Here is a 72,089-nt window from a genome sequence, read left to right as displayed (position 1 = left end):
TGACGGTAAGAATATTTTACCACCGGTTAACTGACGTGTGACACCGCTGGGGGCTTTTTAATCGCTAACTTAAAAACGAAAGTAAAATATGTTTGTCCGCACGGACATTGATAATGGTGCGGAGCAGAGCGAGCATTTTCAATAAATTCCTATGGAAGGAGGAATGACCTAAAAAACGTTGACTCTGTTCTGCTCGTTCCTCGCTGAGGACGCGCACCATTATGAATGCCTGTGCAGCCGTGAGCATTTTAGTTTCATTTTCGGGGAGGATTGCTTGAATGTATTTAAAAAAAGCACAATGTTGTGTTTTATTGCTACTGTACAAAAATATAAGTTAACACTTTGCAGTTTGAATGATGTTCTGAACAAAATGACAGAGTATGTTTTTATGTGTCCACTGTTTAATCGCGCCCTCGTTTTAGAGATTCCCAAGTTATTTTTTCATTTAAGTTTTTTCATTGTTCTAATCAGGTCAGGCAAGTAAAACTATCTGTGTCTTATCCATTACATTTTTATATAATATATATACACTACTGTTCAAAAATTTGGGGTCAGTAAGATTTTTAAGCAAGGTTTCTTCTGCTCACCAAGGCTGCATTTATTTGATTAAAAATACAAACAAAAACAGTAATATTGTAAAATAGTATTCCAATTTAAAACAGCTGCTTTCTATTTTAATATATTTTAAACTGTTATTTATTCCTGTGATCAAAGCTGAGTTTTCAGCATCATTACTCCAGTCGTCACTGTCACATGATCCTTCAGAAATTATTCTAATATGATGATTGATGCTCAAGAAACATTCATTATTATTTTAAATGTCGAAAACAGTTGTGTACAGTCTTTAATGAATAGAAAGTTCAAAAGAACAGCATTTATCTGAAATCTAAAGCTTTTGTAACATTAAACACTACCGTTCAGAAGTTTGGGGTCAGTAATAATTTTTATTTTATTTTTGGGGGAAAGAAATAAAATAAATCAATACTTTTATTAATCGAGAATGAGTTAAACTGATCAAAAGTTACAGTACATTTAAAATGTTAAAAAAAATTATATTTGAAATAAATGCTGTTCTTTTGAACATTACATTCATCAACGCATTTTGAAAAAAAATCTGTACACAACTGTTTTCAACATTGAAAATAATAATTAATATTTATTGACCATCAATCATCATATTAGAATGATTTCTGAAGGATCATGTGACACTGAAGATGGGAGTAATGATGCTGAAAACTCAGCTTTGATCACATAAATTAATTACAGTGTAAAATATTTTAAAATAGAAAACAGCTGTTTTAAATTGGAATAATATTTCACAATATTACTGTTTTTGTTTGTATTTTTAATCAAATAAATGCAGCCTTAGTGAGCAGAAGAGACTTCTCCTAAAAACATTAAAAATCTTCCTGACCCCAAACTTTTGAACGGTATATATATATATATATATATATATATATATATATATATATATATACACATATATAAATACATATATACATATATATATATATATATATATATATATATATATATATATATATATATGTTTGTATAATATATATATATATATATATATATATATATATATATATATATATATATAAATATAGCTGCGAGCAGCGATGGAGGGCCAAAGCCGGCGGTACCGCCACCCCGGTGCCTTTAGGTAACTAAAGGCACCGGGGTTGCGGTGCCACCGGCTTGGGCCCGTAATCGCTGCTCGCAGCTATATTTAGGGCCCAAGCCCTGAAAGGGCGAAGGCCCTATTGTTTTCGGTAGGATTATTTATTATTATTAGGGCCCAAGCCCTGAAAGGGCGAAGGCCCTATTGTTTTCGGTAGGATTATTTATTATTATTATTAGGGCCCGAGCACCGATGGTGTGAGGACCCTCTTGGAATTGCTCTGTTTATTATTATTATTATTATTCTTCTCCGCATTGAATTGCATTTTTGAGGGCCTAAACATGCGCGAAAACTCACGAAACTTTGCACACGCGTCAGAACTGGCGAAAATTTACATCTGATATAGGTTTCAGAATTGGACGGGGCAAAATGGCTCGATAGCGCCACCTATAAAAGTTCAACGGAGTGCGCCTCCTGCAACGTTCCACGTACGTGCACGAAATTCGGTACATACGTGTAATGACCTAATACCTACAAAAAAGTCTCTTGGAGCATAGCCCTAAACACAACAGGAAGTCAGCCATTTTGAACTTCCTCTCAGATTTTTGTGCAGTTTTTGCCATTTTCAGGCCTCGTACTTTAACGAACTCCTCCTACAGTTTTAATCTGATCATCTTCAAATTTGGTGAGTGTAATCTTAAGGCCTTTGCGACGTTAAATTGCGAAGATCTTGAGTTTTCGTCGAAGGGCGGGTCCTCGGCGGCCTTACAAATTTCGATGTTTCGCCATGAAACAGGAAGTTGCTGTAACTCAGGCATGGAATGTCCAATCTCCCCCAAACTTCACACATTTGATAAGAGTTCTGTCCTGAACACATGGCCATGCTCATATTCAGTTATAGTCATAGCGCCACCTGCTGGCAACAGGAAGTGACATGTTTAACACTGTTATGGACTCCTAATAACATATAAAAAAGTGCCAGCAAGTGCGAAACATGCTAACAACATACTAGAAGCATGCTAAAACATGCTAGCAAACTCTTAGCTAAGTGCTAAAGCATGCTATTATTGCAATTAAATAGGAATTTGCTGTAACTCAGGCATGGAATGTCCAATCTGCCCCAAACTTCACACTTTTGATAAGCGTTCTGTCCTGAACACATCTACATGATAATATTCAGTTATAGTAATAGCGCCACCTACTGGCAACAGGAAGTGTCATGTTTAACACGTTGATGCCATTCTAGCAACATGTTAAAAATGCCATTGAGGTCTAAACATGCTAGAAACATGTTAAAACATGCTAGCAATACTTAGCTAAGTGCTAAAGCATGCTAATTCAATGAAACAGGATGTTGTTGTTACTCAAGAAGGCAATGTCCAATATGCGCCAAACTTCACACTTTTAATAAACGTTCTGTCCTGAACACATGACCATGCTCATATTCAGTTACAGTCATAGTGCCACCTGCTGGCAACAGGAAGTGACATGTTAAACACTGTTGTGGACATATAAAAACATATAAAAAAAGTGCCAGCAAGTGCTAAACATGCTAACAACATACTAGAAACATGCTAGCAAACACTTAGCTAAGTGCTAAAGCATGCTATTGCTGCAATTAAATAGGAATTTGCTGTAACACAGGCATGGAATGTCCAATCTGCCCCAAACTTCACACGTTTGATAAGAGTCATGGCCTGAACACATCTACATGAGAATATTCAGTTATAGTAATAGCGCCACCTGCTGTCAACAGGAAGTGACATGTTTAACACTGTTGTGGTCTCCTAATAACATATATAAAAGAGCCAGCAAGTGCTAAACAGGTTAGCAACATACTAGAAACATGCTAGCAAACACTTAGCTAAGTGATAAAGCATGCTATTACTGCAATTAAATAGGAATTTGCTGTAACTCAGGCATGGAACGTCCAATCTGCCCCAAACTTCACATGTTTGATAAGAATCATGGCCTGAACGCATGCCTATGCTCAAATTCAGTTATAGTAATAGCGCCACCTACTGGCAACAGGAAGTGACATGTTTAACACGTTGATGCCGTTCTAGCAACATGTTAAAAATGCCATTGAGTTCTAAACATGCTAGAAACATATTAAAACATGCTAGCAATACTTAGCTAAGTGCTAAAGCATGCTAATTCAATGAAACAGGACTTTGTTGTTACTCAAGAAGGCAATGTACAATCTACCCCAAACGTCACACGTTTGATAAGAGTTATCTCTTGAACACATGTCCATGCTCATATTTAGTTATAGTCATAGCGCCACCTGCTGGCAACAGGAAGTGACGTTTAACACTGTTCTTGACTCCTAATAACATATAAAAAAATGCCAGTAGGTGCTAAACATCCTACCAACATACTAGAGACATGCTAAAACATAATAGCAAACACTTAGCTAAGTGCTAAAGAATGATATTACTGCAATTAAATATGAATTTGCTGTAACTCAGGCATGGAATGTCCAATCTGCCCCAAACTTCACACTTTTGATAAGCGTTCTGTCCTGAACACATGACCATGCTTATATTCAGTTACAGTCATAGCGCCACCTGCTGGCAACAGGAAGTGACATGTTTAACACTGTTGTGGACTCCTAATAACATATAAAAAAGTGCCAGCAAGTGTTAAACATGCTAACAACATACTAGAAACATGCTAAAACATGCTAGCAAACTCTTAGCCAAGTGCTAAAGCATGCTATTATTGCAATTAAATAGGAATTTGCTGTAACTCAGGCATGGAATGTCCAATCTGCCCCAAACTTCACACTTTTGATAAGAGTCATGGCCTGAACACATCTACATGAGAATGTTCAGTTATAGTAATAGCGCCACCAACTGGCAACAGGAAGTGACATGTTTAACACGTTGATGCCGTTCTAGCAACATGTTAAAACATGCTAACAATGCTTAGCTAAGTTCTAAAGAATGCTAATTCAATGAAACATGACTTTGTTGTTACTCAAGAAGGCAATGTCCAATTTGCACCAAACTTCACATGTTTGATAAGAGTTCTGTCCTGAACACACATCCATGCTCATATTCAGTTATAGTCATAACGCCACCTACTGGCAACAGAAACTGACATGGTTAACACAGTAATGCAGTACTAACCACATAATTATTGTGTACTAAGCATGCTAGAAACAGACTGAACATGCTAGCAACACTTAGCTGAGTCATGAAGCATGCTATTATCACCATTATACAAAACATTTTGTAACTGACTTTGACATACTCTTACTATATATACCTCCTTAAATGTACATTTCCCAACCATGCTCTGCCTTCCTAAAGCCACCGAGTGTTGATGGCACGGGTGCGAGGGCCCTTTCATCGCTGCTTGCAGCTTTAATTATTATTATTATTATTATTTTGTCAACCTTTCGGGCACTTTTGGGGCCCTTAACATGCTCAAAAACTCTTGAAACTTTGCACACAGGTCAGAACCCGCGGCCATCAGGGCCGGGCTTAAGCTGGTACCCGGGCGTGGCAGGGGGCCTCGACAGCGCCCCCTAGAACGGGATCCGAACACTTGTCCATAAATCAGACACGCTTGCATGTAATAATATGAAACTCGGTACACATATAGACCTCATCGGGCCGAACAACTTTCGTGCTCTAAGTTTTACGCCAGACCAACAGGAAGTCGGCTATTATAGGTTGTTTGGAAACGCATGCTGTGGAATTTGATGTACTCCTCCTAGGAAATTCATCCATTCGCCTCCAAACTCGGTCGGCATGAAGTCAAGACATTGAGGATGCTAAATTGCGGACGGATTTTTGATATCTCGAACGGTTTGGCCGTGGCAAGGAAACGAATTTATGGCGAATAATTCAAACAGGAAGTGTTTTATAACTTCTGCATACATTAACTGATCTTGATGAAACTTCAGCAGTGTGTTAGTTGTAAGAGGCCGATCACATGGATGTGACATTTGTGAGTCAAAGTTATAGCGCCACCAACTGGCAACAGGAAGTGTGTCACTTTCAAAATGCTTTGAAATCACCCTCTTATTTTTACCCGATTTGCTTCAAACTTTATGTGTATAATGTAAACACACGGCAGATGTAGACCTGTGAAAGGATTATTGATATCTTAGATACTGTTGCCGTGGCATCAAACTTTAATATTCTTTTCGGATGCTTTTGAGACTCTTCACATGCTTGAAAATGCATGAAACTCGACAGACACATCACATTTATTATCCAGTAGACATGTGCAAAGTTTCAGAAACGGGCGTGGTGAAATGGCTCAGTAGCGCCACCTTTAGTCAAAAGTGGGGGGGTTAGTTTTATCAACAGCAACAAAACTTGGTATGTGTATTGTTCTCATCAAGACGGACAACTTTCTAATTTACAGTAACTAGCTCGGACCAAGAGGAAGAGAGATATTTTGGTTTGAATGTGGATTTTCTGGAGAATTTTCTCTCCCTCTCTCTGTGTCTCTGTGTGTGTGAGGGGAGGGGGGATTTGACTATTGCTTTTATATTGTTAATCAAGGTTTCAGGGGCTTTTGGGGTCCTTAACGTGCTCAAAAACTCTTGAAACTTTGCACACAAGTCAGAACCCCCTGGCATCAGGGCCGGGCTGAAGCTGGTACCCGGGCGTGGCAGGGGGGCTCAACAGCGCCCCCTTGAACTGGGTCTGAAAACTTGGTCCATATATCAAACACGCTTGCATGAAATAATATGAAACTCGGTACACATATAAATCTCATTGGGCCAAACAACTTTCCCTCTGTCAAGTTTCACGCCAGCCCAACAGGAAGTCGGCTATTATGGGTTGTTTGGAAAACGCTTGCTGTGGAATGTGAACTACTCCTCCTACAGAATTCATCCCATCCCCACCAAACTCGGAGTGCATGAAGTCAAGACATTGAGGATGCTAAATTGCGGACAGATTTTTGATATCTTGAACGGTTTGGCCGTGGCGAGGAAACGAATTTGTGGCGAGAAAAGAGAAACACGAAGTGGTATAACTTCTGCATACATTAACTGATCTTGATGAAACTTCAGCAGTGTGTTCGTGGTAAGAGGCCGATCAGATGGATGTAACTATTGTGAGTCAAAGTTATAGCGCCACCAACTGGCAGCAGGAAGTGTGTCACTTTCAACATGCTTTTGACAAAAGTGGGGGGGTTAGTTTTACCAACAGTTACAAAAATCAGTATTTATATTGGTCTCACCGAGCCGGACAACTTTCTAATTTAAAGTCATTAGCTCTGACCATCAGGAAGTCAGATATTTTGGTTTGAATGTGGATTTTTTGGATATTTGAGACTCTGAGTTTTTAGCTACTCTTCCTAACTGGTTTATTTTATTCACACCAAACTTTTTCAAAATGATGAAAATACATTAAAGATTCTAAATTGTCAACGGATATTAAAATTCTCAAACGGTTTTGCTATAGTGAGGGACTAAAGTAATGTACAAAAAGGAAACACTAAAAGCCACATCTTCTAAAAATGTAATTAAACACCATTTATTTCTATATAAAAGTATACAAATATCACAACTAAACCCATTTTATCCATTTTATTCTTTTTAAATAATTTAATAATTATGTATAAGTTTAAAAATAGTAATTGTACTATTTAGTCCCATAAAAGTCAAGTCATACATAGGGCTATACTGCCCTCTTGTGTTCAAAATCAGGTAGGCCTACATAAAGGCCTACATAAAAATGTATCTACATAAAAATATACTAGGTATGTCACGGTGAGAACATTTTACCACCGGTTAATCGACGTGTGACACCGCTGGGCGCTTTTGAATCGCCAACTTAAAAACGAAAGTAAAATATGTTCGTCCGCACTGACATTGATAGTGGTTGAGCGAGCGTTTCAAATGAATTCCTATGGAAGTAGGAATTAACTGAAAAACGTTCACTCTGTTCTGCTCGTTCCTCGCCGTGGACGCGCACCGTTATGAATGCCCGTGCAGCCATGAGCATTTTAGTTTAATTTTAAAATTAGCGCATTTCGGGGGGTGGATTGCTTGAAATTATTTTACAAAAGCACAATGTTGTGTTTTATTGCGACTCTACACAAATATAAGTTAACACTTTGCAGTTTGAATGTCGTCCTGTATAATGACGGAGTATGTTTTTATGTGTCCACTGTTCAATCGCGCCCACGCCACACACACACGGTTTACTATCTTTGTGGGGACTCTCCATAGACTTAATGGTTTTTATACTGTACAAACTGTATATTATATCTCCTCACACTAACCCTACCCCTAAACCTACCTATCACAGAAAACTTTCTGCATTTTTACATTTCCAAAAAAACTCATTCTGTATGATTTATAAGCTTGTTTACCCATGGGGACCTCTATTTAGGTCCCCACTGTGACACGAATCCCCATGAGTCTGTGTGCATTCAGGTTGAAGTCCCCACCGGGATAGAAAAACATGAACACACACACACACACACACACACACACACACACACACACACACTCCAGCATTGCAATCTTGACATCGCAGCCTGTTCATTATAGCCTTAATAAAATATAATAATAAAATAGTCAACCTAACATATAAAAATTACACTGCTCTAAATAGTCAGTAGTACAATTCGTACATTCACAGTAAGCACCGCTCCACTGTGATGTTTCCAAGCACATTTTTGCGCGTGTGAAGACGATGATTTTTTCCGTCGATATTGGAACACGAGTGAAGAACAAAGCCTATAATAAAGAATAGTTTAGCATCCAAATACATCGCAAATGTTGAAACATTTTGATTCTGATGAGAGGGTTACGTGAGCCCAACACTGCTTACTTTCATTTTTATTTTTACATTAAATTTAAAGGATTTGTTGTGGAATATTTTGAGTGTATCATAAAATCAGATAAGGTCAAGTAATATTTTCTGTCTTTTATATATTTATATACGTGTATTAGGGCTGTTGGAACAAATTCCGAAATTCGAATATAATTTGAATATTAAACAAATCAATACTATTCGAATGCTGAAGTTCCTATTCGAATATTGCTTTTTTATGTTTTTTTTTTTTTTTTAAATGCAATCTTGCCATTCTCGCCGCCTTGGCACACACATGTGAAAATTAAATGCTTTTGTTTCGTCTGCTAAACAATAAAGTTTTTGAATCGTAACACAATTGTACACGTTATCTACGCTGTATCATCATAACAACTGTCAAAAGTCGCGGAGAGGAATGTCTCCACAGTAACGGAGATCAACAATTTGATTCTCAGTCCACACTACAATGTGAAAACGGCGTCTTCAAATATATCCACTTTGGAGTGCGTTTTCATTAATAAAAACGCTGTCTCATTGTGGACGGAAGGCCAAAACGGAGAGGAAAATATACGTTATTTTTTTTATGACAACTTACAACCTGACAAGCTAGGCGATCTGTCCGAGGAACTACTTTTGCCCGCTAAAACAGGCAAGAATTACTTATGTTCTGCCTCTCTCTCTCTCCTCATCACGGGGCTCAACTGCTACCAGCTGTCTGCCAAAAGGCAATAACAGACAAACTGACGGTTTATCTGTGAAGACATGAGACCGATCAACATCACGCATTGGCGATCCATAAGACTGTGTAATGTCGTAAATATTAATAATAGGATGAATTTGAGCATTTAATATTCAAATATTATTCGAATATTAAATAAAATAAGGAATGGAATTCGAATAGTATTATAGAGGAAGATTGACAGCCCTAATGTGTAGCCTATATATATATATATATATAGCTGAAGTGCCAAAGCCGGGGTTGCGGTGCCACCGGCTTGGGCCCGTAATCGCTGCTCGCAGCTATATATATTTTTTTTTTTTTTTTTTGTCAACCTTTCGGGCACTTTTGGGACCCTTAACATGCTCAAAAACTCTTGAAACTTTGCACACAGGTCAGAACCCGCGGCCATCAGGGCCGGGCTGAAGCTGGTACCCGGGCGTGGCAGGGGGACTCAACATCGCCCCCTTGAATAGGATCCGAAAACTTGGTCCATATATCAAACACGCTTGCATGTAACAATATGAAACTCGGTACACATATAGATCTCATCGGGCTTAACAACTTTCGTGCTCTAAGTTTTACGCCAGCCCAACAGGAAGTCAGCTATTATGGGTTGTTTGGAAAACGCTTGCTGTGGAATGCGAAGTACTCCTCCTAGAGAATTCATCCAATCCCCACCAAACTCGGTGTGCATGAAGTCAAGACATTGAGGATTCTAAATTGCGGACGGATTTTTGATATCTCGAACGGTTTGGCCGTGGCGAGGAAACGAATTTATGGCGAGAAAAGAGAAACACGAAGTGGAATAACTTGCATACATTAACTGATCTTGATGAAACTTCAGCAGTGTGTTCGTGGTAAGAGGCCGATCAGATGGATGTAACTATTGTGAGTCAAAGTTATAGCGCCACCAACTGGCAGCAGGAAGTGTGTCACTTTCAACATGCTTTTGACAAAAGTGGGGGGGGTTAGTTTTACCAACAGTTACAAAAATCATAATATATATTGGTCTCACCGAGCCAGATAACTTTCTAATTTATAGTTATTAGCTCAGAGCAAAAGGAAGTCAGATATTTTGGTTTGAATGTGGATTTTTTGGATATTTCAGACTCTGAGTTTTTAGCTACTCTTCCTAACTGGTTTATTTTATTCACATCAAACTTTTTCAAAATGATGAAAATGCATTAAAGATGCTAAATTGTGAACGGATATTAAACATCTCAAACGGTTTTGCTATGGCGAGGGATTAAAATAATGTACAAAAAGGAAACTAAAAGCCTCATCTTCTAAAAATGTAATTAAAAACCATTTATTTCTATATAAAAGTATACAAATATCACAACTAAACCCATTTTATTCTTTTTTTTTTTCAATTTAATAATTATTTATAAGTTTAAAAATAGTAATTGTACTATTTAGTACCATAAAAGTCAAGTCATACATAGGGCTATACTGCCCTCTTGTGTTCAAAATCAGGTAGGCCTATTGTATCTACATAAAAATATACTAGGTTTGTGACGGTGAGAATATTTTACCACCGGTTAATCAACGTGTGACACCGCCTGGGGGCTTTTGAATTGCCAACTTAAAAACGAAAGTAAAATATGCTCATCTGCACTGACATTGATAGTGGTTGAGCGAGCGTTTCAAATGAATTCCTATGGAAGTAGGAATTAACTGAAAAACGTTTACTCTGTTCTGCTCGTTCCTCGCCGTGGACGCGCACCGTTATGAATGCCCGTGCAGTCATGAGCATTTTAGTTTCATTTTTAAAATTAGCGCCTTTCGGGGGGTGGATTGCTTGAAATTATTTTACAAAAGCACAATGTTATTGCGACTGTACACAAATATAAGTTAACACTTTGCAGTTTGAATGTCGTCCTGTATAATGACGGAGTATGTTTTTATGTGTCCACTGTTCAATCGCGCCCACGCCACACACACACACACACACACACACACACACACACACACACACACGGTTTACTATCTTTGTGGGGACTCTCCATAGACTTAATGGTTTTTATACTGTACAAACTGTATATTCTATCTCCTTACACTAACCCCACCCCTAAACCTACCCATCACAGAAAACTTTCTGCATTTTTACATTTCCAAAAAAACTCATTCTGTATGATTTATAAGCTTGTTTACCCATGGGGACCTCTATTTAGGTCCCCACTGTGACACGAGTCCCCATGAGTCTGTGTGCATTCTGGTTGAAGTCCCCACCGGGATAGAAAAACATGAACACACACACACACATTCCAGCATTGCAATCTTGACATCGCAGCCTGTTCATTGTAGACTTAATAAAATATAATAATAAAATAGTCAACCTAACATATAAAAATTACACTGCTCTTAATAGTCAGTAGTACAATTCGTACATTCACAATAAGCACCGCTCCACTGTGATGTTTCCAAGTACATTTTTGCGCGTGTGAAGAGGATGCTTTTTTCCGTCGATATTGGAACACGAGTGAAGTACAAAGCCTATAATAAAGAATAGTTTAGCATCCAAATACATGGCAAATGTTGAAACATTTTGATTCTAATGAGAGGGTTACGTGAGCCCAACACTGCTTACTTTGGGGGTTTTTTTACATTAAATTTAAAGGATTTGTTGTGGAATATTTTGAGTGCATCATAAAATCAGAATAAGGTAAGTCAAGTAATATTTTCTGTCTTTTATATATTTATATATGTATATGTGTATATATGTATATGTGTGTATATATATATATATATATATATATATATAAATATATATATAAATATAGCTGCGAGCAGCGATGAAGGGCCAAAGCCGGCGGTACCGCCACCCCGGTGCCTTTAGGTAACTAAAGGCCCCGGGGTTGCGGTGCCACCGGCTTGGGCCCGTAATCGCTGCTCGCAGCTATATTTATTATTATTATTATTTTTTTTTTCTACTTCTTGGGCACTTTTGGGGCCCTTAACATGCTCAAAAACTCTTGAAATTTTGCACACACGTCAGAACCTGCGGCCATCAGGGCCGGACTGAAGCTGGTACCCGGGCGTGGCACGGGGGCTCCACAGCGCCCCCTGGAATGGTGTCTGAAAAATTGGTCCATAAATCAAACACGCTTGCATGTAATAATATGAAACTCAGTCCACATATAGATCTCATCGGGCCGAACAACTTTCGTGCTCTAAGTTTTACACCAGCCCAAAAGGAAGTCGGTTATTATACGTTGTTTGGAAAACGCATACAATGGAATGTGAAATACTCCTACTAGGGAATTCATCCGATCGCCACCAAACTAGGTGTGAATGAAGTCAAGACATTGAGGATGCTAAATTGCGGACGGATTTTTGATATCTCGAACGGTTTGGCCGTGGCGAGGAAACGAATTTATGGCGAATAATGGGACACAGGAAGTGTGTTATAACTTCTGCATACATTGACTGATCTTGATGAAACTTCAGCAGTGTATTCGTTGTAAGAGGCCGATCACATAGATGTGACCTTTGTGAGTCAAAGTTATAGCGCCACAAACTGGCAGCAGGAAGTTTGTCATTTTCAAAATGCTTTGAAATCACCCTCTTATTTTTACCCGATTTGCTTCAAACTTTATGTGTATAATGTAAATACATGGCAGATGTAGACTTGTGAAAGGATTATTTATATCTTAGATACTGTTGCCGCGGCAACGCATCAAACTTTAATATTCTTTTCGGATGCTTTTGAGACTCTTCGCATGCTTGAAATTGGATGAAACTCGACAGACACATAACACTTATTAGCCAGTAGACATGTGAAAAGTTTCAGAAATGGGCGTGGCAGGGGGGTTCAACAGCGCCACCTTGAACAGGGTCTGAAAACTTGGTCCATATATCAAACACGCTTGCATGAATTAATATGAAACTCGGTACACATATAGATCTCATCAGGCCGAACAACTTTCCCTCTGTCAAGTTTCACGCCAGCCCAACAGGAAGTCGGCTATTATGGGATGTTTGGAAAACGCTTGCTGTGGAATGTGAAGTACTCCTCCTAGAGAATTCATCCCATCCCCACCAAACTCGGTGTGCATGAAGTCAAGACATTGAGGATGCTAAATTGTGGACGGATTTTTGATATCTCGAACGGTTTGGCCGTGGCGAGGAAACTAATTTATGGCGAGAAAAGAGAAACACGAAGTGGAATAACTTCTGCATACATTAACTGATCTTGATGAAACTTCAACAGTGTGTTCGTGGTAAGAGGCCGATCAGATGGATGTAACTATTGTGAGTCAAAGTTATAGCGCCACCAACTGGCAGCAGGAAGTGTGTCACTTTCAAAATGTTTTTGACAAAAGTGGGGGGTTAGTTTTACCAACAGTTAAAAAAAATCACAATATATGTTGGTCTCACCGAGCCGGACAACTTTCTAATTTACAGTTATTAGCTCAGAGCAAAAGGAAGTCAGATATTTTGGTTTGAATGTGGATTTTTTGGATATTTCAGACTCTGAGTATTTAGCTACTCTTCCTAACTGGTTTATTTTATTCACACCAAACTTTTTCAACATGATGAAAACACATTAAAGATGCTAAATTGTGAACGGATATTAAACATCTCAAACGGTTTTTCTATAGTGAGGGACTAAAGTAATGTACAAAAAGGAAACTAAAAGCCTCATCTTCTAAAAATGTAATTAAACACCATTTATTTCTATATAAAAGTATAAAAATATCACAACTAAACCCATTTTATTCTTTTTTTTCAATCTAATAAATATTTATAAGTTTAAAAATAGTAATTGTACTATTTAGTCCCATAAAAGTCAAGTCATACATAGGGCTATACTGCTCTCTTGTGTTCAAAATCAGGTAGGCCTATTGTATCTACATAAAAATATACTAGTGACGGTGAGAATATTTTACCACCGGTTAATCGACGTGTGACACCGCTGGGGGCTTTTGAATCGCCAACATAAAAACGAAAGTAAAATATGTTCGTCCGCACTGACATTGATAGTGGTTGAGCGAGCGTTTCAAATGAATTCCTATGGAAGTAGGAATTAACTGAAAAACGTTCACTCTGTTCTGCTCGTTCCTCGCCGTGGATGCGCACCGTTATGAATGCCCGTGCAGCCATGAGCATTTTAGTTTAATTTTAAAATTAGCGCCTTTCGGGGGTGGATTGCTTGAAATTATTTTACAAAAGCACAATGTTGTGTTTTATTGCGACTGTACACAAATATAAGTTAACACTTTGCAGTTTGAATGTCGTCCTGTATAATGACGGAGTATGTTTTTATGTGTCCACTGTTCCATCGCGCCCACGCCACACACACACACGCACACACACACACACACACACACACACACGGTTTACTATCTTTGTGGGGACTCTCCATAGACTTAATGGTTTTTATACTTTACAAACTGTATATTCTATCTCCTCACACTAACCCTACCCCTAAACCTACCCATCACAGAAAACTTTCTGCATTTTTACATTTCCCCAAAAACTCATTCTGTATGATTTATAAGCTTGTTTACCCATGGGGACCTCTATTTAGGTCCCCACTGTGACACGAGTCCCCATGAGTCTGTGTGCATTCAGGTTGAAGTCCCCATCGGGATAGAAAAACATGAACACACATATACACACACACACACACACACACACACACACATTCCAGCATTGCAAACTTGACATCGCAGCCTGATCATTATAGCATTAATAAAATATAATAATAAAATAGTCAACCTAACATATAAAAATTACACTGCTCTAAATAGTCAGTAGTACAATTCGTACATTCACAGTAAGCACCGCTCCACTGTGATGTTTCCAAGCACATTTTTGCGCATGTGAAGAGGATGATTTTTTCCATCAATATTGGAACACGAGTGAAGAACAAAGCCTATAATAAAGAATAGTTTAGCATCCAAATACATGGCAAATGTTGAAACATTTTGATTCTAATGAGAGGGTTACGTGAACCCAACACTGCTTACTTTCATTTTTATTTTTACATTAAATTTAAAGGATTTGGTGTGGAATATTTTGAGTGTATCGTAAAATCAGAATAAGGTAAGTCAAGTAATATTTTCTGTCTTTTATATATTTATATATGTGTGTATATATATATATATATGTATATATATATATATATATATATATATATATATATATATATATATATATATACTGTATATATATATATAAATATAGCTGCGAGCAGCGATGAAGGGCCAAAGCCGGCGGTACCGCCACCCCGGTGCCTTTAGGTAAAGGCACCGGGGTTGCGGTGCCACCGGCTTGGGCCCGTAATCGCTGCTCGCAGCTATATTTATTATTATTATTATTATTTTGTCAACCTTTCGGGCACTTTTGGGGCCCTTAACATGCTCGAAAACTCTTGAAATTTTGCACACAGGTCAGAACCCGCGGCCATCAGGGCCGGGCTGAAGCTGGTACCCGGGCGTTGCAGGGGGCCTCGACAGCGCCCCCTGGAACGGGATCCGAACACTTGTCCATAAATCAGACACGCTTGCATGTAATAATATGAAACTCGGTAAACATATAGACCTCATCGGGCCGAACAACTTTCGTGCTCTAAGTTTTACGCCAGACCAACAGGAAGTCGGCTATTATAGGTTGTTTGGAAACGCATGCTGTGGAATTTGATGTACTCCTCCTAGGAAATTCATCCATTCGCCTCCAAACTCGGTCGGCATGAAGTCAAGACATTGAGGATGCTAAATTGCGGACGGATTTTTGATATCTCGAACGGTTTGGCCGTGGCAAGGAAACGAATTTATGGCGAATAATTCAAACAGGAAGTGTGTTATAACTTCTGCATACATTAACTGATCTTGATGAAACTTCAGCAGTGTGTTAGTTGTAAGAGGCCGATCACATGGATGTGACATTTGTGAGTCAAAGTTATAGCGCCACCAACTGGCAACAGGAAGTGTGTCACTTTCAAAATGCTTTGAAATCACCCTCTTATTTTTACCCGATTTGCTTCAAACTTTATGTGTATAATGTAAACACACGGCAGATGTAGACCTGTGAAAGGATTATTGATATCTTAGATACTGTTGCCGTGGCAACGCATCAAAAATTTAATATTCTTTTCGGATGCTTTTGAGACTCTTCACATGCTTGAAAATGCTTGAAACTCGACAGACACATCACATTTATTATCCAGTAGACATGTGCAAAGTTTCAGAAACGGGCGTGGTGAAATGGCTCAGTAGCGCCACCTTTAGTCAAAAGTGGGGGGGGTTAGTTTTATCAACAGCAACAAAACTTGGTATGTGTATTGTTCTCATCATGACGGACAACTTTCTAATTTACAGTAACTAGCTCGGACCAAGAGGAAGAGAGATATTTTGGTTTGAATGTGGATTTTCTGGAGAATTTTCTCTCCCTCTCTCTGTCTCTCTGTGTGTGTGAGGGGAGGGGGGGATTTGACTATTGCTTTTATATTGTTAATCAAGGTTTCAGGGGCTTTTGGGGTCCTTAACGTGCTCAAAAACTCTTGAAACTTTGCACACAAGTCAGAACCCCCTGGCATCAGGGCCGGGCTGAAGCTGGTACCCGGGCGTGGCAGGGGGGCTCAACAGCGCCCCCTTGAACTGGGTCTGAAAACTTGGTCCATAGATCAAACACGCTTGCATGAATTAATATGAAACTCGGTACACATATAGATCTCATCGGGCCGAACAACTTTTCCCCGGTCAAGTTTTACGCCAGCCCAACAGGAAGTCGGCTATTATGGGTTGTTTGGAAAACGCTTGCTGTGGAATGCGAAGTACTCCTCCTAGAGAATTCATCCAATCCCCACCAAACTCGGTGTGCATGAAGTCAAGTCATTGAGAATGCTAAATTGCGGAAGGATTTTTGATATCTCGAACGGTTTGGCCGTGGCGAGGAAACGAATTTATGGCGAGAAAAGAGAAACACGAAGCGGTATAACTTCTGCATACATTAACTGATTTCGATGAAACTTCACCAGTGTGTTCGTGGTAAGAGGCCGATCAGATGGATGTAACTATTGTGAGTCAAAGTTATAGCACCACCAACTGGCAGCAGGAAGTGTGTCACTTTCAAAATGCCTTTGACAAAAGTGGGGGGGGGTTAGTTGTATACAGTAACAAAAATCAGTACGTACATTGGTCTCATCGAGCCGGACAACTTTCTAATTTAAAGTAATTTGCTCCGACCAACAGGAAGTCAGATATTTAGGTCTGAATGTGGATTTTTGGGATATTTCAGACTCTGAGTTTTTAGCTACTCCTCCTAACTGGTTTATTTTTTTCACACCAAACGTTTTCAACACGATGAAAATACATTAAAGATGCTAAATTGTGAACGGATATTAAATATTTCAAACAGTTTTGATATAGTGAGGGATTAAAGTAATGTACAAAAAGGAAACGCTAAAAGCCTCATCTTCTAAAAATGTAATTATACACCATTTATTTCTATATAAAAGTATACAAATATCACAACTAAACCCATTTTATTCTTTTTTTTTTTTCAATTTAAGAATTACTTATACTTTTAAAAATAGCAATTGTACTCTTTAGTCCCATAAAAGTCAAGTCATACGTAGGACTATACTGCCCTCTTGTGTTCAAAATCAGGTAGGCCTATTGTATCTATATAAAAATATACTAGGTATGTGACGGTGAGAATATTTTACCACCGGTTAATCAACGGGTTAATCAACGTTAATCAATGTTGTGGAATATTTTGAGTGTATCATAAAATCAGAATAAAGTAAGACAAGTAATATTTTCTGTCTTCTATATATATATATATATGTGTGTATGTATATATATATATATATATATATATATATATATATATATATGTGTGTGTATATGTATGTATGTATGTATGTATGTATATATATATATAAATATAGCTGCGAGCAGCGATGAAGGGCCAAAGCCGGCGGCACCGCCACCCCGGTGCCTTTAGGTAACTAAAGGCACCGGGGTTGCGGTGCCACCGGCTTGGGCCCGTAATCGCTGCTCGCAGCTATATTTATTATTATTATTAGTATTATTTTGTCAACCTTTCGGGCACTTTTGGGGCCCTTAACATGCTCGAAAACTCTTGAAATTTTGCACACAGGTCAGAACCCGCGGCCATCAGGGCCGGGCTGAAGCTGGTACCCAGGCGTGGCAGGGGGCCTCGACAGCGCCCCCTGGAACGGGATCCGAACACTTGTCCATAAATCAGATACGCTTGCATGTAATAATATGAAACTCGGTACACATATAGACCTCATCGGGCCGAACAACTTTCGTGCTCTAAGTTTTACGCCAGACCAACAGGAAGTCGGCTATTATGGGTTGTTTGGAAACGCATGCTGTGGAATTTGATGTACTCCTCCTAGGAAATTCATCCATTTGCCTCCAAACTCGGTCGGCATGAAGTCAAGACATTGAGGATGCTAAATTGCGGACGGATTTTTGATATCTCGAACGGTTTGGCCGTGGCAAGGAAACGAATTTATGGCGAATAATTCAAACAGGAAGTGTGTTATAACTTCTGCATACATTAACTGATCTTGATTAAACTTCAGCAGTGTGTTCGTTGTAAGAGGCCGATCACATGGATGTGACTATTGTGAGTCAAAGTTATAGCGCCACCAACTGGCAGCAGGAAGTGTGTCCCTTTCAAAATGCTTTGAAATCACCCTCTTATTTTTACCCGATTTGCTTCAAACTTTATGTGTATAATGTAAACACATGGCAGATGTAGACCTGTGAAAGGATTTTTGATATCTTTAATACTGTTGCCATGGCAACGCTTCAAACTTTAATATTCTTTTTTGATGCTTTTGAGACTCTTAACATACTTGAAATTGGATGAAACTCGACAGACACATCACATTTATTAGCCCGTAGACTTGTGCAAAGTTTCAGAAACGGGCGTGGTGAGGGGCTCAGTAGCGCCACCTTTAGTCATAAGTGGGGGGGTTAGTTTTATCAACAGCAACAAAATTTGGTATGTGTATTGTTCTCATCAAGACGGACAACTTTCTAATTGACATTAACGATCTCCGACCAACAGGAAGAGAGATATTTTGGTTTGAATGTGGATTTTCTGAAGAATTTTCTCTCCCTCTCTCTGTGTCTCTGTGTGTGTGAGGGGAGGGGGGGATTTGACTATTGCTTTTATATTGTTAATCAAGGTTTCAGGGGCTTTTGGGGTCCTTAACATGCTCAAAAACTCTTGAAACTTTGCACACACGTCAGAACCTGCGGCCATCAGGGCCGGACTGAAGCTGGTACCCAGGCGTGGCACGGGGGCTCGACAGCGCCCCCTGGAATGGTGTCTGAAAACTTGGTCCATAAATCAAACACGCTTGCATGTAATAATATGAAACTCAGTACACATATAGATCTCATCGGGCCGAACAACTTTCGTGCTCTAAGTTTTACACCAGCCCAACAGGAAGTCGGTTATTATACGTTGTTTGGAAAACGCATACAATGGAATGTGAAATACTCCTCCTAGGGAATTCATCCGATCGCCACCAAACTCGGTGTGAATGAAGTCAAGACATTGAGGATGCTAAATTGCGAACGGATTTTTTATATCTCGAACGGTTTGGCCGTGGCGAGGAAACGAATTTATGGTGAATAATGGGACACAGGAAGTGTGTTATAACTTCTGCATACATTAACTGATCTTGATGAAACTTCAGCAATGTGTTCGTGGTAAAAGGCCGATCAGATGGATGTAATTATTGTGAGTCAAAGTTATAGCGCCACCAACTGGCAGCAGGAAGTTTGTCACTTACAAAATGCTTTGAAATCACCCTCTTAGTTTTACCCGATTTGCTTAAAACTTTATGTGTATAATGTAGATACACGGCAGATGTAGACCTGTGAAAGGATTATTGATATCTTAGATACTGTTGCCGTGGCAACGCATCAAACTTTAATGTTCTTTTCGGATGCGTTTGAGACTCTTAGCATGCTTGAAATTGGATGAAACTCGACAGACACATAACACTTATTAGCCAGTAGACATGTGAAAAGTTTCAGAAACGGGCGTGGCAGGGGGGCTCAACAGCGCCCCCTTGAATGGGGTCTGAAAACATGGTCCATATATCAAACACGCTTGCATGAATTAATATGAAACTCGGTACACATATAGATCTCATCGGGCCGAACAACTTTCCCTCTGTCAAGTTTCACGCCAGCCCAACAGGAAGTCGGCTATTATGGGTTGTTTGGAAAACGCTTGCTGTGGAATGTGATGTACTCCTCCTAGAGAATTCATTCAATCACCTCCAAACTCAGTCAGCATGTAGTCAAGACTTTGAGGATGCTAAATTGCGGACGGATTTTTGATATCTCGAACGGTTTGGCCGTGGCGAGGAATCGAATTTATGGCGAGAAAAGAGAAACACGAAGTGGTATAACTTCTGCATACATTAACTGATCTTGATGAAACTTCAGCAGTGTGTTCGTGGTAAGAGGCCGATCAGATGGATGTAACTATTGTGAGTAAAAGTTATAGCGCCACTAACTGGCAGCAGGAAGTGTGTCACTTTCAAAATGCTTTGAAATCACCCTCTTATTTTTACCCGATTTGCTTCAAACTTTATGTGTATAATGTAGACACACAGCAGATGTAGACCTGTGAAAGGATTATTGGGTAACACTTTATAATAACTGCACGCTATTAATCATTAGTTAAGCATTAGTAAACAGTTAATTCTTCATTTATAAAGCATTAATAAACATTAATAAGCAGTTTGTAAATACAGCTATAAATGCTTTATTCTTGATTTATTAGAACATCTATAATGTGTTTAATAATTGTATTTTCATACTTTATTAATGATCAATTTATCATTTCTAAATGAAGTATTTCATTATTTACAAACCAGTTATTTAGGAGTTGTCAGTGGTTCATAAGATCACTTAGAAAGTGTAAGTAAATGATTAACAAACTATTTAAATGTACATTTATACATCTTATTATTCAGACATATAGTGATGGTTACTTTGTGTGTTAATAAATGCTTTATTAACATGTATTTCTACTGTAGTTCATGGTTAATTCAGATAGTTATAAAGCATGTAGTAGTGGTCAGTTAACTATTTTTGTGAGCTAATCTAAAGTGAGGACTATTTATGCCTTATAAAGCATTTATAAAGGAGATTTAAAGGCTCAGTTATCTTCTAAACATAAAAAAGGAAACAAACACAACACAGTGATACAGAACATAGAAATATTTATTTCACGAATCGATGCAACAAATAAAACTACAACTGTACACTTGACATGAAATGAAAAATAAACTTCTGCAATATAATGAATAAAAAACAAAAAATTTAAAAAAACAACAACAAAATAAGCAAGAAAGTAAATATAAATAAAAAAATAAGCAACAAAATGAATATATGTCAACAAAATAAGCAACAAAACTAACAAAAAGCAACAAAATGAAGAAAATAAGCAAAATATTTTGGTGTAGTAAGAAGGTTTTCTTGTTTCAGTTTCATGGCTGAGTGAAAATTCATTTCAAACAGTGAGTCACAAAGAAGTGCCAAACATTTGATAAATTCCATCTCAGTGCTCTTACACTGGTTACAGTGACTGACTATGACTACTTGTACTTTCTAGAAATGTCATGAATCAATCTGCCAAATGCACCATCATAGTGTTTCTTTGCCAACCATTCATTCCACTCAATCACTGCAAGGTGGTCCGTAAGCAAACTCTCAGTCCGATTTCCCCTAAGCCTCCAGATCTGCTCCTTGTAGGATCTCCAGGCTCTCTCGATATGCTGGGTATGGGCACCAGTGTGGGGATCTACATACCACCTGCTGTGGTTGACAGTGTGATGGCTGTACCCTAGTGCAGGGAGTATGCGATAGGCACGCCACTCATCACTAATAATTGATGACCCAGACCTCACGTGATGCACAATCAAGGGGACTAGATGACTTCGAGATCTTCTCTCCATAAGACGTAGAATAGGTTTTCCAGATCTTTGCTGGTGCTGATGCCTCACACCTAACATCCCAAAGACCCACTTCTTTCTTTTCCACCCACCAGCCATTCTTCCTCTACCATACTAATGGAGAAAAAACACAACAAACACAGACATAAACACATACATATAACAACATTAACTTTGGTAAGTATATTTTACATTTATTTAAAGTCGATATTGTTACAACATACCTTTCTTTTGTGCCGAAAATGGCTTTCGTCGATCACAACAAACTCCCTTCTTCCACCAATCTGCTGGCCTGTACGCCTTCTCATCCTTTCAACTGCTGACACACAGACATCCCTTATTTTCTTAGCCATTTTACTAAGAGTTGCTGAACTGCCTGCAATACTGTCATCCATCATGTCTATCTGCCGTAACCGTAGACCCTGAGAAAACCTTTAAAGGCAAATAGAACATGTAATGTTTATGAACGCCTTTATGTAATATAATTGTCTGCATTATTTAAAAAATTGCACATTTTATGGAAATTGCAAAGAACAAAGTGAGTTTATGATAAATACATATTTATATTAGCCTACAATTGTTGTTATTACTTGCTTACCTGTACATGAATTGCATCCACTTACTGAAGGAGACCTTTGATCCACTGAAGATTGATTTGTGCCTGACAGAAATTTGTTTTACCCTTCCCTTATGTGCTGCTTGTCGACAAATCCTATAAAAAAACAAACATAAAATACTGTTTTTAGAAAGGGTATTAATGCAATTGCCTGTTTCAGTGCCCACCAGCATTATCACACTCAACAAGTTGCAAATGGTTTTATATTTACTTAATTATATATATTTTTTAATATTTTTTTTTCTTTTTTTTCTTACCAAGCATATTGATCTCTGCTGTTTGTCCTTTTCTTCATTTTCATCTCCTGATGACATTTTCTGCATTTCATTTTCGTTTTTAGCAGTTTCCTTTTCTGAAGCAACTTAATCAGTTTTAGGGTTTTCATTATAGAGCTGGGCTCATTAATAAGCTTCTTTAGCCGGGTTAATCTGCTCATTTTTTAAATTAAGCAATTGCTTTAGTGGTGATTTTATGGTGACAGCTAGTTTATGATCTGAAGGGCGGGATAAATCCATCTCGCTTTCATACGTAATCAACATGGGACAAAGGAAAACTCGCGCTTTCAAACGTCATCAACAGGGGACAAAAGAATAGTGCAGCCGTGTGTTTATGACATGGAGACCTCCGACAAAAGTCGAAAAGGCGTGCGGACCCGGGCCAAAAGGAATGCCAGCGTGGAGATGGATGCATTGGATGAGACGTCCGTCAGTGGCACTACTGGTGAGTTGGTTACTCTGTTTACTGGCACACATTATTGATGATGGCTATCAAGCTAGTCTCTACTAGTTAGAGGCTATGGTTAGAGGTCCGACACCGGGGACGCGCAGGGGGGCGGGAGCGCTGTGACGTGCCGCACTGACTACACTGCACTCACTAGGTTTTTATTCATTTTTTTTTTATAATTTCAAATAACAAACAGGCATTAACATAATATCGTTGTAAAACACCATAACACGAAGACAAGCAGCATATCGTAAACAACATAATAAAATAAAATAAATAAATAACATGCCTAATAATAAATAAATAAAATAAAAATGACAAAAATATGAAAAGCAAATTATAACTAAATAAATTACACTTCAGGGGGAGGGGGGTTAATCCATATATATTCCAATTAATTTAGAGTTTCAAAGTACTCCTCCTTTTTACTTGTTTTAAGGATTGAAATACAATTTTAAAATCATTTTTAAATGCCGCAAAACATTATGAAAACAAACCAAAACTTTAACAAATCTACATTTGTGTAGGTAACACTTGGCTACATTCAACATATTATTACACATAAATTCAATATTTTTGTTGTCCATAAAGACACCAAATTTAACACTGTGATAGTCAAAGGCAGGTATTTATTTATTTTTGTCTTAAACCACTGTCCCAAAAGGACTTAACAATTGTAAAAAAGATGTTCCAGAGATTCAATTTTTTTTATTATTTTTTTGACAGAATGTACATACATTACTATCCAAATTAAACCTTACTCTTAGAAATTCATTACATGGATAAATGTCATTAATTGCTTTAAAATGTACTTTTTTAATTTTTGGTAACAAAGGAACTGACAACTGTCTGGCAATAGGTGGCTTTTGCAATGACATGTTTGACTCTCATTGTGTAATGCACAGCGGCGGGCGGGATGAGAGTTCGTTAGACAACAAGAAAGTAAATTTAACATTCTCAATTCATTCAATAATGCACAGTTACTTTCAATTAGGTGTCTCCATGGCCCCCACTGCACATCTGGTAGACAACAGAAAATCTCATGAGTTGGAGATGTGTAAGCTGAGAGTAGAGTGGCAAAAAGAGAAGATTGATGAGCTGACCAAGGAGAGAGACTATCTAAAAGAACAACTGGCATCAGGTAAGTCTTACAACACACAACAGGTATTCAAATTATAGTACAGTTGAGTTTTATTATGTGAGTTAAGCTTTGTGTTCTTGTGTACCATGTGATGCAAGCTGTGAGCCTTATATATGTATTTGTATGCATTTTAACAGCTCTTAAAAAAGGGGACAAAGGTTCCAGCCAGACGAGTCCCTTGTCTTCAAAATCCTCGAGTGACATCTCAGTTGACTCTTCCTCTGACACTATGTCTGACTCCTCCTCTACATCCTCATCAGAGGGGGACAAGAAGAAGAAGAGGATGAAAAAGAAGGGGAAAGGGAAAAAGTATGGGAAGAAGTCAAAGAAAATGGAAACAAAGACACGTCAAAGAGGTTAGAAAGCTATTTTCACTCTTTCCACTCACTGGGTTTTTAGTTTGCCACTGCTTGTCATATTGTGTGTGTAACATAATAATTGCATTGGAGATTCAGAGGAATAACCTGGTAGACCATCTACATCAGCTTCAACACTTTTTTAGAATGTTTTGTTAAGTCCATGTAAAAGACTTAAAAAAAAATGAGAGTGTGACTTAATAAGTTGCATTTATTGCATTAAATCATAAGTTAATAAGCTACCAGTTACTTTACTCTGGAAGAAGTTACAGCAACTACCCTCAAGAGAAATATTCTTTGGTTAGCTAAAGTACTGTGTAAAAAAACAAACCAATAAATCAGATCCTCATTGCAAAATATTGAATCAAATGAAAAAATATATATTTGCACACGACTGTATAATGAACAACTCTGAATTCAGAGGTTTTAATTTAACATTGGAATGAACTGATTGTCTGGGTGTTACTGAGGTGGTCTGCTGTGTTTCTATACCGAAGTTTGTAGAATGTGTCATACTGTAGATTGAAACAATATATGGGTTAGTCAAAGGTGTGTGTGTGTGTGTGTGTGTGTGTGTGTGTGTGTGTGTGTGTGTCAAGTGTGTGTGTGTGTGTGTGTGTGTGTGTGTGTGTGTGTGTGTGTGTGTGTGTGTGTGTGTGTGTGTGTGTCAAAGTGTGTGTGTGTGTGTGTGTGTGTGTGTGTGTGTGTGTGTGTGTGTGTGTGTGTGTGTGTGTGTCAAAGTGTGTGTGTGTGTGTGTGTGTGTGTGTGTGTGTCAAAGTGTGTGTGTGCGTGTGTGTGTGTGTGTGTGTGCGATAAGAATAAAACCAAATACTAACACTAATTCTATGTTCTCTGAATTACAGCTCAAACACCACAGCAGGTGGTGGCACGATACAAAAAAATTCTTCGGCACTTCAGTAGAGGAGGGACAATGTCAGCTGCTTTCAAGCATGTTGGGGTGGACCGGAACACAGTGGTGGTCAATGCTCCAATCGCAGAGCTGTACATCGCTGCACCTAGCAAATTTAAAGAACTCGTTAAAAATCTCAGCAGTCAGGTTAAACTTAGTGAGTTTGCCACACAATGTGCCGCTGCAATTCAGGAGGATCAAGCTATAGAAGATACTATCAAAGCCTTTAAGGCTTCCGGTAAGCTGCTGCCCCTTAAACAAAAATGAACTGACCTAGGATCTGGGGAAGGTTTCACACTCAATCAGATTAAAGTTGTTCACGATCTGCATTGTTGTTCTCGAATGTTTTAAAGTTAGTACTGAGGTAGTTATACTGTGAAATATTTTTATATATTATTATTATTGTTGTTTTATTAAAAAAAAGTTGTATTTTAGCACTGGTAAATTGTTGTTTACACTACAGAAATTTATTTTTATATCAGACTGCAGAGTCCTAGTTTCATTTTACTGCACAGTTATGTTTTCTGGAGATGTACAGGACTTTTTTTTTCTATAACATTGAAGAGATTTATTTTTCATTTCATGTCAAATGTACAGTTTTATTTGTTGCATTGTGAAATAAATATTTCTATGTTCTGTATCACTGTGTTGTGTTTGTTTCCTTTTTTATGTTTAGAAGATAACTGAGCCTTTAAATCTCCTTTATAAATGCTTTATAAGGCATAAATAGTCCTCACTTTAGATTAGCTCACAAAAATAGTTAACTGACCACTACTACATGCTTTATAACTATCTGAATTAACCATGAACTACAGTAGAAATACATGTTAATAAAGCATTTATTAACACACAAAGTAACCATCACTATATGTCTGAATAATAAGATGTATAAATGTACATTTAAATAGTTTGTTAATCATTTACTTACACTTTCTAAGTGATCTTATGAACCACTGACAACTCCTAAATAACTGGTTTGTAAATAATGAAATACTTCATTTAGAAATGATAAATTGATCATTAATAAAGTATGAAAATACAATTATTAAACACATTATAGATGTTCTAATAAATCAAGAATAAAGCATTTATAGCTGTATTTACAAACTGCTTATTAATGTTTATTAATGCTTTATAAATGAAGAATTAACTGTTTACTAATGCTTAACTAATGATTAATAGCGTGCAGTTATTATAAAGTGTTACTGATTATGGATATCTTAGATACTTTTGCTGTGGCAACGCATCAAACTTTAATATTATTTTCGGATGCTTTTGAGACTCTTCCCATGCTTGAAATTGGATGAAACTTGACAGATACATCACATTTATTATCCAGTAGACATGTGCAAAGTTTCAGAAACGGGCGTGGTGGAATGGCTCAGTAGCGCCACCTTTAGTCAAAAATGGGGGCTTAGTTTTTCATAGAATCACAAAACTTGGTATAGTTCTCATCAAACTGGACAACTTTCTAATTTACAGTCATTAGCTCAGACCATGAGAAAGTCAGATATTTTGGTTTGAATGTGGATTTTCTGGAGAATTTCTCTCTCTCTCTCTCTGTCTCTGTGTGTGTGTGTGGAGGGGGTGGGGGGGGGGGATTTGTGTATTCCATTTAATCTTTATTTTTCAAGGTTTCAGGGGCTTTTGGGGCCCTTAACGTGCTCAAAAACTCTTGAAACTTTTCACACAGGTCAGAACCCACGGTCATCAGAGCCGTGCTGAAGCTGGTACCCGGGCGTGGCAGGGGGGCTCAACAGCGCCCCCTTGAACACGGTCTGAAAACTTGGTCCATATATCAAACATACTTGCATGAATTAATATGAAACTCGGTACACATATAGATATCATCGGGCCGAACAACTTCCGCACTCTAAGTTAATAGATCCGCCCAACAGGAAGTCGGCTATTATGGGTTGTTTGAAAAACGCATGCTGTGGAATTTGACGTACTCATCCTAGAGAATTCATCCAATCGCATCCAAACTCGGTCAGCGTGAAGTCAAGTCATTGAGGATGCTAAATTGCGGACGGATTTTTGATATCTCGAACAGTTTGGCCGTGGCGAGGACACGAATTTATGGCGAGAAAAGACAAACACGAAGTGTTATAACTTCTGCACACATTAACTGATCTTAATGAAACTTCAGCAGTGTGTTCATGGTAAGAGGCCGGTCAGATGGATGTAACTATTGTGAGTCAAAGTTATAGCGCCACCAACTGGCAGCAGGAAGTGTGTCACTTTCAAAATGCTTTGAAATCACTCTCTTATTTTTACCCGATTTGCTTCAAACTTTATGTGTATAATGTAGACACAAGGCAGATATAGACCTGTGAAAGGATTATTGATATCTTAGATACTGTTGCCGTGGCAACGCATCAAACTTTAATATTCTTTTTGGATGCTTTTGAGACTCTTAGCACGCTTGAAATTGGATGAAACTCGACAGACACATCACATTTATTAGCCAGTAGACATGTGCAAAGTTTCAGAAACGGGCGTGGTGAGGGGCTCAGTAGCACCACCTTTAGTCAAAAATGGGGGCTTAGTTTTACATAGAATCACAAAACTTGGTACGTATATTGGTCTCATCGAGCCGGACAACTTTCTAATTTATAGTCATTAGCTCCGACCAACAGGAAGTCAGATATTTTGGTTTGAATGTGGATTTTCTCCCCCTCTCTCTGCATCTCTGTGTGTGTGGGGTGGGGGGGTTTGTCTTTTGAGTGAGATTTGTTTTTAATTCTTGTTTTTCAAGGTTTCGGGGGCTTTTGGGCCCTTAACGTGCTCGAAAACTCTTGAAACTTTGCACACAGGTCAGAACCCGCGGCCATCAGGGCCGGGCTGAAGCTGGTACCCGGGCGTGGCAGGGGGGCTCAACAGCGCCCCCTTGAACGGGGTCTGAAAACTTTGTCCATAGATCAAACATGCTTGCATGAATTAAAATTAAACTCGGTACACATATAGATCTCATCGGGCCGAACAACTTTCCCCTGGTCAAGTTTTACGCCAGCCCAACAGGAAGTCGGCTATTATGAGTTGTTTGGAAAACGCATGCTGTGGAATGTGAAATACTCCTCCTAGAAAATTCATCCGATCCCTACCAAACTCAGTGTGCATGAAGCCAAGACATTGAGGATGCTAAATTGCGGACAGATTTTTGATATCTTGAACGGTTTGGCCGTGGCGAAGAAACAAATTCATGGCGAGAAAAGAGAAACACGAAACGGTATAACTTCTGCATACATTAACTGATCTAGATGAAACTTCAGAAGTGTGTTCGTGGTCAGAGGCCGATCACATTGATGTGACTGATTGTCAACTGGCAGCAGGAAGTGTGTCACTTTCAAAATGCTTTTGACAAAAGTGGGGGGGTTAGTTTTACCAACAGTTACAAAAATCAGTACGTATATTGGTCTAATCGAGCCGGACAAATTTCTAATTTACAGTCATTAGCTCCGACCAACAGGAAGTCAGATATTTTGGTTTGAATGTGGATTTCTTTGCAAAATCAGCCTCTGAATTTTTACCCACTCCTCTTAAGTGGTTTATTTTATTCCCACCAAACTTTTTCAACATGATGACAATACATTAAAAATGCTAGAATGTGAACGGATAATACATATCTCAAACGGTTTTGCTATGATGAGGGATTAAAGTAATGTCAAAAATGGAAACACTGAAAGCCTCATATCTTCTAAAAATGTAATTATACACCATTTATTTCTATATAAAATTATACAAATATCAGAACTAAACCCATTTTATTCTTTTTTTTTTTTTCAATTTATTAATTTTTTAAGTTTAAAAACAGCCAGAATGTTTTTTTAGTCCAAAAAATAAATAAAATCATGTCATTCATAGTGCTATACTGCCCTCTTGTGTTCAAAATCAGGTAGGCCTATTGTATCTATATAAAAATATACTAGGTATGTGACGGTGAGAATATTTTACCAACGGTTAACCCTCTGAGGTCTGAGCTGTTTTCTGGGCCTGGAGGTGTTCTGACATGCTCTGACATTTGTGCTTATTTCTGTTACTTGTGACATTTTCATGGCTAAAGTCTGATTACACTGTATTCAGCACAAACTCTGCTACAATAATATATCAGCAGCATGTATATAAAAGTTTGTAGTTTTGAGATAATAACATTTATGCGTGGTTTGTGAAAAAACAAAAAAAAATTGTCACTGAAATAAGCTCATGAAACCCATACTGATTATTTCTTCATAAGACTTTTGAAAATTGTATCACGTAGCCCAGAATATTTGCTTCAAAACTATGTGAAAATCATCCTGACTGCTCATTCAGAGAAGACAATATATTGATTTAAAAATTTTACGACGTGTTTTGTGTGAGAAAGCTCTATGCAAGAGGCGTGGACATCTCATTATTATGTAAGCTTTTCTCACCTGAGAAAGACAAAAGACACTCCCTAATGGCCCTATTAGGAGCTATCAGGCCCTGCCATTCTGAGCAACCTTGCACAAAGAATGAGGAGATTTAAAAAAGAATGGCTTTTTGATTGTTTTTAATGTATTTACAACACAACATAATGACAAAAAAAAAACACATTATTTAACACACTGAACTAAAGACAGACACTTGAACTGTCACACACCTTTGTGCCATTCCTGAAACATAGTAGGCTACATACCTTTCATTTCCATGGTGTTTGATTTTTCACTTTAGCATGTTCATGTATGGAGACTTATGTGAATGTTGAAGTCAGCAGGACTTATTCAGTGGCATCTTGTTCCTCTAAAAACAACAACAACAACAAAACAGCTGTGAACATGCTGATATCAAGAGAAATGCTGCACAATTTGGGGAATATATTTTAGATTTTTCAGGTTAAAATAGCTTTTTAAAATGTACAGAATACACACACACATATATATATATTAGCCTACTTTTACCATGCTGTGTTTTATTAGAATATAAAAACATCCTCGTGTTGAACACGTAGGCTATACAAGCACTGAAAGGTTGCCTATAATTCTAGTTCACATTTCACATTTCATGTTTCTGTCTACATGTACATATATGACATTAGGCTTAGTTCATGTTTTTACTCCAAACTCATTTCATAACATACATTTTAATCTGGCACGACCAGTTTAACATGTCTTACCTTAAAAATCTTCTCATCTTCAAATCGCGTTCTTCTGAGGTAAATCCGAGGTAAATTCAAGGTAAACAGCACAGCACAGCTTACAGTTGTCCAAACCCGATGAAAGCAGAGAAGAGTAAGTTACGAAGTCTCTGCTTCTTTGTTTTGAGGTGATGAGGGCGTTTACAGGTCTGCGTTTCTCCGCATGGATCATTTGCATGTCAATCGCTCGTGCGCGCGTGGGTGTGGTCACATTATAGTTAATGAGGACGCGTTTGAGAAACTGTACATGCCGCTGCTTTCGTATGGATTACTTAAAAATAGAATATTTGTTTTTTATATAATTTACATACTTTAAAAATAGAGATTCCAAGCGTTGTATAGACATGCGTTTCAAGTCTGTGTGACAAACATTCGCTGAGTTACAGGTCATTTTCTGTCGCGTTTCAGAATGAGTTTCACATTGAGACAGACGGCAGAACGCGCATCATGTTTATTTTCTTTGTTTTACGAAAAACACAACATTTTGTTTTTATTATGAGTGTACACAAATAAAAGAAGACATTTAACAGTTTTGAATGATGTACAATACAAGTATGTAAAATCAAAATCAACAGAGTAATTTGCACTGATATAAAAAAAAACGAGCAGATCACGCCGGCGTGATTGCCGACCTCAGGGGGTTAATCAACGGGTTAATCAATGTTAATCAATGTTGTGGAATATTTTGAGTGTATCATAAAATCAGAATAAGGTAAAAAAAGTAATATTTTCTGTCTTTTATTTATATTTATATATATATAAATATATATATATAATATATATATATATATATATATAAATATAGCTGCGAGCAGCGATGAAGGGCCAAAGCCGGCGGCACCGCCACCCGGTGCCGCCGGGTAACTAAAGGGGTAACTAAAGGGGTTACGGTGCCACCGGCTTGGGCCCGTAATCGCTGCTCGCAGCTATTTTTTTTTTTTTTTTTGCCTTTTTGCCACGTTTGGGGCCCTTAACATGCTCAAAAACTCTTGAAATTTTGCACACACGTCAGAACCTGCGGCCATCAGGGCCGGGCTGAAGTTGGTACTGGGGCGTGGCAGGGGGGCTCGACAGCGCCCCCTGGAATGGGGTCCGAAAACTTGGTCCATAAATCGAACACGCTTGCATGTAATAATATGAAACTCAGTACACATATAGATCTCATCGGGCCGAACAACTTTCGTGCTCTAAGTTATTAGCTCCGCCCAACAGGAAGTCGGCTATTATGGGTTGTTTGAAAAACGCATGTTGTGGAATTTGATGTACTCCTCCTAGAGAATTCATCCACTCGCCTCCAAACTCGGTCAGCATGAAGTCAAGACATTGAGGATGCTAAATTGTGGACGGATTTTTGATATCTTGAACGGTTTGGCCGTGGCGAGGAAACAAAATCATGGCGAGAAAAGATAAAAACGAAGTGTTATAACTTCTGCATACATTAACTGATCTTGATGAAACTTCAGCAGTGTGTTCGTGGTAATAGGCCGATCACATGTATGTAACTATTGTGAGTAAAAGTTATAGCGCCACCAACTGGCAGCAGGAAGTGTGTCACTTTCTAAATGCTTTTGACAAAAGTGAAGGGGTTAATTTTATGTACAGTCACAAAAATCAGTACACATATTGGTCTCATCGAGCCGGACAATTTTCTAATTTACAGTAATTAGCTCCGAGTAACAGGAAGTCAGATATTTTGGTTTGAATGTAGATTTTTTTGGATATTTCAGACTCTAAGTTTTTAGCTACTCCTCCTAAGTGGTTTATTTTATTCACACCAAACTTTTTCAACATGATGAAAATACATTAAAGATGTTAAATTGTGAACGGATATTAAATATCTCAAATGGTTTTGCTATGGCGAGGGTTTAAAGGAATGTCAAAAAAGGAAACACTAAAAGCCTCATATCTTCTAAAAATGTAATTGTACGCCATTTATTTCTATATAAAATTATACAAATATCAGAACTAAACCCATTTTATTCTTTTTTTTAAAATTTAAGAATTATGTTTGTTAAGTTAAGTTTAAAAACAGCCAGAATAGTTGTTTAGTCCAAAAAAAAAAAAATCAAGTCATTCATAGTGCTATGCTGCCCTCTTGTGTTCAAAATCAGGTAGGCCTATTGTATTTATATATAAATATGTTAGGGTTGTGACTCTGGGAGCAGAGTCCTGCACGGGTCTGATTTTGTAAACCCGCACCCGCCCGTACCCGCAGTGCTTAAAACCGCATCCGACCCGTTTTCCGACAGCAGCACTAATTAAAATCCGCACCCGACCCGACCCGCTTAAAACAGAACCGCTACCCGACCCGCACCCGAAATAAAATAAGTTTAGACTAACACATTATAGACACAATTACAAAAATATTTATTGCCAGGTCATACAGAAGTTATTACAGGACAATTAACACAAGGACAACTTCAGCTGAAGCTGTCAAAAGGCCGGTACATGAAGAACATGGCTAACGTTACCACAAAACTGAGTAGCTTTATAACATTTTACCAATCGAACAGACGCGGCTACAACACTATATGCCACGCAATTCGTCTAGCCTAGGCTACATCTGACAATTTTGGGTTCAAACACGCCCTGCACACCGCACATTATTAACAGTGTTAAATTTGAAAAATACTGTTCGATAGAACTGCAGATCGCGCGCGCGCCGTTATGAGGAATTTTTAAAAGTGAAAGTAGCCTATACGTTATAGATTCCTGGGAGGGCGTGGCGCGTGGGCACAAACAAGCTGATGTGGATTTTAAATGATTTTATCAACTTGAAATACAGGCATATTTTTGTAGATGTGTTCCTAAAAATATGCATAGGCCTATATTGTTACGTTTGCATGTGATTGTTTTAAATCCGTGTTTAGACCCGTGTTTCCCCCGTGTCCGACCCGACCCGCACCCGTATCCGACACGGTTGGATATTTCTCACCCGTTTGAGCAAAATTTGCGGGTCACCGTCGGATACCCGCGGGTACCCGAACCCGTGCAGGACTCTATCTGGGAATATTTCCCCACCGGTTAATCGACGTGTGACACTGATGGGGGCTTTCGAATCGCTAACTTAAAAACGAAAGTAAAATATGTTTGTCCGCATGGACATTGATAATGGTGCAGGGCAGAGCGAGCGTTTTCAATGAATTCTTATGGAAGTAGGAATGAACTAAAAAACGTTGCCTCTGTTCTGCTCGTTGTGGACGCGCACAGTTATGAATGCCCATGCAGCCGTGAGCATTTTAGTTTAATTTTAAAATTAGCGCCTTTCGGGGGCGGATTGCTTGAATTTATTTTACAAAAGCACAATGTTGTGTTTTATTGCGACTGTATACAAATATAAGTTAACACTTTGCAGTTTGAATGGTGTCCTGTATGAACAAAATGACGGAGTATGTTTTTATGTGTCCACTGTTCAATCGCGTCCCACGCCCACGCCACACACACACACACACACACACACACACACACACACACAGACATTCCAGCATTGCAATCTTGACATTGCAGCCTGTTCATTATAGCCTTAATAAAATATAATAATGAAATAGTCAACCTAACATATAACAATTACACTGCTCTGTTTAAATAGTAGAATTACTATCAGTAGTAGAATTCATTAGTATATATATTTTTTTTTTCTTTTTTAAGTGACAAGACAAAGAATATTACTTGTGTGATATATATATATATATATATGCAGTGAGGAAAATAAGTATTTGAACACCCTGCTATTTTGCAAGTTCTCCCGAAATCATGGAGGGGTCTGAAATTGTCATCGTAGGTGCATGTCCACTGTGAGAGACATAATCTAAAAAAAAAATCCAGAAATCACAATATATGATTTTTTAACTATTTATTTGTATGATACAGCTGAAAATAAGTATTTGAACACCTGTCTATCAGCTAGAATTCTGACCCTCAAAGACCTGTTAGTCTGCCTTTAAAATGTCCACCTCCACTCCATTTATTATCCTAAATTAGATGCACCTGTTTGAGGTTGTTAGCTGCATAAAGACACCTGTCCACCCCATACAATCAGTAAGAATCCAACTACTAACATGACCAAGACCAAAGAGCTGTCCAAAGACACTAGAGACAAAATTGTACACCTCCACAAGGCTGGAAAGGGCTACGGGGAAATTGCCAAGCAGCTTGGTGAAAAAAGGTCCACTGTTGGAGCAATCATTAGAAAATGGAAGAAGCTAAACATGACTATCAATCTCCCTCGGACTGGGGCTCCATGCAAGATCTCACCTCGTGGGGTCTCAATGATCCTAAGAAAGGTGAGAAATCAGCCCAGAACTACACGGGAGGAGCTGGTCAATGACCTGAAAAGAGCTGGGACCACCGTTTCCAAGGTTACTGTTGGTAATACACTAAGACGTCATGGTTTGAAATCATGCATGGCACGGAAGGTTCCCCTGCTTAAACCAGCACATGTCAAGGCCCGTCTTAAGTTTGCCAGTGACCATTTGGATGATCCAGAGGAGTCATGGGAGAAAGTCATGTGGTCAGATGAGACCAAAATAGAACTTTTTGGTCATAATTCCACTAAACGTGTTTGGAGGAAGAAGAATGATGAGTACCATCCCAAGAACACCATCCCTACTGTGAAGCATGGGGGTGGTAGCATCATGCTTTGGGGGTGTTTTTCTGCACATGGGACAGGGCGACTGCACTGTATTAAGGAGAGGATGACCGGGCCCATGTATTGCGAGATTTTGGGGAACAACCTCCTTCCCTCAGTTAGAGCATTGAAGATGGGTCGAGGCTGGGTCTTCCAACATGACAATGACCCGAAGCACACAGCCAGGATAACCAAGGAGTGGCTCTGTAAGAAGCATATCAAGGTTCTGGCGTGGCCTAGCCAGTCTCCAGACCTAAACCCAATAGAGAATCTTGGAGGGAGCTCAAACTCCGTGTTTCTCAGCGACAGCCCAGAAACCTGACTGATCTAGAGAAGATCTGTGTAGAGGAGTGGGCCAAAATCCCTCCTGCAGTGTGTGCAAACCTGGTGAAAAACTACAGGAAACGTTTGACCTCTGTAATTGCAAACAAAGGCTACTGTACCAAATATTAACATTGATTTTCTCAGGTGTTCAAATACTTATTTGCAGCTATATCACACAAATAAATAGTTAAAAAATCATACATTGTGATTCCGGGATTTTTTTTTTTAGATTATGTCTCTCACAGTGGACATGCACCTACGATGACAATTTCAGACCCCTCCATGATTTCTAAGTGGGAGAACTTGCAAAATAGCAGGGTGTTCAAATACTTATTTCCCCCACTGTATATATATATATATATATATATATATATACACTGTATATATATATATATATACACTGTATATATATATATATATATATATCCCTCAGACGGTCTTCGTTTCGGAGCCACATCCTGGGCCTTCCCGGTCAGAAGTGACCGGAGGCCTAAAAATGAAACTTCCTCCATCCCAGTAAAACCAATGCAATTTATTTTTGTTCTATAATATTTATTCTTTTTAATTTTGTATTTTGAGATAATTTTATTGAATTTATTAATATTTATGCAATATTTATGGTCTATTTTTGCCTTTGAAATTAATAAAAAAAATTATATAAATATATGTTGTTGTTGTTTTTTTTTTTATGCAGTATTTTAGTTTAATATAGAGTCTAGGCCTTCAAAAAAAAAAATGTTTGAAGCAGATTAGCACCATCTGGTGAGAGTATGGAGAGAAAGCGTAGAAGCATGGTGTAACCACTAGATGGCATCTACAGTTCTCTATGGAGAGGCATGTGAATTCCCCAGCTGTTTATGGACACATTTACTTTTTTTTTTTGTACAGAATTTGTTACAAAAAATGCAATTCATTCAATTATAACACTTGTTGTAAAATATATATATATATATTTTTTTTTTTAATTTCCCATTCATTTTCTATGGGGGTCATTTTTGACCGAAGACCACAAGTGTGACTATTTTTTTTACGACCACTTAGCATGCTCGAATCATGACCTCAATTTTTTTGTGTGTGCACATACCTAATGCCATACAAGTCACCAAGTTACATTCGTAACATTCCAATGAAGCTGTGATTTTTAAAAATTCAAAACAGATTTTTTGTAATCAAAATTTATTGGTGTTTATGTGTATAAAAGTGTGTGTGTGTGTGTGTGTGTGTGTGTGTCTTTTTTGTACTCTTGATGTTGTAGAGTGTCACCCCTTTACAGCGGTGTACTTTTTTTTAGGATTGAGGCCGATTTGTAGATTGTACACACAAAAATTCGGAGAATTTATTTATTTTTGTCAATTTCCCATTCATTTCCTATGGGTCGGTCATTTTTGACCGAAGACCAAAATCGTCACTATTTTTTTTACGACCACTTAGCATGCTCGGATCATGACCTCAATTTTTTTTTTTGTATTCACATACCTAATGCCATAAAAGTCACCAAGTTTCATAACATTCCGATGAAGCTGTGATTTTTAGAAATTCAAAACAGAAAATGTTTCGGTCAGAAATGACCGAGGACCGTCTGAGGGATATATATATATATATATATATATATATATATATATATATATATATATATATATAATTTTAGTTTAAAGAATGTGAGGAATGTACTTAAATTACTATTTATTTAATACTTATCGATCAAATCAAGTAATTTAAAGGTAAATACAATAACAAAAAATCTCCAAAAAAATTGCATTAAAAAATAGATTAAATATTATCAAAATGAAATAAAATAAGCTAAGTTAAGTACAAATGTAAGTATAATTTTAGGGCTTCGGGTCATTTTGAGCCCAGAGGGAAAGATGTGTGAAAAAAAAAATAATAATAATTGTGAGGGAAGGATGAGGGTAAAGAATTTGACATTCAGAATTATAAAGTTTACTAAACTGTCAATACTTTTGACTTCATGCTCGTAATAACAAATAGTATGCTTTATAGTCAGTTAGTTATCGCATAAAAAATAAAAAATAAACATTGTTTCCAAAATATCTGTTCATGTTGTTGACAATCACTTTCCAGCAGCTGCAGCGTTGATAGGTGGCCTGACCATGACGAGTTTCATGACGACAGCAGGCCTGAAGGCGGAAGTAAGACAATCAACAACTGAACACGGAACAGCGATTGACGTTACCAGTAGTGTCTAGAAACAAACAGACTCAGAGGGATTTCTTAGTTTCGGATAATATAAAACAATATGTCCGTTTTCGGCAAATTGTTTGGCGGTGGGGGGAAAGGCGGCAAAGGCCCAAATCCACAAGAAGCAATCCAGAAACTCCGTGAGACAGAAGAGATGTTAACCAAGAAACAAGAGTACTTAGAGCAAAAAATTGATGCGGAGCTATTAACGGCAAAGAAAAACGGCACGAAAAACAAACGAGGTATGTATTAAAAACGAATCGTCGCTTTTTGTCATATGTGTGTTAAATAACTTTAAAAAGAAAGCTTTTTTTCGCCCTACCTGTCGTCGATTTCAGTATGGTTGGGTAGCTACACCCATGCGTCACTTGACCTAAACTGAGTGATAATCGAAACTATGAAGTCGATTTATAAAAATAAAACCTATGTCGGGTAGAAGAACGTATACATATATATGGAAGAACGTGGATAGGAACATTAAAATCCCTGCTGTCACGATACTGAATGAAAGAGTTTTGACTTAATAAAGGATTGGATTTCATATCACTTAGTTACGTCTGATTAGTGTCATGTGATTTGTTGTGAAAGAACAGCCATTAACAGGGAACATGGTTAACTGCATCGAGTGTATTGTAAACATTGTTAACTGTTTAATAATTAAACAGTTAACCATAATTAATAATAAGTTAATAATAATGTACTGGTTAATAATTTATTATTTGGTTATGGTTGAATGTTAAGGTTGAATGAAAAAGTTAATTACATATGTGGGAATCTAGGTGATTTTATTTTATTTATTTTTTCATGGGATGTAAATATATTTCCATTCAGATGAATGGGAAAAAAATGTCCCAATTGGCCTGAATTAACCCTATATATAATTTGTATTTATATTTTTTACCATTAAGTGATGGTGTGCATGTCTGTCTCTTTCTTTCTCAAGCTGCTTTACAGGCCCTGAAAAGAAAGAAGCGATATGAAAAGCAACTAGCTCAGATAGATGGAACTCTCTCCACTATTGAGTTCCAGCGAGAAGCATTAGAGAATGCCAATACAAACACAGAGGTGCTTAAAAACATGGGTTTTGCTGCCAAGGCCATGAAGACAGCCCATGAAAATATGTAAGATACCTGATTCAAATGTCCTGTTGATTCCTTAGCAAAGAATGCAGCACATAATGATATTATTGAATGTTTTCAGGGATCTAGACAAAGTGGATGACCTCATGCAAGACATCACAGACCAGCAGGAGTTGGCGCAGGAGATTTCTGATGCCATTTCAAGACCTGTAGGTTTTGGAGAAGACTTTGATGAGGTGAGCTTTTTTATGTGGTCTGCAGTGTTGCCCAACCCCAACAGAAAGATTTAGGAATAAAAAACATTATGACTGCATTATTTTAAGAACATTTGTGACATTGGTCATGTGATGAAAAAATTACATTGAAGCACAAGATGCTCTTTGGGTCATCTTAAATCATGCTGGAGAACATGATCATCAAGATGAACACAAACTTTTAGAGTTCTATGCTGCTAACAATAAAGCAAAAGGAAAATGAAGCAGATACTTAAGTCAAGTCATCTTCATTTATATAGCGCTTTTAAAGGAGAACTCCGGTCAATTTTAACATTGAGCTCATTTTTTTTGTACATTTGGAGTGCTGTCAATACAGAGAACAACGACAAAAATCGGTGTTGCCTACACAGAGTTATTCTATTTTTAAAATTTGCACCCTGTTGACTTCAATGGGGCAAGTACTAAACCTGCTTTTAGCCTCTTAACATCCTTGATGTGTCATTACAAGTGCACAGAAAATGTGAGTGATTCCTTCAGAGTGAACACAAGTGAATCTGACTGCAGTAGATGTGAAAGAAATGTATAAAAATGATGTTATTTAAGCCAGCGCAAATACCTGTGTTTACATCCTGTTTTCGGGTGAAGTCCAAAGTAGTCGATTGCCGAGTTCACGCGCATAGGTATGATTAGGGCTGGGCGATATGGAGCAAAAAATATATCTCGATATATTTTGCTATATCTCGATATACGATATATATCTCGATATCTTTACAGGAAAAATAACCCCCCAAAAACTACTGCAAAAACAAATATGCCAAATACCACAAAGTCTTTTTTTATTGACGTGCAAATAGGTAGGCTGTTCATGTAGGAACAAAGTGCTTCTGCGACATTTAAAAAAAAAAAAATCCCTGTATACAAAAATAATAATTTAACTGTAAAATAAAGGAAGAAATAATACATATTGCACTATTTTTAATAAACCTGTATAGAAATATCATTACTAATTTTGGCAAATAAATTTAAAAAATGCCATATATCCCCCCAAAACTGCACAACTGTAGAGTAAAACATTCATTTAAAAAAAAAAGTGATACAAATGCATCTAAAAATTGACATGATTGTTACAAAATCACACTGCCTGGAGAACTCAGAACAACTGCTAGCATAAAGTTTAAGGTAAAAATAACTGCCATTAAATTACAGTATCTTACTACTATGCAATTAGATAAACTGTTCATTCATTACATCACTTTACCTCTGTCTTTATCCACCTTTATCCTCTTCTCTTCTTTTTGGCACTGTATATAGCAGAATAGGTAACTTAGGCTAATGCTAATTTATAATGTGTCATGTAAATTCGGCCATCCATCACAATCAGGAAACTTTCACCGTGTCTAGACCTGGCGCGAGCTGCCAGGCCCGTTTCTACAGTGGAGCATGTTAAGTGTGAGTGTGTTAAGCGCCCTCAAACAAAAGCAATGCGGCGAGAGGCGACGCTACACAAAAAATTACCAACAACAACTGATCGCGCGCGCGCTGTTTCTGACGCACTTCAAGCTCTCGCTGGGCGGGGAAAGATTGATGTGCCTGACCGGACTCGGGGGACTTGGTTGAATGAGACAACACGCGAGGGGAGGGGGAACAAAAGCGCGGAGGCGGAGGCGGGCGGGGGCGAGCACAGCACAGAGAAGGCAAACAAGCAAATTGGCGAAATCAGAATTAAATATAAACAATATATCGATATATACGATATGTCAAAATCCATATCGAGTTTAAAAAATATCTCGATATATCGTAAATATCGAGATATCGCCCACCCCTAGGTATGATCACGCGCGTGAACTCGGCAATCCACCCGAATTCACCCGAAAACAGGATGTAAACACAGGTATTTGCGCTGGCTTAAATAACATCATTTTTATACATTTCTTTCACATCTACAGGGTCCAAATTTTAAAAATAGAATAACTCGGTGTAGGCAACACCGATTTTTGTCGTTGTTCTCTGTATTGACAGCACTCCAAATGTACAAAAAAATGAGCTCAATGTTAAAATTGACCGGAGTTCTCCTTTAACAATGTAGATTGTTTCAAAGCAGCTTTACAGAGACAAACGTATAATTTAAGGTAACAGAGATTGTTTTGGCTTTATAGTGGTTCTTTAATAAAGTTATTTTCCAGCTAAAGTTAGTTTTGATTGATTCGCTTCCGTCGCAACAATCATTTGTTATTAAATTAGGGGCCGCTAAGACGACACCATTCTCTCTACACAGACTTTAAACGCGAACCTGTGAGAAACGCTGATGGCGGTCACATGCGCATTAAGAATTGGTTCTATAGTTATGTGCGTTTGAATATATGTGTGCAGGTTTGGAATTCCCTTCAAACCAAGCCTAAACAAAGTACTGGTGTTTCCTTATAATTTTTGATACAGAATTTTATTTTATTTTATCAATTCGGGGTAGATACGCGAATTGAGTTTCCAGACGACACTTTATCTGTAGAGTGGTAAAGGGATCCTCCATAGGGAGAGACTAGTTGGCACTTCAGCACTGCGTTGTCATCGGGTCCAGGCGCAGGTCCTTCATCAGATCTGGATACGGCCTGGATCCGGCAGGCTGCGGGAAAACCTTGGGATAAACAAAAGACACAAAAATTTGCGTAGATGCCATTCTTCTTATGATGTAACGAGTACATCAGGATTTATGGGAAGTGTTCCCGGTTGTGAAAACTTAGGAAATTATAAATTAACTATTGTTAATTTTTCAGTTCAACATAAAAAAAAATAGCAATAGAAGTATTTTCACTTCTGGACTTTTTTGTTGCACAGTGCATGTGTGAACAGTTATACCTAAACCTCTGATTAAGGTGAAATGGTTGTTAATATATTTTACATAGATGTATCCCTCATTGCTTTTTGCTCCAACATTCTCTTCAAATGCAGTTTTTACAGATGAATGAACAATAAGATTCTTGTTTTTTTCTAGGATGAGCTCTTGGCTGAATTGGAGGAGTTGGAACAGGAGGAACTGGACAAGAACTTGCTGGAAATTAGTGGCACAGAGGATGTCCCCCTGCCCAGTGTGCCTTCAAATCCATTACCCAAAAAAACAGCTGTTGGTTCGTTTCATGCTGTTCATTACATATCAACATAGTACCAAAATTCTTGTGATTTAAGTCTTTTAAAATTCAGTAACACTTTACAATAAGGTTCATTAGATAATGTATTAACTAATATGAACTGACAATGAGCAATACATTTGTTACTGTATTTATTAATCTTTGTTAATGTTAGTTAATAAAAATACAACTGTTCATTGTTCATGTTAGTTCACAGCGCATTAACTAATTTTAACAAATACAACCTTTGCTAAACAAATGCTAAAGAAGTATTGTTCATTCTTAGTTCATGTTAACTTAGGTAGTTTACTAATGTTAACTAATAAACCTTATTGTAAAGTGTTGCCAAAAAATATATTGACTGACTATTGTAGATTGGTAATGATTTGTTTTGTATTTCACAAACTAAAAAATTATTTTAAATCAAAAGTAAACTTTACATATGAAGTTGGACTTTGGTAAGTTAAAGAAAAGTGGAATACCACTTTAATAGTCTTTAATACTAACATGCAGAGAGGTTCCCCTGTGGAAACCCTCAATAACCATCTGTCTTTGTGTTTCTCCAGCCCACAAAAAGAGAGAAGAGGAGGATGAGGATGACATGGAAGAACTCAAGGCATGGGCTATGTGAATTTACCCAATCTGACAGACTTTCATTGCTTGTCCTTGTTGGCTTGTGTAGGCAAACCCATGTACCTTCAGAGGGTTAACACTACAAAACAAATTTTCTGAGTTATCATGGCTCTTGCAATATGGCTAAAATAAGTCTAGAAAAACAAGAGTTACAAACAAAAATCTATATGAAGCAGGTTTTTAAAGTAAATAAGACAATACAATCTGATGACATAATATATGACGTGAACCTGAAATATTTGGCCATTGTTATTTAGGTAATGCATTAATGTTTCTAATTTTTGTTTCTTATTTGACTTCAGAAACTGGTTGTTTTGATTTGTCATGAAATTAGCATGTTTGCCAACACACAAGTTTCATATTCAACACACAACTTTCTCTCATCTCGTCTGATATATTAAATATGTTCGGTACTGTTGTTTGCTTCAAACTTTGATCTTAATATGTTCTGTTAGATGAATGTTATTCAGTACTTCCAACATAAACATTTTTACAGCTTGTTGACAATGCCATAATGGTTTGGTGACAAACCAAAAACCCTGGATTAACTGACATTTGCTTCATTATATATATATATATATATATATATATATGTGACTGCCCATCATGTATTGTTTGGTGCCGTGTCCGAATAGTTGCAGAAAATGACCTATTTAATAACAGACTTTTCCCATTGATATCTTTTCTGGTCTGATTCATTGGCATGCTGAGGGTTTTCTCCTGCCAGTAGATGACTGTAATTATTCAAAACATACAAAATAAACAGTACTACATTTTTTTTTCCTCATATGGGAGCATATACTTTTTTGAAAAATGCTGTATCTATTCAGGTTGAGGCATATTTGGTGTATGTGTATATTTGAAAAAATTCAGATGGGCGTTTATTTGAGAGATCATTAAACTTTTGGATTCCTTTTTTTTTGGTGTTGTTAGTCTTTCTGTGGCATCTTAGCTCTTGTTAAAATGATGTATAAAAAAGTAACCTTGGTTCTTGCACTCAAAAGCATACAATGATGTGTCTGATGTGTTATGTGCCTTACTTAATGGCAAGCTGATTCAATTTGAGTGGCATGTCTTCAAATGACTAACTGTGTAAAATGCCTCAGCTGACCGATAACATTTATAGGAAGAGTGTGGTGTATACTGTATATTCCTCTCTTGTCTTTTGTTTATTCCTTGCCAAGTCCCTTTTGATGTCCTTTATTTTACCTTAATGTAGGTAAGGGGTTTGGGTGGATTCATTTTCAATAAACCACATGGCTGTTTGTTTCTGAAAAGAAAGTTGCTAATTCGTTTAACATGTTTGACTCATGGTGTTCGCCATACTTTTTTTCAAAGAAGCTACAAACCAAACTATAATAATCAAAATAATAATTATTACTATAAATCTAAATTGAAACACATCTTTGGCAGCACCCGACATAGCATACTTCTATACTATATCATAGGCGAAAAACAGTAGGCCATGTGACAATAGAAGCATGTCTGAATTCACAGTACTCGTAAAAGTGTAGGCAAGAAAGTAAAACTTAAGTTTTGTGTATTTCACAAAGAGTTTCTTTCCTATACAAATGCTCTAATAATGATGAAAAAGTAAAAATGCAAAAATACTTTTTGCTAGAATAGAAGAATATGACTTGAAGAGTAAGCCCTAGCTCCCTTTTTTTCTTTTACTTTATTTTCATGTAATGGACTTTTGCACCTTATCCTACTGTCATATTGTAATGATATATTTTTGTTGCAATGTTGTTTGTACATGACATATTGTTCAATAAAATGACCTACTTCTTCCGGAGAGATTCTGAAGTGTGCACTGTGCAGACGATGGACACTTTATTATCCTATGAGGCCACGATATGGATTTATGAATGGCAGTAAAGCTATGTAACTGACCCTGGTTGGTCACGTTAATGACAACATGCCAACCTAACCGACAATTGGAGACCTATTTCATGACTTAATAACAATCTTAAATGTATGTGCCATTATTTTTTTGCAGAAAGATTAAAAAAATGCTTAGAACAAATTATAGATGATTGCCAATCAGGATTGATGAAAGTCAGACATACAGTATAAGTAATAATTTTCGCTTGGTCCTAGATTTAATTGATTATAATGAGTATATTGATAGTGAAAGTTTTATATTTTTTGTAGATTTTTATAAAGCATTTAACACCGTTAATCACAAATTTATGTTTGAGACTTTGGATTTTTTTGGCTTTGGTAATTTCTTTAAAAGGGCCATTTATACTTTATGTTGGTGTATAGCTCAGTAAAACTTGAACATGGCACTACCCCCAGATTTCTTTCAGAAAGAAAATTAGGCAGGGATGCTCAATCTACTTTTTTTGTTTTTACTTGTAACTCAGACAATGACTCTTTACAATAACAAATATAAATAATTTTCACAGAATCAGGATTTTAGAAAGAGAAATAAAATGCAGTCAATTAGTCAATACAACAATATTTGTTAGTGATTCATTAGACATTAAAAGTGTGATTGATTGTTTGAATTACTTTTCACCGGTTTCAGGGTTAAAATTAAATGTAAACAAATGTGAGTTATTAAAAATAGTTACAAACTATTACATTAAAAAAAGATACCTTAACTAATTTGGTTGGTTATGGAGGTTTACATTTGCTTGATTTCAACACTTCAAATACAATTTTAAAGAATAGATGGATCAAGCATTACTTTCAATACATAAATAAAAGTTTGTATTTAATTCCTAATCTAATTTTTAAAAAGTGGGTGGGGTTGCTTTTCTGTTGCAATGCAACTTTGAAATCAGTAAGATTCCAGTCAGATGGAATGCATGTCAGGCTCCTGCAATGTATAATTTGGAATCACAGATATACACTCACCTAAAGGATTATTAGGAACACCATACTAATACTGTGTTTGACCCCCTTTAGCCTTCAGAACTGCCTTAATTCTACGTGGCATTGATTCAACAAGGTGCTGAAAGCATTCTTTAGAAATGTTGGCCCATATTGATAGGATAGCATCTTGCAGTTGATGGAGATTTGTGGGATGCACATCCAGGGCACGAAGCTCCCATTCCACCACATCCCAAAGATGCTCTATTGGGTTGAGATCTGGTGACTGTGGGGGGCCATTTTAGTACAGTGAACTCATTGTCATGTTCAAGAAACCAATTTGAAATGATTCGAGCTTTGTGACATGGTGCATTATCCTGCTGGAAGTAGCCATCAGAGGATGGGTAGGTACATGGTGGTCATAAAGGGATGGACATGGTCAGAAACAATGCTCAGGTAGGCCGTGGCATTTAAACGATGCCCAATTGGCACTAAGGGGCCTAAAGTGTGCCAAGAAAACATCCCCACACCATTACACCACCAGCCTGCACAGTGGTAACAAGGCATGATGGATCCATGTTCTCATTCTGTTGTCTCAGACCATCTGAATGTTTCAACAGAAATCGAGACTCATCAGACCAGGCAACATTTTTCCAGTCTTCAACTGTCCAATTTTGGTGAGCTCGTGCAAATTGTAGCCTCTTTTTCCTATTTGTAGTGGAGATGAGTGGTACCCGGTGGGGTCTTCTGCTGTTGTAGCCCATCCGCCTCAAGGTTGTGCGTGTTGTGGCTTCACAAATGCTTTGCTGCATACCTCGGTTGTAATGAGTGGTTATTTCAGTCAAAGTTGCTCTTCTATCAGCTTGAATCAGTCGGCCCATTCTCCTCTGACCTCTAGCATCAACAAGGCATTTTTGCCCACAGGACTGCCGCATACTGGATGTTTTTCCCTTTTCACACCATTCTTTGTAAACCCTAGAAATGGTTGCGTGTGAAAATACCAGTAACTGAGCATATTGTGAAATACTCAGACCGGCCCGTCTGGCACCAACAACCATGCCACGCTCAAAATTGCTTAAATCACCTTTCTTTCCCATTCTGACATTCAGTTTGGAGTTCAGGAGATTGTCTTGATCAGGACCACACCCCTAAATGCATTGAAACAACTGCCATGTGATTGGTTGATTAGATAATTACATTAATGAGAAATTGAACAGGTGTTCCTAATAATCCTTTAGGTGAGTGTATAATGTTTAAACAAAATTCAAAAATGGGTTGATAATGGCACCTACATGGGGTAAATGGGGTATACCTACATAGAATTTATTTAAATTATAATATTAAAGAATAACGAATATTGTATAGTGTTTGATGCTATACCATCCAGTTTAAAATATCTGTTATCAATTAAATATCAATTAAAGGAAATGTGAATAAGGAGACTGTGGGTCTCAGACCTGATGTTTCAATTAAAGGAGTTACTATTACTGATAGAAGATGGAATAATTACTTTATAAGGAAGTTACAAACAGAACGTGCCCAATATCTTGTAAAACATACTGGCATTCTAAACTTGAGAACATTTACTGGACATATGCATGGTTGCCTAAAAAATAGGTTTTGCACTGATTTAGATGTTAAATGTGATTTCTGTGGGACTGAGAAAGAAAGTGTTGTCCACTTATTTTAATTGCATTTATAGTAAAATGTTTTGGATAGATTTGGAATGTTTCCTTTGTAAATGCTTAGGCATGAAAGTTTACTTTTCTGAAAAATATGTATTTTTATTTTAATAGACAAAGATTACGACCAAGTGTGGCCTTTATTGTTAATCTTTGTTTGATTATGGGGAAATTCCAAATACATAAACAAAAATGGGCTAAAGGAAAACCACATTTTTTGTTATTTCAGATAGATATGAAAACTTACATTGAGTTAGGCTACTACTTGGGTTGAAAAATAGCAAAGCAAAACGCACTAGGTCTCTATATTAAGCTTTTATGCTATTTATATGATGATCTCATACCTGTTCCTTTTTATGTTTATATATTTTTTTCTATATTGTTCAATATTTTTTATATTATATGTTGGACTATTATCATGTTTATGATTGGTAATGTGACTGGAATTTAATAAATAATAATACAAAATCCAAATGAATAAAGCCCATTTATGATTTTAAAAAAAAAATGACAACATGACAATGTAGTAGGCCTAGGCTACGTCCAGATTACATTAATATTACACACTGACATATATATTTTTTTTAGCGGTCATGATTCTCGTGAAGTAAATACTTATTCAAAATAAGTTCATACTCAAGAGAGTATGCAATTTCGGGCGCAGCCATAGACAGTAAAAAAAAGGGCGCAGCCATGGAAAGTCGCATGGAGGTCGGAATTCTATGGACGCTGTGTTAAGCCTAGAAGCAGATATCAGGAAAGCTCAGGCTAATAAAGAAGTAATGGTAGGGGTGTTATTCGACATCGAGAAAGCTTATGATATGCTTTGGAAAGAGGGACTTTTAATAAAACTGAAATGTATGGGAATTGGAGGAAAGATAGGATAGGATAGGAGTAGAGTATTCAGAGACATACAAGATAGAGAACGGAACTCCTCAAGGAAGTGTATGCAGCCCAGTTTTATTTAATATTATGATAAATGATGTTTTTTGTAATTTAAAAGGTGATGTAGGAAGAGCATTATTTGCGGTTGACGGGGCAATTTGGAAAAGAGGACGTAATATTGCATGTGTAACACAAAGTATTCAAAAAGCAGTAGATGAAGTAGAGGGGTTGGCAAATAATTGGAGCTTTAGATTATCTGTGGCTAAGACTCAGGTTATATGTTTTACTAAAAGGAAAAAAATACCAGAGGTTAAGGTAAAGTTATATAAGCAGGAATTGGAGCAAGTGCCAGTAGTCAAATATCTCGGTGTATGGATGGATTCCAGGATGACTTTTGCTATACATGCTAAAAATCTGATTAAGAAATGTAAAAAAGGAGTAAATATATTAAGATGTTTAACAGGGGTGGAATGGGGAGCTTGTAGATTATCGTTGAAAAGAATATATAATACTTTAATTAGATCAAGTTTAGATTATGGAAGTATAATTTACGGTTTTGCAAACAAGACTACACTCAAAAAGATTGAAGCAATACAAAATCAAGCTCTAAGAATATGTTGTGGTGCAGTCAGAACATCTCCCATAGCAGCTCTACAGGTAGAAGTTGGTGTTGATCCGTTAAAACTTCGAAGACATAAAATAAGACTGAATTATTGGGTTAATATAAAAGGTCATAAAAAGAATCATCCAGTGAAGGGAGTACTAGAAGAATGCTGGGAACATGCATGGGAACAAAAACATTAAAAGCTTGGGATGGAGTGTTCAAAGAGAAGCACAAGAAGCGGGTATTGAAGATTGTGATGTTAGCCCTACTGTGATATTATCCAGTATATACCACCATGGATTTTTCCAATGCCAATAATTGACCTACAAATTCAAATGAAAATTAAGAATGAGAATAACATCCTAAAGAATATAATAGCACAGCAGTATTTAGATCAGACTTACTCATCATGGGTGCAAATATTTACTGATGGGTCTAAGGATCCTATCTCTAGAAGAACAGCAGCTGCTGTATATATTCCTAAGTTTCAAATTAGTATCAAGAAAAGAATAACTGACCATATCTCTGTATTTGCAGCAGAATTAGTTGCCATGATGGTTGCACGTAGACTAGAGGACGTAAAACCGAGATTAGTATGTTCTGATTCGTTTGCAGCAATCACAAGCCTCGTAAGTGGAAATAAAGTATCAAGGCAAGACATTATATATGAGATACTTGCAAGTTTGCTAAGAATAAGTAGTGTAAGCTTAATAGTGTTTGTGTGGGTTCCTGCTCATGTGGGACTGGAGGCCAATGAAGTGGTAGATAGACTAGCAAAGCAAGCAGTAAAACATAATGAGATAAATGTGCAAGTGACGTTGAGCAAAAATGAAGTTAAAAGTAAAATAAAAGAATTCATAAACAATAAATGGCAAGAACTATGGAATAATGAGGTCAAGGGAAGACAGTTGTATAGTATTCAGAAGCAAGTAGGAAATGGAAGAAGTGTTTTTAGGAATAGGAAAGAGGATACGATTGTTTCTCGTATTAGAATAGGGCACACACGATTAAATCATTCCTTGTTTAAGATAGGAAAACATGATATGGGAAAATGTAATTATTGTGATCAGGCAGAAACAATAGAACATGTTTTAATAAAATGTTTAAAATATGGAAAAGAAAGGTTAGTACTTAAGAGGATAGTAAGAAAATTGGGTGTGGTAGTATTCTGGAAAGTCTATTGGAAAGCAAGTAGCCTAGAACAAGTAAAAATATAAAGTGCGATAATGAACTATCTCAAAGCAATAGGAGTAGATTGGAGAATTTGATGTATTGGGGTTAAAAAAAATTATTATTATTATTTTTTTATTTAGTTGATTATTGTTTTTAGTGCTTCACACTCCAGTCCAGTTGGCGGCGGTAATGCACCGAAAGTGAACACCAAATGAAGAAGAAGAAGAAGAAGAAAGTCGCATGGTGTTGTCGTGGACGTGGAGATGATGTAATCATTTGTCGTCGGAAGAACGCTTGCGCGCTAAGCTCGCTGATTGTGCTGATGCAAGACAGTGGATGAGAGTAGTTAACCGTGTGAACGATATTTACAAGGACGAAAAGCGTTGATATTTAATTCAATCATCATGTCAGAAGACGAGGTATTGTGGTGGTCTATTTTTATATTTTGTTAATATCCACAGTTTAGTGGAAATATTCAATCATGTTGTGACTTTGGAATAGATTTGAGAGCAGTTATAGTGTTGCCTATAACGTGCTCTAGGCTACGTTTGCTGTTTTTTATTTATTTATTGCATTATGACGTATTATTTCTAGTTGTATAAAATGCAAAAACTAATAAAGAACACTCAAACATTGCTTGAGTAGTAAAAACGGGTGAGTATTATTTCCTTCACCACAGCGAGGCATGCTTTAGCAAATGATTCTGGTGCCTTATGTGTCCTCAGATTTTATTCGACCCCACTACATCAAAGAAGAAAAAGAAGAAGAAGAAGCCCTTCATGCTCGACGAAGATGGAGATGGCCTTGGAGAGGAAGCCCAACAGGTTGAACAGAGAGAAGTTGAGCCTGAAGCAGGAGAGGAGCGAGAAATCGACCCTGAAGATGATGACATCAAGAAAAAGGGTGTGAGGCCATTTTTCTCCATAAACCATGCAGTGTTTTGCGTTTCTCTTGTACCGTGGCATTGGGTTTAGTCATGTTTCTCAACAAATGTATTTAAACCATAACCTTGAAAAGTTGTGTGAAGGAGTTTGTAAAAATGTGCTATTTGAGATTGGGTCCTTTATGACACTGTTCTACAACTATCTTTACAGAGCCTTCGGATGATTTAGATGATCTGAACTTCTTTAATCAGAAAAAGAAGAAAAAGAAACCAAAGAAGGTGTTTGAAAATGACATTGAAGAAGGAATAAAGGTTAGAAGTTGTTGATAAGGAAATTGTCTGGTAATTGTTTAATGATTCACTCTTTGCAATACACATGAAATGAGTTTCCTGTGACCAGTAGCCTACATAGCTGGGTAATTAAATGGGACCCTCTTTTAGGTGTCTTTAAGTACTATGTACTAACACTTAAATGATTTGTCCATTATAAAAGAAAATAATGTGGCCTCATAATCTTTAATCAAAACCATTAACATTTTTCTCGTTTGAGTATCCATTTCACTTGGATATGCAATGGGGAAGAAAAGACAATCGCAACTTCTGTTTTATTATCTACTTTAATTCACTTAGAGTGTGCTGCATAACTAATATTATTATTTAAAAAATTGGACCCACTTAATATTAATTGTCTTTAACTACTGTTTACTAGCATTTACAATTAATCATTTGATACAATGCACTTATTAGGCCTTTCACACCTGAAATGGTTAACCCCGGGTCATTCTAAACCCTGGGTAAATTGAATCCTGGGTTATCATTTCTCATAATTAACCTAGGGTTAATAATTAATCGTTATAATAATAATTCATAATCTGCTATTTAAAATTGTACACTACTAATCCCTGGGTTAACATTCTTATTTGTATATTTGCGGTGCCAGTGAGTGTCATGAATTGGATGAATGCCTTGCATTGCAAATCCTCATATTATATATTGCCGCCTGTACTATCAGGTATATACTGAAGGGAGTTTTTGGACTGTAAAGGAAAGAATGTAATGATCTCTTCTTCACTCCAATTGTCATGTGTTCTGTCACTATTCAAAAATGTTCCACTCAAACACTGAAATATAGCCTACTGTTTAGCAACACATAGTGTTTCTGTGACTGTAAAACATGATTATAAGGCATGTGATTGGCTGTCTGTTGCAAAGCATCTAGCCGTAACATTCCACCACTTGCCTCATTTCACACTGTACACGTTTGGCACCGCAATACGGGGTTGACACCGCAAAAGCCCCGTAACCCTGGGTAAAACGCGGTGCTAACACCGCTTCTAAAATGTGTGAAATGCTTCTTTAGCCTGGGTTAAAACCAGGGTTTAGAACGATGATAACTCAGGTTTAAGTGCAGTGTGAAAAGCCCTATTGTGTGCATTGTCTTTGTCTTTCTAACTGGTTTATTGAAACAAACTGTCCAAAAGAATCAGTTTGCAGAAAAAGAATTGGACTTCTCATCACTAATGTGATGCCCAGTAAGCATATTTTCTTGTATTTGATAGTTCTTCTAACGGCTGTTGACTCTTTTCATTTTATTGGTGACCAGGAGCTGAGAATTGAGGGAGACCAGCAGGAAATAATGGAGGAAGATGATTTGGACTTGATGCTTCCAGCTAAAAAAAAGAAACCAAAAAAAGTTGAATTTGTTGAGGAGAGAGACACTGTGGAACAAGAGGATGGTATGAACATACACTTTATTTAATTAGAATGTGCTGCATTAATAATATTATTTTAAAAATGTGAATATAAAAGGTAGGAGTTACAGAAAAATACTGTGTATAATCAAGCTTTCAGTTAGCATGTACTGCAATCTACAAGGAAATTTTACTCTAAAATCACATCAGCCTCAAAACTGGCTTTAACGGATTTTTTACAAAATCTGCTGTTACGTTTTTTTTTTTTTTGCAAGTCAACTTTGATTCTACATAGGTTTTCTTCCATATGTCTGTAAAAATAATTCAGATCCAGTTTGTGTTACTTAGATTTATAATGTCAGGTTTAAGTTTCTTAAATTTGAAATACAGTGCCACACACTCTTTATAGGAATTAGTCAAGCTACTCTTTCTAGGCTACAAGTGGTACAAAATGCAGCTGCTAGGCTCCTGACTGCTGTCAAGAAACATGAACATATAATACCTAATTCCATTACACTGGTAGTCGGTATGCTACAGAATTGATTTTAAAGTTCTTTTAATGGTCTACAAATCTCTAAATGCCTTAACACCATCTTATCTTACTGATCTCTTGTCGGAACATTGCTCGGGGAGGTCTCTGGGATCTTAAAACAAGGACAAAAGGTTCCAAGGACAAAATTAAATTTTAGAGGTGACCGGGCATTTGTAGTAGCAGTGCCAAAACTGTGGAACAGTCTGCCTGTTACTATTAGAAGTGCTACAACAGTAGATCATTTTAAATAGGGATGAAACAATATCACTTTTTCCAGAACGAATCTGATACCGATACTTTAATTTTTGGTACCTGCCGATATAGAGTACCAATACCTGTATTTTCACTGCATTTGTAATTTTAAATGTATCAGCTAGAGAATCCAAAATCATATAAATCATTTTAGTTGGATTTAATTTTTTCAGCAAATATATATATTTTTTCAGTTATTTTCATGCTTAATTAAGCCTGCTATAATGTATTGTATGAGCTTCTGTTATTTTCACTGTTCATTCTTTTGCTCTATTATATTTTATCTTCCATTTAATAATACAGCGCATATTTAGTTGCTTCAGCACGGCTCAGTGCTGAGGGTTGGGTCAGTCGTTCAAATGTTTAGACGGCAGTGAAATATCACAATTCTCTATTCCAGTTTTGATACTACACCAAAACTACTAGCCTAATTAATGTAAATTTAAAACATTAAAGACAAGTAAACGGTCAGTAATAAAATAAGATAAAATAATAAAATTACAAATAGCACAAATAAATACAATAGAACAAAGAAAGGCTACAAATGAAATAAACAGCTGGTTTTTTGTGTTGTTGTTGTTTTTTTCATGTAGCTCTAACAGTAGTTTTCAGGTACAGAAATTTGAATAAAGTAATCAAATGTGAAATAACACTGCATATTCATTACTTTATAAATTAAATATAGATGGATTTTTATAAAGTTGCAAAAGGTATTTAGTTAAGAGTAGTGAGTGATTTCTTTGTCCTTTGTTTGATTAACATTAAAACAGCAGCAGGTTTATTAAGACTGCTGTCCCTTTATGACCGAATGCACGGGTCTCATATGAATAGGCTACTGTCTACGTTCACTTGAGAAGTGAAGTCTGTTCATTTAACCGACTGTTTACTAGGATACTCCCCAAGAAAGGGCGTTTTTATATAATTTTGTGTGAATTTGTCCATACAAGTGCAAGATGTGAAAGAGAATTCAATTCAGTATTCATGCGCTGTTTGATTTTCGGGGCACGCTCTTTCATGAAACTTTTTGACTAGCAAACGTCATGGAATAATGTAGGGAACCACTCGCTATACATAAATCAAATAACGGTTCATGCTTTAATTTAGTTTTAATCCACATGACACGTGTGCTGTATCGGTATCGATCAGTATTGATATCGGTGCATCCATAATTTATCAACTTCTATAATCTTATTTGTTTTCTATAGATTTAAATCAATGATGTTGTGCCTATTTTGACTGGTTATTGTTTATTGTGTCAATCTCTATTGAGTTCTATATTATACTCTATTGAGTTCTATATTATGCTATGTACAGCACACTGGTCAGCTTATTGTTTTAAATTGTGCTTGTATAAATAGTGACATTGACATTAATGTCAGGGAAAAAATCATTTGTTTTTTTCCTCTTAAAGGTGTTTAATGCACTACATCAGCGGTCCCCAACCTTTTTTGCGTCACGGACCGGTTTAATATCAGACAATATTTTCAAGGACTGGCCTTTAAGGTGTGGCGGATAAATACAACAAAATAAAATGATACGATCGGCATAAAAACTGGGGTATTTTTAAAATATAATAATAATCGTGAATCCAATGTGTAGGCCTACTCGCAACTTTATTAGCAGCGTCCTCATAACATCGCGCCTAAAGACAACTGAGAAAGCCTGAACACAAACAAAATGCCCCCCAAAAGAAAAAAATCTCCATGTTTTCGGTGCTTCATGTGACATGTAAGGGTGGCGCTACCAATAAAGCACCTAAAAGCTGTCACAAAGAACCGGCATAATTAATCATTATGAATATGTAAAATATAGCAGGAGACATTTTTAATTGTTTACTAATAAACCAGTTTTTTTTATGTCAGTGTCGACTGGAAAGATGAAGTTGACAATGCTGACTCTCGATCTTCGCAGTAGTGAACGCGCCAGAGAGAAATGCACATTTCATATGGATTACATAGGCTAAGTAGCCTGGTTAAAACCAGACCATTCTCAGTAGTAACTGAGTTATGGTCTGGCAAAGCTGCATTAATAACTAATTTCCAAAGGGGCGTCACCAACGGATGTCGCTCAAATGCCTTTGGGCGCAATTGGATAGACCTAAAACCAATCAGAGCGATCGTCATCGTGTAAAGCCATATGCTGAGTCCCTTTACACTACGCCATAAAAGTATGTACTCTTTTTGTGAAGAAAAGGTACTTTTGAATGTGTATCAAAAAAGTAGGCAAGCTTTGGGACATACTACTTCGTCATCTTTATTGGATGGATCTGTCGCGTGCATCCTGTCACGTAAACTGCCCTGTCAATCATCTTGTCACAGTTAAAATCCTCTATTAAATCTAATTTCATTTCCTACCGTTTCGGAGAGAAATGTAGTAGCACGTTCATCTGCCAGTGGGTCTTTCATGGAGACTGTCCTCATGTGTTTGCAATTTGAATATAATAATGCATTTAAAAGTTGATGCGCTTCACCAACAGACATATTGCTCAAATGCCTCTGGGCTGCATCCTGTCACGTAAACTGCCCTGTCAATCATCTTGTCACAGTTAAAATCCTCTATTAAATCTAATTTCATTTCCTACCGTTTCGGAGAGAAATGTAGTAGCACGTTCATCTGCCAGTGGGTCTTTCATGTCAAGTCAAGTCATCTTCATTTATATAGCGCTTTTAACAATGTAGATTGTTTCAAAGCAGCTTTACAGAGATAAGCGTATAATTTAAGGTAACAGAGATTGTTTCGGCTTTACAGCAGAGTTAAGTTATTTCCATCTAAAGTTAGTTTTGATTTATTTGCTTCTGTCGCAATGATCATTTGTTATTAAATTAGGGGCCGCTAAGACGACACCATTCCCTCTACACAGACTTTAAACGCGAACCTGTGAGAAACGCTGATGGCATTCACATGCGCATTTAGAATGGGTTCTATAGTTATGTGCGTTTGAATATATGCAGGTTTGGAATTCCCTACAAGCCAAGCCTAAACAAAGTACTTGTCTTTCCCTATAATTTTTGATAAAGAATTTTATTTTATTTTGTTGCTTTGGGGTAGGAACGCGAAACGGATTTTCCCGACAACGCCTTATCTGTAGAGTGGTAGTGGGATCCTCCATAGGGAGAGACTAGTTGGCACTTCAGCACTGCGTTGTCATCGGTCCAGGCGAAGGTCCTTCGTCAGATCTGGATACGGCCTGGATCCGGCAGGCTGCAGGAAAACCTCGGGATAAACACAGACACTAAAATTAGCGTAGATGCCATTCTTCTCATGATGTAACGAGTACATCAGGATTTTTGGGAAGTGTTCCCGGTTCCGGCTGACCTAATCTATGCAGCCTAACATTAAATTATAGAAGTCTATAATGTATTATGTGAAAGCTAGGTCAAAGAGATGTGTCTTTAATCTGGCTTTGAACTGACAGAGTGTGTCTGCTTCCCGGACAATGGTAGGAAGACTGTTCCAGAGTTTTGGTGCTAAATAGGAAAAGGATCTACCGCCAGCAGTCGATTTTGATATTCTAGGTATTATCAACTGGCCGGAATTTTGAGATCGCAATAGACGTGACGGACTATAATGCGTTAAGAGCTCGCTCAAGTACTGCGGAGCTAAACCATTTAGTGCTTTGTAAGTGATCAGCAATATTTTAAAATTGATGCGATGTTTAATAGGGAGCCAATGCAGTTTTGACAGAACCGGGCTAATATGGTCATACTTCCTGGTTCTGGTAAGAACTCGAGCTGCTGCGTTTTGAACCAGCTGTAGTTTGTTTATTAAGCGTGCAGGGCAACCACCCAGTAGAGCATTACAATAATCTAGCCTTGAGGTCATGAACGCATGAACTAATTGTTCCGCATTTGTCAATGAGAGCATATGGCGTAATTTAGATATATTTTTAAGATGGAAAAATGCAGTTTTACAGATACTAGACACGTGACTTTCAAATGAAAGATTGGTATCAAAGAGCACACCCAGGTTCCTAACCGACGACGAAGACTTAACAGAGCAGCCATCGAGTGTTAGACAGTATTCTAGATTATTATGTGAGGAAGTTTTTTGTCCAATAATTAGAAACTCTGTTTTTTCAGAATTTAGAAGTAGGAAATTACAAGTCATCCAATTTTTTATATCCGCTATGCATTCCGTTAATTTTGTGAATTGATAAGTTTCGTTAGGTTTTGAAGAAATATAGAGCTGAGTATCATCGGCATAACAGTGAAAGCTAATGCCATGTTTCCTAATGATATCTCCTAAGGGTAGCATGTACAGAGTGAACAGCAACGGTCCTAGTACTGAGCCTTGTGGTACGCCATACTGAACTTGTGATCGATGAGACATCTCATCATTTACTGCTACAAACTGATAACGGTCAGATAAGTATGATTTAAACCATGCTAGTGCAATTCCACTAATGCCAACATAATGTTCTAATCTATTTAAAAGAACGTTGTGGTCAATGGTGTCAAATGCAGCACTAAGATCGAGTAACACTAATAGAGAGATACAACCACGATCGGATGATAAGAGCAAATCATTTGTGACTCTAACGAGAGCTGTCTCGGTACTATGGTACGGTCTAAATCCTGACTGGAAATCCTCGCAGATATCATTTCTTTCAAGAAAGGAACACAGTTGTGAGGATACTGCCTTTTCTAATATCTTTGACAGAAAAGGTAGATTCGAGATCGGCCTGTAATTGACTAATTCTGTAGGATCAAGTTGCGTTTTTTTAACAAGCGGTTTAATCATAGCCAGCTTAAAGTTTTTTGGTACGTATCCTAGAGACAAAGACGAATTAATGATATTAAGAAGAGGATCTATGACCTCTGGAAGTATTTCTTTCAGTAGCTTAGTCGGTATAGGGTCTAACATACATGTTGTAGATTTAGATGATTTAATGAGTTTAGTAAATTCTTCCTCTCCTATAGCAACGAATGAATCAAATTTTTCCTCAGGGAGACTACAATGCACTGCCTGATGCGATACTGTAGTAGACGGTTGCATAGTTATAATTTTGTCCCTGATATTATCAATCTTATAATTGAAGAAGTTCATAAAGTCATTACTGCTGTGTTGCTTGGAAACTTCTGGGCTTGAAGCTTTATTTTTCGTTAGTTTAGCCACCGTTTCAAATAAATACCTAGGATTATGTTTATTTTCTTCTAATAGGGTTGAAAAATAAGCAGATCTAGCAGCTTTTAAAGCCTCTCTGTAAGCAATAGAGCTCTCCTTCCATGAAATGCGAAATACCTCTAGTTTTGTTTTCTTCCAGTTGCGCTCCATTTTTCTGGCTGCTCTCTTAAGGGCCCGAGTGTGCTCGCTGTACCACGGCGTTGGACTATTTTCTTTAATCTTCTTTAAGCGCAACGGAGCAACTGTGTCTAAAGTGCTGGAAAAGAGAAAGTTAAACGCTTCTGTTGTAATATCTAGTTCTTCTAAGCTATCTGAGATGCTGAGATGATGAAACTGATTAGGAAGATTATTAATAAAGCAATCTTTAGTAGCAGAAGTGATAGGTCTAACATATTTGTAACACGGAGTCGGCTTTGCAGCTTTGGCTAAATGAAGTTTACACGAGACTAGATAATGATCTGAGATGTCATCGCTCTGCTGCAGAATTTCAACGGCATCAACATCTATTCCGTGTGATAATATTAGATCTAGAGTATGATTACGACGATGAGTAGGTCCTGACACGTGTTGTCTAACTCCAATTGAATTTACAATGTCTTTAAATGCCAATCCCAATGCATCTTTTTCATTATCGATGTGTATATTAAAATCACCAACAATTAGTACTTTATCTGCAGTCAATATTAATTCTGATAGAAAGTCCGCAAATTCTTTGATAAAGTCAGTATGGTGCCCTGGTGGCCTGTATACAGTAGCCAACACAAATCTCAAACGTGATTTATCGTTTACACTATATATTTTTACATTAAGCACCAATGCTTCAAAAGAATTATATTTAAAACTTGATTTCTTAGTGGTTTTGAAACTATTACTATAAATTACAGCAACACCACCCCCTTTGCGTTTCAGACGAGGCTCATGTTTATAACAGTAATCTTGCGGGGTTGATTCATTTAAAGTAATGTAATCGTTTGGTTTTAGCCAGGTTTCTGTCAAACACAGCAAATCTAGGTTATTATCTGAAATCATATCGTTAACAACGAGTGCTTTTGAAGTAAGCGATCGAATATTCAGCAACCCAAGCTTTAGCATTTGCTCATCTGTAATATAGCTGTTTTTTATTTGTTGAACATCAATTAAATTTTTAACCTTAGATGGGTTTAAACGTTTTTTGGATTTCCAAATTCGGGGAACAGACACAGTCTCTATATGATGATAGCTAGGTGAAAGAGGCTCTATGTGATAGGATTTATCTGACCTTGGTGACGCGAGGCCGCTAGCAGACGGTCGGTTTAGCCAGTCTGTCTGCTTCCTGACCTGAGCCCCAGATTGTCATGTTTGAGCTCTAAGACTATGAGCCATATTACTAGAGAGAAGAGCAGCACCATCCCAGGAGGGATGAATACCATCTCTTTTCAACAGGTCAGGTTTGCCCCAAAAACTTTTCCAATTGTCTATGAATTCTATATTATTAAGCGGACACCACCTAGACAGCCAACCGTTAAGCGAACACAATCTACTAACTATCTCATCACTCCTGCGAACAGGAAGGGGGCCAGAGCAAATTACAGTCCTTGACATCGTACTTGCAAGTTCACACACCTCTTTAATATTAATTTTGGTGATCTCCAACTGGCGGAGTCGAACATCATTAGTGCCGACATGAATAATGATCTTAGAGAATTTACGATTAGCATTAGCCAGCACTTTTAAATTTGCTTTGATGTCAGGCGCTCTGGCTCCCGGCAAACATGTGACTATGGTGGTTGGTGTCTCTATTTTCACGTTCCGTGTGATAGAATCGCCAATAACTAGGGCACAATCATTCTCAGTGGGTGTTTCACTGAGCGGGGCAAATCGATTTGTTATGGTAATCGGAACGGAAGAGTGGTTTTTAGATCCGCGACTAGAGCGATCCCTCACTGTCACCCATTTGCCCGGCTGCACGGGCTCTACTTCAGCCGGAACCACGCCATGTAAAGTGTTCACTATTCTATGCGCATCCAAAACATCTAAAGCACTAGCACTCTTACTATCCTCAATTAAAGTTTGGATGCGTGTTTCTAATTCTGAAATCTTCTCTGTCAACCTAACTGTCTCCTTACATTTATCACATATAAATCCTATATTGTCGACAGAGAAGGCTATACTAAACATGTGACATGAAGTGCAAGTGACAATAACAGGACAAGACATTACTCACCGTGTTTGTTGACTGATTCTTACTCACCTGAGCTTTTATGAACTCAAAGGCGCGGACGCGCGAGAGAAAAATAAATAAATAAAAATAGCTGAGCGCACGGGTGGCGCGTTAACAGGCTAGCGAATTACTAGCGTTTTGTGCTAGTAGTACTAATAACAAAAGCTAGCGATGTCAGGTTAATCTGAGATGTTGGGTAAAATGTAGTAGTATAAACAACTAGAAATGGTAGTAAAATGATGGTTCAAAACAAAGAAATATAAGGCTAAGACGGAGCTTACAGCACCGAAGCACACAAACACACTCACAGCAGGCAGCGAGGCAGACAGGAGCAATCGATCGGCAGACAGGAGCTTCATGGAGACTGTCCTCATGTGTTTGCAATTTGAATATAATAATGCATTTAAAAGTTGATGCAATAATAATAAACAGGGTGAAATAAACAGGGTGTGCGTTCTGCCTCTCCGTCGCGGTGAACTTTTTTTTCTTGAGCACGTCTATAAACTGAAACAAAACTCAGCGAATACTTGTCACACATTTATGAGCCATATACCTTTATAAACATTAAGTGTGTACTTTTAAATGATCGGATTCAAACTGAAAACAAATATTCTCTAAGTAATTTGTATAAAACCAACAAGATGTCCAGCTTCTCAAACGCTTCATAATTATTTTTAATTTGACCACGCCCACTTGCGCAAAAGAGATTCACATGCAAATTTCCACATGGAACGTGAACGCGCTCATTACCTCAAAAACAAAACACCAAAACACTTCACAAGTCTCTGCTTTTCGTCGAGTTTGAAAGACGTGCCGTGAGCTTACGTTGGATTTACATCAGAAGAACGCGATTTGAAGACAAAGAAAGATGTAAGGTAAGAAATTCTTACATATTAGTTTATTGTTGCATAAATTTCACATTGCAGTTGAACTGTTGCTAGATATATGGTGAATATTATAATATTTAGACCCGTGTTTACTGTTACTGTGTTTGTGGATATCTGCTCAAACGTAGATGTAGGCTATATGGTAACCATAATGTTTTATATTTGAGCGCGATCGCGTTTGAATGTATCATATTTTGGATCGCGATCACGTTTGAAAAGCAAAACGCACCAAACGGCTTCTTTTTTTTACTATTATCTAATTTCATATCATCATAACGAATGGAAACATTTGATGTAACATGATAATCAATATATTTTTCTCTAGCTTAGTTGTTACTGAAATCTTTTGGAAGATTTATAGGCTGCTATAGGTTATTGTTATTATTTTATGCAGCACTGCGCATAGCCTATGCCTACAAGGCACAACAAACCTGGTGTTCATTATATTATATATTGTTGGAAACATTTGTGTGTGTGTGTGTGTGTGTGTGTGTGTGTGTGTATTCTGTGAATTTTAAAAAGCCCAAAAATTGTGCAGGCCTTTCTCTTGATATCAGTATGTTCACTTTTTTTTTCTTTCAGGGCCCAGATGCCACTGAGTCCTGCTGACTTCAACATTCACACGAGTCTCTGTACATGAACATGGTAAAGTGAAAATCAAACACCTTGGAAATGAAAGGTATGTACAATGTTTTTAGGAATGGCAGAAAGGTCTCTGTCTTTGGATCATTGTTTTCAATAAGTGCTTTTTTGTCATTTGTTGTGTATCTTTGGATTATGTTGTGTTGTAAATAAATCCAAACAATCTAAAAGCCATTCTTTTTTAAATCTCCTCATTCTTTGTGAAAGGTTGCTCAGAATGACAGGGCCTGATAGCTCCTAATAGGGCCGTTAGGGGAGGGTCTTTGTCTTTCTCAGGTGTGAAAAGCTTACATATTAATGACCTCCGCATAAAGCTTTCTCACACAAAACACGTCGTAAAAATTTTAAATCAATATATTGTCTTCTCTGAATGAGCAGTAAGGGTGATTTTCACATAGTTTTAGAGCAAATATTCTAGGCTACGTCATACAATTTTCAAAAGTCTTGTGAAGAAATAATCAGTATGGGTTTCATGGCCTTATTTCAGTGAGAATTTTTTTTTGTATTTTTACAAACCACACATAAATAAAAAAACCACACATTATCTCAAAACTACAAACTTTTACATACATGCTGCTGATATATTATTGTAGCAGAGTTTGTGCTGAATACAGTGTAATTAGACTTTAGCCATGAAAATGTCACAAGTAACAGAAATAACCACAAATGTCAGAGCATGTCAGAACACCTCCAGGGCCCAGAAAACAGCTCAGACCCCAGAGGGTTAAAAGTAGACATTTCAAGCTTTCTATTTTCATCATGTTATGTTCGTTTATTATTTATGGATTTTAGTTCTGCATTTAATTGTATTCTTCCGCAGACAATGCTAGACAAATTATATCAGATGGAAGTGAACCCCTACATTATTAAATGGTATGGCTCATTCCTGACAGAAAGGAAGCAGCAGGTGAGAGTTAACTCCACTCTTTCCGAGATGATTAATATAAGCACAGGTGCCCCTCAAGGCTGTGTAAGCTCGCCCTTACTTTTTATATTATATACAAATGAATGTAGAAACATCAATAGGAATAATTTTATTATTAAATTTTCTGATGATACGGCCATATTGAGTTTACTCCACAAAGAGTCAGACATTGGTACTTATATACAGGAGATAGAGGAGATGGAGAAGTGGTGCAAGAAGCATAACTTGCTCCTTAATGTTAACAAAACTAAAGAAATGATTTTTGACCCTAGGTCTATAGGTGACCAAAGCCCTATTATAATTGAAGGAGTACCGATTGAACAAGTAACAACATATAAATATTTAGGAATTCATTTAGACAAACAGTTACAGTGGTCACATCATGTAGATTATGTTTCATCAAAAATGTGTCAGCGTTTATATTTTTTAAGAAGACTAAGAGTTCATGGTGTTGATAAAGATATTATGCTCCTTTTTCACAAGACAGTTATTGAGTCTATATTGAGATATGGTATTATAGCTTGGTTTGGTAACCTGTCAGTTAAACTAAAAACACAGCTCCAAACATTGATTAAAAGGGCAGGGAAGATAATTGGATCAGTGCCACCGACTACTCTTAATGAGCTTTTTGAGGAGGCGGTGAGAAAACAGAGTTTTAAAATTATTAATGATCCGAATCATGTTCTCTACAGTGAGTATGAGTTGATGCCCTCAGGCAGAAGGTACAGGGTACCGACCTGTAAACTGAATAGGTTTAAATTTTCCTTTGTGCCACTCTCTATTAAAATATTGAATAAAAACAAATAGGGTGTGGGCAAGCTGTAATTAGGTATAGAGGCTAGTGATCAAGTATGCGTTAGCAGAAGGTGCTAGGAAGGTGGGATGTGTTCACGGTTTTTTAAGGTGATAATTATGTGTAGTAATTCATGTTATGTGTAGTAAATCATGTTATGTGTTATGTATGTTGTGCTGCATCTGTTGTCCCGAATGCCCAAGATGAATTTCTCCGCTAGGAGACAATAAAGGCTAATCAAATCAAATCAAATATATATGTCTCAGGTCTGTGAGGCAAGTAGGCTACCTTATCACTGAGTTTCGGTTCATTAATGAGACGAGAGTCCAGTTCACGCGCCGGCACCTCCGTGTCGTGATTATCTATTTTCTAATATATTTACTTCTTATTTAGTAAATCCAGACAATTGGTTGATGAAACATTGATTAAAATTAAGATACAATTAATACAAAACGAAATTAAATTTAAAGACAGGCTTTGTGCTTTCTGTTTGAGGTCTCTGTGAAAGTTTTAAAGCAGTCTTTTAGTGCCGCGCTTTCAGAGTGCTCACGTCCATAACGGAGAACTGTCCCGACTGTAACATTGTTTTTTTTTTTGTGAAATAAATTTCTAAATAAATGCGACTTATAGTCCAGTGCGACTTAGGCTATATATGTTTTTTCTTCTTCATGGCGCATTTTTTGACTGATGCGACTTATACTCCGGAGCGACTTATAGTCCGTAAAATATGGTAAGTTATTTATTCTTTCTGTGCGGCCCGGTACCAAATGCCCCACGGACCGGTACCGGTCCGCGGCCCGGGGGTTGGGGACCTCTGCACTACATGATGTACTGTTTCAATTTATGAATCTTCTAATCTTTTAGCTTATGACAAAGATTTCATTTGTGCTGATTAAAAATGTGAATGTCTGAGTTCTTCACATATATTTGATTACAGTCATCGAGGATGATAAAAGCACAGAAGGCATCACATTCAGCTCACAATCAGGCCCAGCATGGGCAGATTCAGAGAGAGATTACACTTATGATGAGGTATGAAGTTGATTCATATGATGAGTACTTTCTCTCTTCTTCTATGTCACACATCACTCTACCCAGTGTTTGTGACATAGTTTTCCTTTAATTCATTACATTATTTACTTGTCTGCGTCTATACAGTTGTTGAGCCGGGTGTTTAACATCATGAGGGAGAAAAACCCTGATATGGTTGCAGGAGAGAAGAGGAAGTTTGTGATGAAGCCGCCTCAGGTGGTCCGAGTTGGGACAAAGAAAACATCTTTTGTAAACTTCACTGACATCTGCAAACTGTGAGTGCAAACACTTAGCATGTCTGCTGAGTCTGGGTTCTAGAGAAAACTAGGAATGCTTATGGTCTTTTAAAAAAAGTTTCAGTCACACATTACGCTATTTTTGTCCTAGCTTTTAATTTATTCCAAAATACATTAGAGCAGCACAAAAAAAATCATACTAACAATGACTTGAATACAAGCATATTTAAAAAATTTCTTGAAGCATGTTTTAATTTCTTGTCAGGGTGATACAATTGTCCTGATATGATAATAAAATAAATCCTCATTAAAATGATCAAATTAATGTTTTAAAAAGATGTCTACCAAACAAATCAAGTGCACTAAAATGCAAAAATAAAAAAGAAAAGAAAAAACATGATCCTCATGACTGTCTCAAGGTATATTTTAAAATTGTCAAGACAAGGTTAGTTCAGGTTGTAAAATGACAAATCTTATATTTCTGTATTAATAAATAACTTAAATATATTAAATATACATTCACATATTTTTGTAATTTAATTCTGAATTTATTTAATTATAATTTATGATATTTGTAAAAAAAAAAAAAAAAAAAAATATATATAATATATTTAAAATCTTCTTGATATAAGTGTGTACACCATGTATTCAGAGTGAGGATAATGGAAAAGTTTGTTAGTTTATGAAACCAACATGGTGCAAACAGTACCTTTCTAATAATTGTTTTCCTTTTCTTCAATTTGGACACTTTTATTGACATTGACCAATATATTAATTTAATCAAACCAGTTATTCTAATATATTAGCCTAATTGTGTCTATTAAACCATAGCATGTTTACTTTTTCATCTTCAGGTTGCATCGACAGCCCAAACATCTTTTGGCATTCCTGTTAGCCGAGTTAGGAACAAGGTGAGTTATTAATTGCTTTTCAGTAATTGTCAGATGTGAAAAGGTGAATTTTTTTTTTTTTTTTTTTTTTTTCCCTGTAACTAAAGATATGTCTTCATGTTATATCTAGTGGCTCCATAGATGGAAATAACCAGCTTGTAATCAAAGGACGCTTTCAACAGAAACAAATAGAGAATGTCTTGAGAAGATATATAAGTAAGTAGAATATTTTGAATGTATGAATATGTAGCTGGTTTACCAATACTACATGCTAATGTTTTAGACCACAATAATTTATTATTAGTGTAGGGCAAAATAATTTATTATTACTGTAGGGTCTCCTGTGGCCAATACAGCATCAATTTGTCCTGGGAATGACTGAAAAAAGTCCTGCACTTTTTTTTTTTTTTTTTAATCATTCCTCCTCCAGAACAGTGGCCAGGGCACATTTAATTCTATTTTATGTTTTTTGGATACAATCCGGGCTAGTATCCAGACATCCCTTTTCGGACCGCTTTCTCTGCATTGACAGTTACTCCTGTTGGATGTGGTTCGTCTAATTATCCTGGATACCATGGCTCTTGATACACAACAAAGGCTTGTTGTCCTGGTCACAGATCAGCCAGCGAGATGTGCACCAACAATTTGTTCTCTTTTGAACTGATGTCTCCCATTATGTTGTGTGGATTGCAATATTTTATGTACAGCTTTGCTCTGCTAATTTAACCTTCACTCTTTGCTCTTACTAGTGGAATGTAAAATCAGGGAAGATTGACCACCTATATATGCACATATTTAGACATGAACTTGTAACACTATATTGATCAGTATTTTATTTTTATTGTTCAACCCCTGTATGTACTGTGCCATTACCTCTCATCAAATATGGCATAATTTACCATGTTCAGATGGACTGAAGCTGTCAAATCACTACAGTTGCAGGCAGCTCTCAAACGCTGCTGTGCTCAATGCTAAACCATGTTGAAACATTATAAACATTTTATGGTCTTCAGACTATAGAGTGCTAACACAAATAAGCATAGGACTACTTGAAAGCAGCTGCCCATTAGTGGGTACCGAATTGAGTCAAAGTAGTCCGTGCCTATTGATTCCCCACCCGCACCCGCAATGCAAATGACAATTTAAATATTATTCCACCTGTTACATCAAAATTAGCGGTTTACCTTACATGCAGGACTCTGATTTAGTTTACCTAATAGATTTTTGACAAGGCATTTCTCTTTTCTCTTTTTCACAGAGGAATATGTGACTTGTCATACCTGCCGCTCACCGGATACAATTCTACAGAAGGACACACGTCTCTACTTCCTGCAGTGTGAAACCTGTCACTCACGTTGCTCTGTAGCCAGCATCAAGACAGGCTTCCAGGCCGTCACTGGCAAAAGAGCCCAGCTTCGAGCCAAAGCCAACTAATACAAGCACCCTGTTCTGGCCTCTTTCTCAGACTGATGCTCTGCTGACAACTGTCCTCACTGCTCTCCTTTGAAGCCCAGTAGAATGACCCAAGGCTTGGACCTCAGGAGTGGCCTGTAGAAGGTTTTGAGTGTAATTTTATTAATAAATCTGACTCTGAAGCTAGAGTGCTTTAGTGAACAGGCTGCCTCTGATTTGCTCGTCTTACTTTACCTCCTTCCTCTGGAAATATTATGTTTTTCCCCTCTGTATTCAGCATATCTGATAACCAGAGCATATTTCTGTATATATAGTGAATATTGCTCTCAGAGCAGTATTTTTTCAAAGAAAAATACAAGGATATTACTGGATGGAAACCTGAAATAGGCATATATCATCTTCCTTGCTTTTGAAAAATGAACCATAGCCTTTTATATTGAACTTTGTTTTATCAATGGAAAACTGATTCTCCAAATGTTAACTTATGGGACAGTCGTTGCACAAGAATGCAGGAATGTTCAGACTGAATCCAAACAAGTTCTTTGTAATCCAGCAAAGTGTGATTTCGAATCTCCTCTGAACGCTAGAAAATGAGAACTCAGTTCCAAATTTAATTACACAGACAAATGCATACATATTGTGCCGTTTTCTTTAATAGACAGCAAATGTGTGGGCATGTTTCGCTGGGCTAGATTTTTTTTTTAAATAAGCATGGAAATCATTATTTTTTTTGCTTTTGTTTCTTGCTTATTGATGCATTCATGAATTATTTTATGTGCAAAGCCACATTATAGAATTGCTGCAGCCAGTTTCTCTGTCAACAACAAACAAGGCATTCCCTCTTTACATCTGGATCTAAATCAGCTAGTATCGCCATCTGCATTGATGGTCAGAATGGGCCACAACTGAGATTCAACTCTGGCTGATAGAAAATGGATAAAGTGTTGCCTGTCTGTTTTAGTTCATGTGTTTCATATTAAAAGATTTAAAATAGATTTACAGATTAACAGGATAATCAGCAAGGACACATTAAATTGATAGAAATGATAGCAAAGATTATTTTTTCTACATTTTTGCAAAAACAATTCTATTTCAAATACTGTTATTTTGAACTTGCTGTTCATCTGGAAAAATGTATCAAAAATATTAAGTAGCACAATGGTTTTCAACATTGATAAGATATGTTTCTTGAGTACCAAATCACCATATTAGAATGATTTTGAAGGATCATGTGACACTGAAGACTGGAGTAATGATGCTGAAAATTCTATATTGTTTTTGCATGAATAAATTACATTTAAAATATATTAGAATAGAAAACAGTTCATTTAAATTGCAATAATGTTTCAAAATATTATAATTTTTACTGTATTTTGATCAAATAAATGCAACCCATGGGAGTATAAGAGACATAGGCCTACTATATTACAGAGTACATTATAATTTTTGAGGATTTTTTATTTTATTTTTATTACCGACCCCTAACTTTTGAATGATAATATAGCTAAGAACTTTTTAAGGCTGATGTATCTTCCTCAGTCTAAAAAGTAATTTTGTGAACTTTGTTTTTCTAACAAAAACAAAGTTACTGGTTACTGTAGGGATGGGGAAATGAAGCCTCATGAATCACTGAGGCTTTCCCCTGACTGTTCCGGGAAAAGATTCAAAGCTTCGAGAGTGTCGAGAACAGCGCCATCTGGTGCTTATTTAAAATAAAGCAGCCAGAAGCCTGTGTTAGAAGCTCTGGCAGATGAAGCAACCACAACACACTCCATAGTTTCAATGTGATGTGTACAAATAAATGCCTTACATGTTTGTTTGATTTGTTCATTAAATAAATTCATTTTCCCATTAAAGTGTGACAATAAAATATAATAGCTTATAAGCATATGATTCAATAAGATTTAATGTAGGCCTACTCTCTCTCTCTCTCTCTCTCTCTCTCTCTTTCTCTCTTTATTTCTACACACACACACACACAATGAATAAGGACATTGTCTGATAGGATCGTCTGTTATTAAATGTCAATATCAATAATTGTAAATATCAACCAGACTGAGGCAACAATGAGTCGTTAAATACGATCTGAAGTTCGAGCCTTCTGACACCCAAAGCGAAACGCGCACGTGACTGGTCAGAAAGTGAGGCTTCGTTTGTCATCAATCACGTGACTCTAGTAAACCAATACACGCATCGATACGGGGCTTCACTACAAATTGTGTCGCTTATGTGATACGCGCATCGAAGCTTCAGTGTCATATGTAACATCACTAGGTTACTGGTCTTGGCTGGTCTCCTAGCCTGACTAGCTTACAAGTTTTGTGGCTGGTTGCATACATTTTTTAGACTCGTCTTACATCTTAGTCATTCATTTTTTTCAAGGCTGGTCATATCTTTTTAAAGTCAGTCTAATTTGAATCTGAAAAGACTGATACTTATTACCCATTGATTAGTGGGTCTAAAAGGTCCAGCACCATAATTACGCTGATTGGACGCAAAACTCTGACCCGGCGCAACTTGAACTGCCTAACGTGAGGGCATTGCTCGACACAGGTGCCCAAGTTAGTATGGTGGACCGAGCAAGAAAAATACCTGCCAAGTGTTGAGGTGAGGCCGCTTTGAGAGCTTCTTGGGTGTCAAGATGATCTGAAAGTCTATGCTGTAAATGGAGGTCTTATCCCATTTGGAGGCTTGGCAATTATCACAGTCAACCTGCTAGGAAATGAGGACCCAAGTCTATCTATTCTATTCCTGGTGAATAAGATGCCAATTGAGAGACCAATTCAGAGACCTGATACAGGGCAACAGATGACAATACTTTCCTCACTACTGGCTGGAGTCATTGATATCCCTCGCAAAAAAAGCACAAACATTAGTCAAAGTGGTCCAAACTGCTGAAGAAGATGATCGAGACGGGCACTTAAAAGTTGGTCTGATAGGAGTAGTTATCCGGGCAGGGCAGGTGGCTTGGGTGAAGTGCTGAATCTCTTCAAAGATGGCACAGTCTGACTCTGTGGTCTTGTCCGAGCCTCATGAAAATAGTGATAATTTATGATGCTTGGATTATTGGAGAGAGACTCTTAGAGATACAACCCCAAAGTGACCCTTGTTTTTCCATACCCATCGAAATAGCACAGTGGGTGATGGGACCCTGCCAAGTGACAGTGTAGAATTTAAGGGTGAACCAAACACAAATGAATCTTCCAGATGATTTGTTCAAACGTAATTCCACACAAAACTCAACACTCCAGACCCCCCAAATCAACCATCCATGACCATAAAATCCAGGCTCCAACCAGTTTCAAACAGATGAGCCTAGATAAAGGAAGAACGTTGTCAACGTTAGATAGTTTGGAAAAGACGGATTGGCTCAGAGATGGCACAGCTCGAGCCCGACCAAGATAACGGCAGAGGTTGTTTGATCCCACAACAGATATGCAAAACAGATCTTCTCCTTTAGGAACTCTGAATGACCCCAGGGTTGAAATCTCTTAAAACCACAGAGACTGAGACATATCAAAATACATAAAATCATCCCAAAACAATTCTTGACGGACTTATAATCAAACATTGTTCAACTACATAATTCTATATCATGTCTACGACCTATACAGTGGGGGAAATAATTATTTGATCCCCTGCTGATTTTGTAAGTTCACTCACTTACAAAGAAATGAAGGGTCTATAATTTTTATGGTAAGTTTATTTTAATGGATAGAGACAATATCAACCAAAACATCCAGAAAAAACACATAATATATATGTTATTAGTTGATTTGCATTTCAGTGAGTGAAATAAGTATTTGATACCCAAGTAAAACATCATTTAAGTACTTGGTGGAGAAAACCTTGTTGGCAAGCACAGAGGTAAGACGTTTCTTGTAGTTGGTCATCAGGTTTGCACACATCTCAGGAGGGATTTTGGTCCATTCCTCTTTACAGATCCTCTCTAAATCCTTAAGGTTTCTTAACATGACGAGTTGAGTTGATGCCAAAGAGCTCAATTTTGGTCTCATCTGACCACAGCACTTCCTCCCAAGACTTCTCTGAATCATTAGATGTTCATTGGCAAACTTCAGACGGGCCTGAGGCGAGATCTTGCATGGAGCTCCAGACCGAGGGCGATTGATGGTTATTTTGTATTTCTTCCATTTCCGAATAATGGCACCAACAGTTGTCTCCTTCTCACCAAGCTTCTTGCTGATGGTCTTGTAGCCC

The 72,089-nt window shown here is 37.3% G+C and overlaps 3 protein-coding genes across 3 annotated transcripts; all 3 read left to right on the top strand.

Moving 5' to 3' along the window:
* Positions 1–23,305: 23,305 nt before the first annotated feature.
* LOC307174251 (uncharacterized protein) lies at positions 23,306–26,492 on the top strand. Its single transcript, XM_079897982.1, has 4 exons — positions 23,306–23,442; positions 24,440–24,586; positions 24,724–24,942; positions 25,807–26,492. The coding sequence occupies exons 1-4, from the start codon at positions 23,337–23,339 to the stop codon at positions 26,118–26,120; spliced, it is 786 nt and encodes a 261-aa protein (XP_079754108.1). The 5' UTR covers positions 23,306–23,336; the 3' UTR covers positions 26,121–26,492.
* Positions 26,493–38,084: 11,592 nt separating this feature from the next.
* Positions 38,085–43,625, top strand: chmp4bb (charged multivesicular body protein 4Bb). Its single transcript, XM_079897536.1, has 5 exons — positions 38,085–38,400; positions 39,102–39,279; positions 39,359–39,473; positions 42,442–42,574; positions 43,141–43,625. Exons 1-5 carry the CDS (start codon positions 38,217–38,219, stop codon positions 43,203–43,205), a joined length of 675 nt encoding a protein of 224 aa, XP_079753662.1. The 5' UTR covers positions 38,085–38,216; the 3' UTR covers positions 43,206–43,625.
* A 6,990-nt stretch (positions 43,626–50,615) lies between these two features.
* LOC307173993 (eukaryotic translation initiation factor 2 subunit 2-like) lies at positions 50,616–68,925 on the top strand. Its single transcript, XM_079897610.1, has 9 exons — positions 50,616–50,790; positions 51,097–51,274; positions 51,466–51,566; positions 52,858–52,990; positions 65,238–65,332; positions 65,459–65,607; positions 66,423–66,479; positions 66,589–66,674; positions 67,717–68,925. The coding sequence occupies exons 1-9, from the start codon at positions 50,776–50,778 to the stop codon at positions 67,890–67,892; spliced, it is 990 nt and encodes a 329-aa protein (XP_079753736.1). The 5' UTR covers positions 50,616–50,775; the 3' UTR covers positions 67,893–68,925.
* Positions 68,926–72,089: the final 3,164 nt, after the last annotated feature.

The sequence above is a fragment of the Squalius cephalus genome, assembly GCF_949319135.1.
Source record: "Squalius cephalus genome assembly, chromosome: 16".
NCBI lineage: Eukaryota > Metazoa > Chordata > Actinopteri > Cypriniformes > Leuciscidae > Squalius > Squalius cephalus.
This window is presented reverse-complemented; position numbering and strand designations above follow the sequence as displayed.

Excerpts from the sequence above, each read along its gene's own strand:
- LOC307174251 (XM_079897982.1), top strand. The coding sequence starts at position 23,337 with ATGGAGACCTCCGACAAAAGTCGAAAAGGCGTGCGGACCCGGGCCAAA. Across the intron at positions 24,587-24,723 it reads AAAAGAACAACTGGCATCAG|CTCTTAAAAAAGGGGACAAA; the intron begins GTAAGTCTTACA and ends GCATTTTAACAG. Across the intron at positions 24,943-25,806 it reads AACAAAGACACGTCAAAGAG|CTCAAACACCACAGCAGGTG; the intron begins GTTAGAAAGCTA and ends TCTGAATTACAG.
- chmp4bb (XM_079897536.1), top strand. The coding sequence starts at position 38,217 with ATGTCCGTTTTCGGCAAATTGTTTGGCGGTGGGGGGAAAGGCGGCAAA. Across the intron at positions 38,401-39,101 it reads CGGCACGAAAAACAAACGAG|CTGCTTTACAGGCCCTGAAA; the intron begins GTATGTATTAAA and ends TTCTTTCTCAAG. Across the intron at positions 39,280-39,358 it reads AAGACAGCCCATGAAAATAT|GGATCTAGACAAAGTGGATG; the intron begins GTAAGATACCTG and ends GAATGTTTTCAG.
- LOC307173993 (XM_079897610.1), top strand. Across the intron at positions 51,567-52,857 it reads ACATTGAAGAAGGAATAAAG|GAGCTGAGAATTGAGGGAGA; the intron begins GTTAGAAGTTGT and ends ATTGGTGACCAG. Across the intron at positions 66,675-67,716 it reads TGTCTTGAGAAGATATATAA|AGGAATATGTGACTTGTCAT; the intron begins GTAAGTAGAATA and ends TCTTTTTCACAG.